Source organism: Eurosta solidaginis, chromosome X, assembly GCF_040869045.1.
Source record: "Eurosta solidaginis isolate ZX-2024a chromosome X, ASM4086904v1, whole genome shotgun sequence".
Taxonomy (NCBI): domain Eukaryota; kingdom Metazoa; phylum Arthropoda; class Insecta; order Diptera; family Tephritidae; genus Eurosta; species Eurosta solidaginis.
In genome coordinates, this window is record NC_090324.1 from 115619868 (window position 1) to 115691956 (window position 72089).

Consider the following 72089-nt stretch of genomic DNA (forward strand, 5'->3'; position numbering starts at 1 on the left):
CAGCTACGATCAGGAAGGTTTGCTCGCAATTCAGATTATCAACAACAACATTACAGCAGCAACTGCCTTCAACTTTATTTGATACATTACCAAGCCTGTAGAGTATTTTTTTACAATGTTTCAATTCAACGTTTGGCAAGAATTTTTTATAAAAACTTTTTCTGATAATTGACATGTCAGATCCGGTGTCGACTAAAGACTTTGCTTCGGTACCATTTATGATAATAGTTTTAAAGCGATTGCAACATGATACCACGTTAACACTATTGGTACTTTGACTCTTCTGCGGACAAACTTTTGCGTGGTGACCGCTTTTATTGCAATTAAAGCACTTCATAGGCTCTTTACATGCCGGCCTTTTGTGCTCTGTCGAGCCACAGTTAAAACAATGTTCTTTTCTTGCCATATTGTTGTTTTTGATCGGTTGCTCACTTTTAAATGTGTAATCAAATATTTGATGACATTCAATTCATTCTTTAATAGTTTTGCAATTATACAATACAAATTTTATTTCAGGCTTAACACGTAAACCTTCAACAGCGTAGCGAATTACCGATTGATCGTCTACGGATCCAAGTGATGCTAACTTTTTATCGCGTAAGACATACTCATGAAAGCTTTCGTCATTAAGTTTTTTAATTTCTCTCAATTCTTTGTGTAATTCCGCACTTGTATATTCCTTATGGAATTCGTTTGTTAATTTTTCGCGTAAGCTTTCGTAATTGTTCACACAAACTGACTCTAAAAATAATTGCGCTGTTTTTACCATTTTTCCGCGTGCCTGCACATATTTTTGTTTTTCATCGAGTCCATACGCCTCCGCAATACTTTCGAAGTTTTGAAGTCACTGTAACACCGGAATGCTATTGCCATCGTACGCTGGTATTATTTTTTCAAAGCTTTCAACCGAAATTTTAACTTTCTTATTGTTGTCGTCCTCTCTTAGTATCTTTAGCGTGAGCAACTTTATTAAATCTTTTATACTGTCCTCATTCTGTTCTAAATCGTTCGAAATATCCAATGGTCCCACACCATCACTCTCAACCGCTGTCTTGCTGCTGCTCGCTGCTATGTTGATTGTTTCGTTTAATGGATGTTTTTTATCACCATTTCCGTTTACAGCTTTGTTTGTATTCTTCTCATCAATTAGTGTCAACGTCGACATTGCCCCTGCGCCTCTATCTCCTTGTCTTAGCGAAATATTAAAGGGGATTATTTATTGCAGCAATTGGTGACAAATAACGCATATAATTTTGTGACTTTGCTTGCACGATAAACAAACGGAATTTATATTATATTTTTGGCTTTGGTGGAGCCCCCAAATGTAAAAAGGAAAGTTAATGTTTATGAAAATGTTATTCACTATTTATTTATAGTTTTATTTCAATATATTTCAAATTCACAAACGATTGAATAATTTAATGATTTTTGTTGAAAGTATAGAAAATATATAAAGTATTGTATTAAGTAAGTTTCGCAACTTTATTTAATGCTTTAGAAAAACACCGACGGCTTTCGACTGACTTCTACGACTGACTCTGCTGGACCAACGGATACATAAAAAAATGACTGGATCAACTGCAATAAACAACGGGATCAACTGAGAGAGTAATTGACGACTGGAAATAATATAACCATATTCCAACGGGAACATAAAGTCACATTGGTTGTTGTTGGCAACTGATATTAGACGGTGACCATTGTTCACATGTATTGTTTTAAGTTTTACATTTTAGTAAACAAATATTATTAAAGGTCGCTTTCACCATCTTCGGTTAGCGCTGACTGACAGTTTATTTACCAGAAATCGCCCGGTTATCTGTCAAATAAACTACTAATTAGCGTTAACCGGAGATAGTGAAAACGGCCCTAAGACCCCAAGAGAAATAAATGGTTTATACCTATTTATAAAGATTTTTTTCTTTTATATTGTATGATAAACAAAATTAAAAAAAAATGTTTTTTTAAGCAAAACTCAGTATAATATTGTCCCTTGAAAGACTAACACGTTTCAGTTTTTTTCATAGAAAACTAGCACAAGAAAATCTGAAACGTGTTAGTCTTCCATGGGAGCGACGATATGTAATCAAAGGACGCCATTATCGGTATTTGCACGCAATCAAGAACTGCCAGCTGCCGGCCTGGGAACGAAAAATCTTGGAAACACACTAAAAAATCTTTAAGGTAAATAAAAACGCATTCGCGTTAAACGGATAGAATGACCTTGCCCATGAGACGACAATGTGTCCTGCGCCGCTTGTAGTAAAACACTTCGTTGATTTGGGAATCAGCATTAACACAGGCAACAAAAACGGCGATCACCGAAGATGATTAAATGATGAGCTGTACGAGCTTTATGTAAAGATCAACATAGTGGAGGGATTTAAAATGCAGCGGCTATGCTGGCTAGGCAATATTGTGCGAATGGAAGATGATGCTTCGTCTAAGAAACAATATTTTTGAAAACCCGGTTTTTGAAGCAGAGGAAGAGGGATGCCCCCATTCCGTTGAAAAGATCAGGTGGAAAACGATTAAAATTCCTTTGGTGTGTCCAATTGGCGCCAGAAGCGACTGGCGTGCCATAAGCGTTTGGCGAGTTAAGCGCCAATTAAATAAGAAAGTATTTGACTCATCGATAACTCCCATGATCAGCAATCTTTCTAATTCAGTATACATAAGCTTCTGCATAGCTTATGTAATCGAATAGTGGTGCTGATTCACTGGCTGATTCTCATCAACTTCGAAACCTCGAAAACGGCGTTGAACACACAGTTTGCAGGCTTCGTTGTGAAGCCACTTAATGTCCGATTTTTGCGTAAATCACACGGCGGTATGCAGACTGCGATTATTTCTTTACCCACTGACTTAGATTGGGAACTGACCAGTAATGGTGAGGTCCGAATCGGATGGGTTATATGTCGAGTCCAAGCGAAAGTGAAGCAGCCTAGGGAGCCCTACAGAGCGAAGACTGCGAACTGGATTCAGGTTGAATAGAGCAAGGGAGCGGTTTAGTCCTGCAGAACGAACACCCCATATGCGGAATTAATACTCAAGGGACAATGAATAGGTTGCGTTTAGATAGATGGCATTTACGTTTGCAGTTGGTATATAGTATGCCCCTTGTCGCGTTCGAAGAAAGCATTGGAAAAGTAGTCATCGCGGGGTACTTTATATTATACTATACCCACCCACCTTTGCAAGAAGCGGGATTGGCTCCGTAATCGACTTAGCGTTTGTCAGAGCCAATCTATGCAGCTTGGCTGAGTGGAAAAGAAGTGACTGCTATGCCAAAAGCGATCACTAAGCAATTGTTGTGGACATCAGTCTAGGTGGGGAAGGGTGGCCAATCATACTGCCACCCTTAAAAAACAGAGGTGGGAATATCAATACTTATGATCCAGACATATTTAAGCTAATGTTGCCAACAAACACAGAGGAAGTGCTGGCGACATTACCCGTAAAATAATGACCCACATTAGAACAGCATGCGATGCGCCAATGACTAGAAAGTCCAAGCGCAAACAACAAAGTTAGTTATTTTGGTGGAGCGAGCGCATACACTCACTAAGAAGAGAGGCCCGACTTTCTATAGCCCAGAGCTACTAACAAAAGTGCACGACTTGCACAGCAATAAAAGATAGTAAGTGCGAATGCCCTTTGGGCACAGGTTATAAAGTTGTGTTTAAGAAATTAAAACATAAAAAGAGGCGATGCCAACATATTTCCGTAGAAACCTGGTTTATAAGCAGAGGGAACTACTTCTCCCATATCAAGTGCTGCTCTCTACACATTTGATGAGGTAACCGGTGTCGAGGTCTTTCAAGCGGTGACCAGACTGCAAGACTGCAAGTCTCATGGTCCAGACGACATACAAAAGAACAGAGCACTCAAACTAGCTTTCAGTCATAACACGCAAAACTTTTAAAAGCTTTCAATAAACGACAACGACAAGTTGGTGCTGCTGCCAAAGCCTGGGAAAAATACGACGGAACCATCTTGCTACAGGCACATTAACGGAAAGTGGACAGCAGCTTGCCGAAATAAAAACAGAGGCTTTACTAATATCAAGTAAGAGGAGTGTGCAGCAGGTCACTATTAGAACCAGCCGATATGACATCGACACTTGAGAGGATTGAGATAGATAGGAGGTTGTTATTTAAGGTAACTACTTAGAGTATGTCAATGGAAAGGCAGCAAACCCGTAGCATAATTATCTAGGATAATGATAAATGCAAGAGGGGCAAAGCAACGACGCGCCAAGTACTTGCTGGTGTTGTAAAAATCCAAATACTTTACGGGGCTCCCGTTTGGCACCGCGGTGACCAGACTGCAAGACTGCAAGTCTCATGGTCCAGACGACATACAAAACAACAGAGCACTCAAACTAGCTTTCAGTCATAACACGCAAAACTTTTAAAAGCTTTCAATAAACGACAACGACAAGTTGGTGCTGCTGCCAAAGCCTGGGAAAAATACGACGGAACCATCTTGCTACAGGCACATTAACGGAAAGTGGACAGCAGCTTGCCGAAATAAAAACAGAGGATTTACTAATATCAAGTAAGAGGAGTGTGCAGCAGGTCACTATTAGAACCAGCCGATATGACATCGACACTTGAGAGGCTTGAGATAGATAGGAGGTTGTTATTTAAGGTAACTACTTAGAGTATGTCAATGGAAAGGCAGCAAACCCGTAGCATAATTATCTAGGATAATGATAAATGCAAGAGGGGCAAAGCAACGACGCGCCAAGTACTTGCTGGTGTTGTAAAAACCCAAATACTTTACGGGGCTCCCGTTTGGCACCGGGCCACGGATTTTAAATAATATTTTCGCGGGTAAAAGTCAACATATTGCCGGAGTGCGCTACGCGTTCGTAGCTGCTTTGATGCTGTCACTGACGCGCAGCACTACTCATCACTGGTATGTGTCCTGTTGACATATTCGAAAAAGAAGCAGCGACGATTATTCAGGATTAAAACTCACTTGCTGGGCACAGCGAGGTATTCCAGATATTAATATGTTGTGCATTTCAACGGCACGCGGTGGTTCTTTAGGTGACCGCCGCCACAACATCCAAAATTTCTCCGATATAAAAACATAAATTTTGCTTGGACACGCCCGTCCACGATCCGACCAAAACTCGAATGACCGCCCGTGTTCAGTGTTTGCTTTATTTTCTTTTTCTACAACGTTAGCTGCAGTTGCATCTGACATCCGCGTTGTCAACGGCATGCGTTATCAGATGCAGCTAAAGCCCCGTACACATACCCTATGTACCTATGCTTACATCATCCTTCCTTCGAAAATAAAAATTTGGCAAATTGATCAAGTTTGTCATATTCTTCTTTTCATTTCATAAATTGTTTCGAATGAACGAATATGCTTATATTAGGGTGTACCTTCCTTTTTACATTCGTTCATTCGGTACAATTTTACTGGATTAGTTTTTATTGAAATAATACATTTTTATAGGTAAATTAAACTACGCAAAAATGTCTTACAAATTATGGCAAGGTTTAAGTTTTCAATTCGACATAAAAAATGTTTCCTTCTTTTAGAGTTTTAAAGTCATTAACATTACATATTTTTTTTATATAATGCAATTCATTTATGTATTTTAATTTTCTTAAATTCATATATATATTAGAAAAAAGTTCTTTTTTCATTTTACATTTAGAAAGGCTATGTGCAAAATGTGGATTTTCAGTTTAACTTAATTTAGAGAAACATTTTTTTTTTTGTTCTGCCTTCTTGGCTGTTTGTAAAAAAAAATTTTTTTGTACATAATTAATTTAATATAAATGAATATAAGATACTATTACTTTATTTATTCTATTTTTGTGAACAGTTTTTTCTTTTTTAATTGCTTCACCACAGCAACTGCTACCAGGTATGTCATGTCACAGATCATAGTAACTGCGAACCATGTTACCGTGTTTGGACTCAGGAAGGGTTCTTTTGTATTTATTACTAGTACATCAATCAGTTTACATGGTGTTGGGGTTATAACAAGGTGTTCCTTTGTCTTTGGTTTAAACTTGTTCAAAAGACATCCCTTACAACTTTTTACATATTTGGCTATATCACGAGTATGTTCTTCCAATAAAATTTTGTTCGTAGTTTTGCATAGAATTTTTTCATAAGGCAATAATCGCCTAAAATTTGGTCATTATGGTAAATTGTCATTAACTTAAGTTTTTTGCCGTCGTCCGTTACCGTCTCTACTGGATCAGTACCTTTTAAATTTGTAACGGTAAAATGGAAAAATATATCGTCTCTGGCTTCGAGCTCAAGCCTCGAAAGTAATTCCTCTAAAGTCATTGGCCCGTGGTCATAGTCGAAATAAAATAGAGTTTTATTGGTTTAAACATGGTTCTAATTTAAGAATTATTTCAGGTCTGTTATAATCCACTTAAACATTATTTTATCTCTAAAAATATTTTAAATTTAAAATGATATGAGCGCAATTTAAATTTTTTAAATAGATTTTAAGTTGGCGGTCTGTTGCCAAAAGTTGCGTGAAATTAAACAATTTGCTATTTAAATGCGATGAAATTAAATGGAAGTGAAAAGAGGTTTTCCCGACCACCAAGCATAGGTCAGGAACTAATTTATTATTGGTAAAATGCGTATTATTATATTTGTGACGAAAATTACACAATTTTTAAATGTGCGATGGCTACTTGGCTCCACATATGCGAAATATTGAATTAAGATTATTCCGCATTCAAAGCTATTTGTGAGTTTTGATATTTTAGTATCGTTTGAGGAAAAAGTATAATCCTATATTGATTTTGCCATTAAATATAGAAATAAGTATTCAATGGAAGGAATTATTTACCACAGGCTTCGCTTTTTAATATATTTCCAAAAATTTCGGGAGACATTAACATATGGTCGAAACTGTTTTATTGTGAAATAAATAGCTAAAATGTCCGTCCATCCGTTAACACGATAACTTGAGTAAATTTTGAGATATCTAGATGAAATTTGGTATGTAGGTACCTGAGTACTCATCTCAGGTCGCTATTTTAAATGAACGATATCGGACTATAACCACGCCCACTTTTTCGATATCGAAAAGTTCGAAAAACAGAAAAAATACGATAATTCATTACCAAAGACGGATAAAGCGATGAAACTTTGTAGGTAGGTTGACCTTATGACACAGAATAGAAAATTAGTAAAATATTGGAAAATGGGCGTGGCACCGCCCACTTTTAAAAGAAGGTAATTTGGCAGTCGTTGAAGATATCATGATGAAATTTGGCAGGAACGTCACCATTATTACTATATATGCGATAAATGAAAATTAGCAAAATCGGATGAAGAACACGCCCACTTTTAAAAAACAAAATTTTTAAAAGTAAAATTTTAACAAAAAATTGAATATCTTTACAGTATATAAGTAAATTATGTCAAGATTCAACTCCAGTAATGATATGTTGCAATAAAATACAAAAATAAAAGAAAATTTCAAAATTGGCGTGGCTTCGCCCTTTTTCATTTAATTTGTCTAGAATAATTTTAATGCCATATTTCGAACCAAAATTTACCAATCCTTGGTAGGGGAATAGATTCTATAATGATAATTGGTTTCTGTGTAAATGGGCGAAATCGGTTGAAGCCACGCCCAGTTTTTATACAGAGCCTACCGTCTGTCCTTCCGCTCGGCCCTTAACACGATTACTTGAGGAAAAATCGATATATTTTTACTAAACTTAGTTCACTTACTTATCTGAACTGACTTTATCTTGGTATAAAAAATGTGCGAAATCTGACTATAACCACACCCACTTTTTCGATATCGAAGATTACAAAAAGTGAAAAAAATGCCATAATTCTATACCAAATACGAAAAAAGGGATGAAACATGGTAACTGGATTGGTTTATTGACGCAAAATATAATTTTAGAAAAAACTTTGTAAAATGGGTATGACAGCTACCATATTAAATGGAAGAAAATGAAAAAGTTCTGCAGGGCGAAATCAAAAGCCCTTGGAATCTTGGCAGGAATGCTGTTCGTGGTATTACGTATATAAATAAATTAGCGGTACCCTACAGATGATGTTCTGGGTCACCCTGTGTAGGGTATTTGTAATAACTTTAAATAATATCAACTTTTGTTATTTTAAATATTTTATGTATTTGTTCTAATTTTCAATCTTGAATTTTTTGCTTTCAAAAATTTTGATCCTTGATATTGTTCTGCTGGAAATTAAATTCATTTTTCAATAAAATATAATATTTAAAAATATCTAAAATATTTATCCTACATCTGGCGATCCCGCCAGGAGCGTTAATTTTCTGTGATTGCAACATCAATAGAGATTTTGATGCAACATCTACAATAGTTACAACAACTACTTAACGAGCTTAATTTGTACTGGACAACAGAAATAAAGAGAAATAATAGAAACAAATAAGGACATATTTATGTGATAAATAATTAAATAGTATAGAGAACTTAGAACTACATTTAAAGCGTTTACTACATATAACAACATAATAACGAAGGTAAAATAACAACAATTTGAACAAATGTGAAACTAAAGGAGCAGCAGATATCGTGAGGAATTTATCAGTCAGTTCAAAATCAGTAAAAAATATAAAAATTACAACAACAACAATCAACAATACAACAACAATAAATGCAGCAGAGTCAGTTCAAAATCAGTAAAAAATATATACAACAACAATAATCAACAATACAACAACAATAAATACAGCAAGAAAATATATTTTTAAAGAAGATCCTTATAAATAACAATTGTATGATTTGGGTGAGCTGTATCGAATATATTTACGATTTATATTTGTAAATTACTTATATAAATAATATATATATACTTTGTAATTTATCTATAATACTTCATTCATTTTTAGATTTTAAATTGTAAACTTCTTTTTCAGAGATCTTTAATTTTTGTTTATTAAAAATGTATCGTACGCCACCACGTGACACACACACGTCTACACCAACACATCGTACAAATGACTCGCTTATTGATTTACAAGGTGATGTTTTTCAGAACGATCTTGTAAATCCATACGCCAATAAAAATATTGAAATATTTGCCACTTCAATGAAACTTCCCCAATTTTGGACAAATTGTCCTGAAGCATGGTTCATTCATGCAGAAATGCAATTCAATAGGAAAAATATTACGCAGGAGACGACAAAATATGAATATGTCATCACTGCCCTTCCTCAGGATGTCATTATGACAATTTTGGATTTTATTCAAAATCCTTTATTCAAAAACCTCCTGCTTTCACTTCTAAAATATAACTATGCAGTGTTGACTCCTGAGGCGTAGCTTTTTTGCTCCAAAAATACACAGAGTGTAATTCACCCTCGAAAACTTGCATTAAAGCTGCGCCAAAACCTTCTTTAGAGGCGTCTGTATGTAGCTCTATTTTGGCATGTCTATCGTATAATTTGAGTACAGGCTCTTCGACTAACTTCTTTTTTAGTTCCCGTATCGATGATAGCTCTGCTTGGCTGATTTCGAATACATGGTCTTTTTTTTAATAAATCAGTAAGTGGGCGTGCTCTAAGTGAATATCCTTCGACAAATTTTCTAAAAAATCCGGTCAAGCCGAGAAACGATTGTTCGTCTTTCACATTCTTGGGCGTCGGAAACTGTTGTACTGCCTTAGTTTTTTCATTAAGAGGTTTCACTGACCCACTTTCGACTACGTGCCCGAGAAAATTTATTTTTGTTTGCATAAACGCACATTTTTGCCACTTAATTTTGAGGCCATATTCTGTCGCTTTACTATAATTTTTTTTAGCTTTTTAATACATTCGTCTGCCGTAGTACCAAATATTACTATGTCGTCCATGTAAAGTTCCATCGCACCTTCATTTGCCAGACTTTGAAAAATGAAGTTTAAATAACGTATAAAGACGGCTGGCGAATTACAAAAACCAAAAGGCGCATAATTAAATTCGAACGCGCCTTCTTTGGTCACAAATGCGGTATATTTTTTGGCAGCTTCCTTAATGGGGACATGGAAAACCCCATTTTCCAGATCCATGACACAAAAATATCTCGCACTTTGTAGTTTTTCTAATACGTCGTCGATAATAGGTAGCGGAAAACTGTCTCTAAACATCATCGAATTCAATTTCCTGAAATCTATACAAATACGATATGAGCCGTCTTTTTTTTCACCACTACCACTCTACTCGAAAACTCTGACGTAGATTTCCTAACTATTCCCTGTTTAAGCCACTGCTCAGCTTGCTTTCTCACTGCATCTTGCTCCTCTAGCGGAAGCCGACTTGGCGATTGCCGAAAAAGTCTAATATTGTCAGTGAGAATGTCCTTTTCAATAGGGCATTTATTACACGCTTCTACGGATTTGTAAATTTTAACAACTTCGGATATTGCATCTTTAAAACACATTGGTACGACGAGATCGTGCTCACTTTCAGTGATATTGTAAACTTTCAAATCAGTTTCAGGGAATTCTTGAATAGAGTCACTAAATTTGAATCCATTTTTATCAAACGTTACCATAAATCAGGTAAGGAAATCGAAGCCAAGTAAAATATCGAATTTTATATTTTTATCAGCTACGATCAGAAAGGTTTGCTCGCAATTCAGATTATCAACAACAACATTACAGCATCAACTGCCTTCAACTTTATTTGATACATTACCAAGCCTGTAGAGTATTTTTTTACAATGTTTCAATTCAACGTTTGGCAAGAATTTTTTATAAAAACTTTTTCTGATAATTGACATACCAGATCCGGTGTCGACTAAAGACTTTGCTTCGGTACCATTTATGATAATAGTTTTAAAGCGATTGCAACATGATACCACGTTAACACTATTGGTACTTTGACTCTTCCGCGGACAAACTTTTGCGTGGTGACCGCTTTTATTGCAATTAAAGCACTTCATAGGCTCTTTACATGCCGGCCTTTTGTGCTCTGTCGAGCCACAGTTAAAACAATGTTCTTTTCTTGCCATATTGTTGTTTTTGATCGGTTGCTCACTTTTAAATGTGTAATCAAATATTTGATGACATTCAATTCATTCTTTAATAGTTTTGCAATTATACAATACAAATTTTATTTCAGGCTTAACACGTAAACCTTCAACAGCGTAGCGAATTACCGATTGATCGTCTACGGATCCAAGTGATGCTAACTTTTCATCGCGTAAGACATACTTATGAAAGCTTTCGTCATTAAGTTTTTTAATTTCTCTCAATTCTTTGTGTAATTCCGCACTTGTATATTCCTTATGGAATTCGTTTGTTAATTTTTCGCGTAAGCTTTCGTAATTGTTCACACAAACTGACTCTAAAAATAATTGCGCTGTTTTTACCATTTTTCCGCGTGCCTGCACATATTTTTGTTTTTCATCGAGTCCATACGCCTCCGCAATACTTTCGAAGTTTTGAAGTCACTGTAACACCGGAATGCTATTGCCATCGTACGCTGGTATTATTTTTTCAAAGCTTTCAACCGAAATTTTAACTTTCTTATTGTTGTCGTCCTCTCTTAGTACCTTTAGCGTGAGCAACTTTATTAAATCTTTTATACTGTCCTCATTCTGTTCTAAATCGTTCGAAATATCCAATGGTCCCACACCATCACTCTCAACCGCTGTCTTGCTGCTGCTCGCTGCTATGTTGATTGTTTCGTTTAATGGATGTTTTTTATCACCATTTCCGTTTACAGCTTTGTTTGTATTCTTCTCATCAATTAGTGTCAACGTCGACATTGCCCCTGCGCCTCTATCTCCTTGTCTTAGCGAAATATTAAAGGGGATTATTTATTGCAGCAATTGGTGACAAATAACGCATATAATTTTGCGACTTTGCTTGCACGATAAACAAACGGAATTTATATTATATTTTTGGCTTTGGTGGAGCCCCCAAATGTAAAAAGGAAAGTTAATGTTTATGAAAATGTTATTCACTATTTATTTATAGTTTTATTTCAATATATTTCAAATTCACAAACGATTGAATAATTTAATGATTTTTGTTGAAAGTATAGAAAATATATAAAGTATTGTATTAAGTAAGTTTCGCAACTTTATTTAATGCTTTAGAAAAACACCGACGGCTTTCGACTGACTTCTACGACTGACTCTGCTGGACCAACGGATACATAAAAAAATGACTGGATCAACTGCAATAAACAACGGGATCAACTGAGAGAGTAATTGACGACTGGAAATAATATAACCATATTCCAACGGGAACATAAAGTCACATTGGTTGTTGTTGGCAACTGATATTAGACGGTGAACATTGTTCACATGTATTGTTTTAAGTTTTACATTTTAGTAAACAAATATTATTAAAGGCCGCTTTCACCACCTTCGGTTAGCGCTGACTGACAGTTTATTTACCAGAAATCGCCCGGTTATCTGTCAAATAAACTACTAATTAGCGTTAACCGGAGATAGTGAAAACGGCCCTAAGACCCCAAGAGAAATAAATGGTTTATACCTATTTATAAAGATTTTTTTCTTTTATATTGTATGATAAACAAAATTAAAAAAAAATGTTTTTTTAAGCAAAACTCAGTATAATATTGTCCCTTGAAAGACTAACACGTTTCAGTTTTTTTCATAGAAAACTAGCACAAGAAAATCTGAAACGTGTTAGTCTTCCATGGGAGCGACGATATGTAATCAAAGGACGCCATTATCGGTATTTGCACGCAATCAAGAACTGCCAGCGGCCGGCCTGGGAACGAAAAATCTTGGAAACACACTAAAAAATCTTTAAGGTAAATAAAAACGCATTCGCGTTAAACGGATAGAATGACCTTGCCCATGAGACGACAATGTGTCCTGCGCCGCTTGTAGTAAAACACTTCGTTGATTTGGGAATCAGCATTAACACAGGCAACAAAAACGGCGATCACCGAAGATGATTAAATGATGAGCTGTACGAGCTTTATGTAAAGATCAACATAGTGGAGGGATTTAAAATGCAGCGGCTATGCTGGCTAGGCAATATTGTGCGAATGGAAGATGATGCTTCGTCTAAGAAACAATATTTTTGAAAACCCGGTTTTTGAAGCAGAGGAAGAGGGATGCCCCCATTCCGTTGAAAAGATCAGGTGGAAAACGATTAAAATTCCTTTGGTGTGTCCAATTGGCGCCAGAAGCGACTGGCGTGCCATAAGCGTTTGGCGAGTTAAGCGCCAATTAAATAAGAAAGTATTTGACTCATCGATAACTCCCATGATCAGCAATCTTTCTAATTCAGTATACATAAGCTTCTGCATAGCTTATGTAATCGAATAGTGGTGCTGATTCACTGGCTGATTCTCGTCAACTTCGAAACCTCGAAAACGGCGTTGAACACACAGTTTGCAGGCTTCGTTGTGAAGCCACTTAATGTCCGATTTTTGCGTAAATCACACGGCGGTATGCAGACTGCGATTATTTCTTTACCCACTGACTTAGATTGGGAACTGACCAGTAATGGTGAGGTCCGAATCGGATGGGTTATATGTCGAGTCCAAGCGAAAGTGAAGCAGCCTAGGGAGCCCTACAGAGCGAAGACTGCGAACTGGATTCAGGTTGAATAGAGCAAGGGAGCGGTTTAGTCCTGCAGAACGAACACCCCATATGCGGAATTAATACTCAAGGGACAATGAATAGGTTGCGTTTAGATAGATGGCATTTACGTTTGCAGTTGCTAAATAGTATGCCCCTTGTCGCGTTCGAAGAAAGCATTGGAAAAGTAGTCATCGCGGGGTACTTTATATTATACTATACCCACCCACCTTTGCAAGAAGCGGGATTGGCTCCGTAATCGACTTAGCGTTTGTCAGAGCCAATCTATGCAGCTTGGCTGAGTGGAAAAGAAGTGACTGCTATGCCAAAAGCGATCACTAAGCAATTGTTGTGGACATCAGTCTAGGTGGGGGAGGGTGGCCAATCATACTGCCACCCTTAAAAAACAGAGGTGGGAATATCAATACTTATGATCCAGACATATTTAAGCTAATGTTGCCTACAAACACAGAGGAAGTGCTGGCGACATTACCCGTAAAATAATGACCCACATTAGAACAGCATGCGATGCGCCAATGACTAGAAAGTCCAAGCGCAAACAACAAAATTAGTTATTTTGGTGGAGCGAGCGCATACACTCACTAAGAAGAGAGGCCCGACTTTCTATAGCCCAGAGCTACTAACAAAAGTGCACGACTTGCACAGCAATAAAAGATAGTAAGTGCGAATGCCCTTTGGGCACAGGTTATAAAGTTGTGTTTAAGAAATTAAAACATAAAAAGAGGCGATGCCAACATATTTCCGTAGAAACCTGGTTTATAAGCAGAGGGAACTACTTCTCCCATATCAAGTGCTGCTCTCTACACATTTGATGAGGTAACCGGTGTCGAGGTCTTTCAAGCGGTGACCAGACTGCAAGACTGCAAGTCTCATGGTCCAGACGACATACAAAAGAACAGAGCACTCAAACTAGCTTTCAGTCATAACACGCAAAACTTTTAAAAGCTTTCAATAAACGACAACGACAAGTTGGTGCTGCTGCCAAAGCCTGGGAAAAATACGACGGAACCATCTTGCTACAGGCACATTAACGGAAAGTGGACAGCAGCTTGCCGAAATAAAAACAGAGGCTTTACTAATATCAAGTAAGAGGAGTGTGCAGCAGGTCACTATTAGAACCAGCCGATATGACATCGACACTTGAGAGGATTGAGATAGATAGGAGGTTGTTATTTAAGGTAACTACTTAGAGTATGTCAATGGAAAGGCAGCAAACCCGTAGCATAATTATCTAGGATAATGATAAATGCAAGAGGGGCAAAGCAACGACGCGCCAAGTACTTGCTGGTGTTGTAAAAATCCAAATACTTTACGGGGCTCCCGTTTGGCACCGCGGTGACCAGACTGCAAGACTGCAAGTCTCATGGTCCAGACGACATACAAAACAACAGAGCACTCAAACTAGCTTTCAGTCATAACACGCAAAACTTTTAAAAGCTTTCAATAAACGACAACGACAAGTTGGTGCTGCTGCCAAAGCCTGGGAAAAATACGACGGAACCATCTTGCTACAGGCACATTAACGGAAAGTGGACAGCAGCTTGCCGAAATAAAAACAGAGGATTTACTAATATCAAGTAAGAGGAGTGTGCAGCAGGTCACTATTAGAACCAGCCGATATGACATCGACACTTGAGAGGATTGAGATAGATAGGAGGTTGTTATTTAAGGTAACTACTTAGAGTATGTCAATGGAAAGGCAGCAAACCCGTAGCATAATTATCTAGGATAATGATAAATGCAAGAGGGGCAAAGCAACGACGCGCCAAGTACTTGCTGGTGTTGTAAAAACCCAAATACTTTACGGGGCTCCCGTTTGGCACCGGGCCACGGATTTTAAATAATATTTTCGCGGGTAAAAGTCAACATATTGCCGGAGTGCGCTACGCGTTCGTAGCTGCTTTGATGCTGTCACTGACGCGCAGCACTACTCATCACTGGTATGTGTCCTGTTGACATATTCGAAAAAGAAGCAGCGACGATTATTCAGGATTAAAACTCACTTGCTGGGCACAGCGAGGTATTCCAGATATTAATATGTTGTGCATTTCAACGGCACGCGGTGGTTCTTTAGGTGACCGCCGCCACAACATCCAAAATTTCTCCGATATAAAAACATAAATTTTGCTTGGACACGCCCGTCCACGATCCGACCAAAACTCGAATGACCGCCCGTGTTCAGTGTTTGCTTTATTTTCTTTTTCTACAACGTTAGCTGCAGTTGCATCTGACATCCGCGTTGTCAACGGCATGCGTTATCAGATGCAGCTAAAGCCCCGTACACATACCCTATGTACCTATGCTTACATCATCCTTCCTTCGAAAATAAAAATTTGGCAAATTGATCAAGTTTGTCATATTCTTCTTTTCATTTCATAAATTGTTTCGAATGAACGAATATGCTTATATTAGGGTGTACCTTCCTTTTTACATTCGTTCATTCGGTACAATTTTACTGGATTAGTTTTTATTGAAATAATACATTTTTATAGGTAAATTAAACTACGCAAAAATGTCTTACAAATTATGGCAAGGTTTAAGTTTTCAATTCGACATAAAAAATGTTTCCTTCTTTTAGAGTTTTAAAGTCATTAACATTACATATTTTTTTTATATAATGCAATTCATTTATGTATTTTAATTTTCTTAAATTCATATATATATTAGAAAAAAGTTCTTTTTTCATTTTACATTTAGAAAGGCTATGTGCAAAATGTGGATTTTCAGTTTAACTTAATTTAGAGAAACATTTTTTTTTTGTTCTGCCTTCTTGGCTGTTTGTAAAAAAAAATTTTTTTGTACATAATTAATTTAATATAAATGAATATAAGATACTATTACTTTATTTATTCTATTTTTGTGAACAGTTTTTTCTTTTTTAATTGCTTCACCACAGCGACTGCTACCAGGTATGTCATGTCACAGATCATAGTAACTGCGAACCATGTTACCCTGTTTGGACTCAGGAAGGGTTCTTTTGTATTTATTACTAGTACATCAATCAGTTTACATGGTGTTGGGGTTATAACAAGGTGTTCCTTTGTCTTTGGTTTAAACTTGTTCAAAAGACATCCCTTACAACTTTTTACATATTTGGCTATATCACGAGTATGTTCTTCCAATAAAATTTTGTTCGTAGTTTTGCATAGAATTTTTTCATAAGGCAATAATCGCCTAAAATTTGGTCATTATGGTAAATTGTCATTAACTTAAGTTTTTTGCCGTCGTCCGTTACCGTCTCTACTGGATCAGTACCTTTTAAATTTGTAACGGTAAAATGGAAAAATATATCGTCTCTGGCTTCGAGCTCAAGCCTCGAAAGTAATTCCTCTAAAGTCATTGGCCCGTGGTCATAGTCGAAATAAAATAGAGTTTTATTGGTTTAAACATGGTTCTAATTTAAGAATTATTTCAGGTCTGTTATAATCCACTTAAACATTATTTTATCTCTAAAAATATTTTAAATTTAAAATGATATGAGCGCAATTTAAATTTTTTTAAATAGATTTTAAGTTGGCGGTCTGTTGCCAAAAGTTGCGTGAAATTAAACAATTTGCTATTTAAATGCGATGAAATTAAATGGAAGTGAAAAGAGGTTTTCCCGACCACCAAGCATAGGTCAGGAACTAATTTATTATTGGTAAAATGCGTATTATTATATTTGTGACGAAAATTACACAATTTTTAAATGTGCGATGGCTACTTGGCTCCACATATGCGAAATATTGAATTAAGATTATTCCGCATTCAAAGCTATTTGTGAGTTTTGATATTTTAGTATCGTTTGAGGAAAAAGTATAATCCTATATTGATTTTGCCATTAAATATAGAAATAAGTATTCAATGGAAGGAATTATTTACCACAGGCTTCGCTTTTTAATATATTTCCAAAAATTTCGGGAGACATTAACATATGGTCGAAACTGTTTTATTGTGAAATAAATAGCTAAAATGTCCGTCCGTCCGTCTGCCCATTAACACGATAACTTGAGTAAATTTTGAGATATCTAGATGAAATTTGGTATGTAGGTACCTGAGTACTCATCTCAGGTCGCTATTTTAAATGAACGATATCGGACTATAACCACGCCCACTTTTTCGATATCGAAAAGTTCGAAAAACAGAAAAAATACGATAATTCATTACCAAAGACGGATAAAGCGATGAAACTTTGTAGGTAGGTTGACCTTATGACACAGAATAGAAAATTAGTAAAATATTGGAAAATGGGCGTGGCACCGCCCACTTTTAAAAGAAGGTAATTTGGCAGTCGTTGAAGATATCATGATGAAATTTGGCAGGAACGTCACCATTATTACTATATATGCGCTAAATGAAAATTAGCAAAATCGGATGAAGAACACGCCCACTTTTAAAAAACAAAATTTTTAAAAGTAAAATTTTAACAAAAAATTGAATATCTTTACAGTATATAAGTAAATTATGTCAAGATTCAACTCCAGTAATGATATGTTGCAATAAAATACAAAAATAAAAGAAAATTTCAAAATTGGCGTGGCTTCGCCCTTTTTCATTTAATTTGTCTAGAATAATTTTAATGCCATATTTCGAACCAAAATTTACCAATCCTTGGTAGAGGAATAGATTCTATAATGATAATTGGTTTCTGTGTAAATGGGCGAAATCGGTTGAAGCCACGCCCAGTTTTTATACAGAGCCTACCGTCTGTCCTTCCGCTCGGCCCTTAACACGATTACTTGAGGAAAAATCGATATATTTTTACTAAACTTAGTTCACTTACTTATCTGAACTGACTTTATCTTGGTATAAAAAATGTGCGAAATCTGACTATAACCACACCCACTTTTTCGATATCGAAGATTACAAAAAGTGAAAAAAATGCCATAATTCTATACCAAATACGAAAAAAGGGATGAAACATGGTAACTGGATTGGTTTATTGACGCAAAATATAATTTTAGAAAAAACTTTGTAAAATGGGTATGACAGCTACCATATTAAATGGAAGAAAATGAAAAAGTTCTGCAGGGCGAAATCAAAAGCCCTTGGAATCTTGGCAGGAATGCTGTTCGTGGTATTACGTATATAAATAAATTAGCGGTACCCGACAGATGATGTTCTGGGTCACCCTGTGTAGGGTATTTGTAATAACTTTAAATAATATCAACTTTTGTTATTTTAAATATTTTATGTATTTGTTCTAATTTTCAATCTTGAATTTTTTGCTTTCAAAAATTTTGATCCTTGATATTGTTCTGCTGGAAATTAAATTCATTTTTCAATAAAATATAATATTTAAAAATATCTAAAATATTTATCCTACATCTGGCGATCCCGCCAGGAGCGTTAATTTTCTGTGATTGCAACATCAATAGAGATTTTGATGCAACATCTACAATAGTTACAACAACTACTTAACGAGCTTAATTTGTACTGGACAACAGAAATAAAGAGAAATAATAGAAACAAATAAGGACATATTTATGTGATAAATAATTAAATAGTATAGAGAACTTAGAACTACATTTAAAGCGTTTACTACATATAACAACATAATAACGAAGGTAAAATAACAACAATTTGAACAAATGTGAAACTAAAGGGGCAGCAGATATCGTGAGGAATTTATCAGTCAGTTCAAAATCAGTAAAAAATATAAAAATTACAACAACAACAATCAACAATACAACAACAATAAATACAGCAGAGTCAGTTCAAAATCAGTAAAAAATATATACAACAACAATAATCAACAATACAACAACAATAAATACAGCAAGAAAATATATTTTTAAAGAAGATCCTTATAAATAACAATTGTATGATTTGGGTGAGCTGTATCGAATATATTTACGATTTATATTTGTAAATTACTTATATAAATAATATATATATACTTTGTAATTTATCTATAATACTTCATTCATTTTTAGATTTTAAATTGTAAACTTCTTTTTCAGAGATCTTTAATTTTTGTTTATTAAAAATGTATCGTACGCCACCACGTGACACACACACGTCTACACCAACACATCGTACAAATGACTCGCTTATTGATTTACAAGGTGATGTTTTTCAGAACGATCTTGTAAATCCATACGCCAATAAAAATATTGAAATATTTGCCACTTCAATGAAACTTCCCCAATTTTGGACAAATTGTCCTGAAGCATGGTTCATTCATGCAGAAATGCAATTCAATAGGAAAAATATTACGCAGGAGACGACAAAATATGAATATGTCATCACTGCCCTTCCTCAGGATGTCATTATGACAATTTTGGATTTTATTCAAAATCCTCCTGATGATAATAAATTCTCAGCCTTAAAACAGATTTTAATAGAAAGGCATTCTTTAAGTGAAAATGCCAAATTGGATAAGATTTTGACTGATTCAGAGATTGGAGATCGCAAACCCTCAGAGTTTTATCGGTCTCTGGTCTTACTTTCTGGCTCCAATTTCAGCTCTGAAGTCCTTAAAAAGATTTGTATGAGAAAACTTCCTAAAAATTTAAACGTTATTTTAACGAGCTCGAACTCTAATGATATAAATGAACTTTTAAAATTGGCTGATAATGTTTGGGAAGTTGTTAGCAAAAACGAAATAGCTTTAGTCAATAATTTGCAAAATTCTAAAAGCGAGAATGCAATAATTTCCAATTTGTTTCAAACCACTAATCTAATATGTAAAAACTTTGAAAAATTATCTTTAGAATTATCAGAAATGAAAAAAGAAATCAATCAAAATTATTCTAGATCGATTATCCCGTTCGATAAGTAGGAATCGTTTTAGAAGTCAGTCTAGATATAGGTCCAATTCGCGTGAGAATCCGAACTGGCTCTGCAGATATCATTATAAATTTGGTAACAAAGCTATTAAATGTGAACAACCATGTGCCTTTTCTAAAAATAATTCAACAAACTAAAGTTTTCCGTTGTTGCAGCGACGAACGACGGAAATTTTGAGGTATCAACTCGTCGCTTATTTATATTTGATAGGGAAAACAAGTTAAATTTTCTTATTGATAGTGGGGCAGAGATTTCGGTACTTCCAGTGACTAAATTCTTGTGTAAAAATAAATCTAACGATATTATTTTGACAGCAGCTAATGGTACTACGATTTCGACTTTTGGTAAAAAAATTTTAAATATAAATTTAGGATTGAGGCGCGAATTTCCATTTACTTTTTTAATAGCTGATATGGGTAAGCCAATAATCGGAGCTGATTTTTTAAGCAAATATGGCCTACTTATCGATATTAAAAATAAATGTTTAGTTGACCCGTTGACAAGTCTTTCAGTCAATACTATTTCATGTTTTTGCAATGTCCCTCTTCCCAAAATTTTCTCAGTAGACAATCAATATACGAAATTATTAAAAACTTTTCCATCTTTAATTACGGAACCTGATTACTCGAAGCCAGTTAAACATGCTACGGTTCACAGACTAGTTACAGAAGGTAACCTACCATTTTCTAAGCCCAGGCGTTTAGATCCTATTAAATTTAAAGTGGCCAAGGCCGAATTCGATTTTTTATTAAAAACTGGAATTTGTAGATCTTCAAATTCATCCGTGGCATCTCCTCTTCATTTAGTACCCAAAAAAGATGCTAATGACTGGCGTCCTTGTGGCGATTTCAGAAGACTAAACGTAGTAACAGTTCCTGATCGTTATCCCTTGCCCCATATCCATGACTTCAATATGAATCTTCGAAACAAAACTATATTTTCAAAAATTGATTTAGTTAAAGCGTACCATCAGATACCAATGGCTAAAGAAGAAGTATATAAAACGGCAATAACGACACCCTTTGGTATGTTTGAATTTTTACGTATGCCTTTTGGGTTAAGGAACTCAGCTCAAACATTTCAAAGGTTTATTAATGAGGTTATAAGTGGACTGGATTTTGTGTTTGCCTATATAGATGATTTGCTTATAGCGAGTGAAAACGAACAGGAATATTTAAAAGATTTGAGTATTCTTTTTGAGAAGTTGTCGGAATACGGTCTAAATATTAAACCGATAAATGTATTTTTGGTGTTGGCAGTATTGATTTTTTAGGGCACAATATTTCTAGTTCTGGAATTAGTCCTTCCGCTGAGAAAACAGCAGCCATACGTAATTTTGAGCGTTCGAAAAATATTAAACAAGCACAATATTTTATAGGAATGGTAAACTATTACCATAGGTATATTCAAAATCTTTCTGAGTACACGAATATAATATATGATATAATTAATAGAACAAACAAAAAACGTGATAAAATATTAATATGGGATGACACATCAACAAAAAGTTTTGAATGTATTAAAGACAAATTTGCAAATAAAGTATTATTAAATCATTTTAATAAAGATGCAAAGCTTTCTTTAAATGTAGATGCATCAAATACAGCTATTGGTGGTGTAATAGAACAACATTTTAATGGCAAATCTGAGCCAATAGGATTTTATTCCAAAAAGCTTTCTCCATCAGAGATAAAGTATAGTGCATTTGATCGAGAGTTGTTAGCAATATATTTAAATATAAAACACTTTCGATATCTTTTAGAAGGAAGACAGTTTACAGTTTTTACTGATCATAAACCTTTGGTTTTCGCCTTAAATTCAAAAACTGAACGTAGTCCTAGACAAACGCGGCATCTAGAATTCATTGCGCAATTCACTAGCGATATACAATATGTTAAAGGAAAAGATAATGTGGTAGCTGACACATTGTCACGAGTTTTTGAGGTAGATGCTCTTCAAAATTTCGATCTAAATTTTAAAATCTTACAAAAGGAGCAACAACAAGACACTGAACTTAATGAATTAATATCTGGCCAAACTTTTCAAAATCTTAAATTAATCAAAATTCCTTTGCTAAATTTTACCATCTGGTGCGAAGTTTCAGGAGAATGTCCTAGACCATTTGTTCCAAACAGCTTGCGTAAAACAATTTTTGATATTTTACATGGAATTGCTCATCCTGGTACGAAGGCTACCCGAAAACTAATAGTTAAAAGGTATTTTTGGCCAAGTATGAATAAACAAATAAATTTATGGTCCAAGGAATGTCTAAATTGTCAGAAATCAAAAGTTATTCGTCATACGAAATCACCTATTACCAAAATTCCAGTACCAAAAGGTAGATTCGAGCATATTCATTTGGATATTGTAGGACCTTTACCCATTTCCAGAGGACATCGTTATATATTTACTATAGTTGACAGGTTTTCTCGTTGGCCTGAGGCATATGCACTAAGAGACATTTCTTCGGCAAATATTGCAAGAATATATTTCAGTGAATATATTTCGCGTTTTGGAGTTCCATGTAATATAACTACTGATCAAGGCTCTCAGTTTACATCAAATTTGTTTTCGGAATTGACAAAATTTCTTGGAAGTCACCACATAACAACGTCTCCCTACCATCCTCAAGCTAACGGAATGGTGGAACGTTTTCATAGACAGTTAAAATCTTCAATAATGGCTAGGAATGGGAATAGAGATTGGTACGAAGAATTACCAATAATACTTTTGGGTTTGCGATCAACTTTTAAAGAAGATATTTCAGCTACACCAGCTGAAATGGTTTTTGGTCAAAATTTAAGGTTACCTGGTGAACTCGTTGTCTTAACTTCTGAGAAAACAAATTCGACAGATGTTTTGAGCAGTTTACGTGAACATTTTAGAAATTTTAAATCAAATCTTGAACACCATAAAAATTCTTCTGGAATTTATGTTCCTAAAAATTTAGAAGATTGTCAATTTGTTTTCGTACGGATTGTAAAGAAACATTCTTTACAACATCCTTACGAGGGACCTTATAGAGTAATTGAAAAAGGAATTAAAAATTTTAAAATAGAAATAAATAATGAAATTAAAATTTTTCCTATTGATCGTTTGAAACCTGCTATGGTGGATTTTGCACACTTTACTAAAACAAAAACAAAAAAGAAAGTAACGTTTAATTTATATAACAATTTATCTCTGGGAGTAATGTAGGGTATTTGTAATAACTTTAAATAATATCAACTTTTGTTATTTTAAATATTTTATGTATTTGTTCTAATTTTCAATCTTGAATTTTTTGCTTTCAAAAATTTTGATTCTTGATATTGTTCTGCTGGAAATTAAATTCATTTTTCAATAAAATATAATATTTAAAAATATCTAAAATATTTATCCTACACCCTGGTCCACATTTTGGTCGATATCTCGAAAACGCCTTCACATATACAACTAAGGGCCACTACCTTTTAAAACTATTATTAATACCTTTAATTTGATACCCATATCGTACAAACACATTACAGAGTCACCCCTGATCCACCTTTATGGCGATATCTCGAAAAGGCGTCCACCTATAGAACTAAGGCCCACTCCCTTTTAAAATACTCATTAACACCTTTCATTTGATTTCGATAGCGTACAAACACATTCTAGAGTCACCCCTGGTCCACCTTTATGGCGATATCTCGAAAAGGCGTCCACCTATAGAACTAAGACCACTCCCTTTTAAAATAGTCATTAACACTATTCATTTCATACCCATATCGTACAAACACTTTCTAGAGTCACCCCTGGTCCACCTTTATGTCGATATCTCCAAAAGGCGTCCACCTATAGAACTAAGGCCCACTCCCTTTTAAAATAATCACAAACACCTTTCATTTGATACCCATATCGTACAAACACATTCTAGACTCATCCCTGGTCCGCCTTTATGGCGAAATCTCGAAAAGGCGTCCACCTATAGAACTAAGGGTCACTCCCTCTTAAAATACTCATTACCGCCTTTCATTTGATACCCATATCGTACAAACACATTCTAAAGTCACCCCTGGTCCACCTTTATGTCGATATCTCGAAAAGGCGTCCACCTATAGAACTAAGGCCCACTCCCTTTTAAAATACTCACTAGCACCTTTCATTTGATACCCATATCGTACAAACACATTCTAGAGTCACCCCTGGTCCACCTTTATGGCGAAATCTCGAAAAGGCGTCCACCTATAGAACTAAGGCCACTCCCTTTTGAACGATCATTAACACCTTTCATTTGATACCCGTATCGTACGAACACATTCTTTAATAAATTTTGAGGTATCTTGATGAAATTTGGTACGTAGGTTCCCGGGCACTCATATCAAATCTCTATTTAAAATGAACGAAATCGGACTATTACCACGCCCACTTTTTCGATATTGAAAATTTCGAAAAACCGAAAAAGTGAGATAATTCATTGCGAAAGACAGATACAGCGATGAAACTAGGTAGGTGGGTTGACCTTATGACGCAGAATAGAAAGTTAGTAAAATTTTGGACAACGGGCGTGGCACCACCCACTTTTAAAAGAAGGTAATTTAAAAGTTTTGCAAGCTGTAATTTGGTATTCGTTAAAGATATCATGATCACATTTGGCAGCAACGTTACTCATATTGCTATATATGTAACAAATAAAAATTAGCAAAATCGGATGACGAAGACGCCCACTTTTAAAAAAAACTTTTTTTAAAGTAAAATTTTAACAAAAAATTTAATATCTTTAAAGTATATGAGCCACTATCGGTTTTTCCATCTTCAAGAGAATGGTATGGACGCAAATGTTGTTCGGGGTTTGAGCCCTGACATAACCAGTCATCAATGCAGTGAACATACACTTCAATTGAATGTTAATTTAGGAATGAAACTACCGGAGTGTTGCGGAGTTATCCAAAAAGTTTTAAAACTGGTGATGAGTTTCAATCGCTCGAGTAAACGTACATATTCTATCGAGAAACATTTAATATAAACTGAAAAGACATTTAAAAAACTAATCCAAAGTTGTCCAACTAGATGGAATTCAGTTCTTTTTATGATGGAAAGAGTTAAAGAGCCTAGATCTTCTATTGCTGCAGTAATTGCTGATCGTTCAATTTTCAACAACAAGGTCGCTCAAAATATCGCAATTTCGGACAGTGACTGGGATGCAGTTGATGTTCTAGTAGATTTACTCACCCCTTTCGAAATTGCGACAAATGTGCCTAGCAGTGACAGTGAGTTTACAATGTCTAAAGTGAAACCCATCATTAATAAAATTATTAATAAGCATCTGAAATTAAAAAACACTGATACGAAGATGGCAAAAACATTCAAAGAAAAGTAGCTGCAGACTTGTGAAGACGTTTTTCTTTTGAAGACATTGAAGATACATCTCTGGAAAATATCAGTATTGCACATATGGCGAGTTGTCTTGATCCGAGGTTCAAACAGTTGAAGCACGTTGAAACCGATGCTTTTCGTAACAAAATAAAAAACATGTGGAAAGAATGGCAATAAAATGGGTACTGCTGATATGAATGCCCAAGAAGAAGCTCCGGAAAACACGGCCATGGATATACCCCTAAATGATAATAACAGTGACATAAGGGAGGAAGACAAGTTTCAGCGCTATTTATTCGAAGAACAAATAAACCACAATCTCAGTGCCAGCAATTGGTGGTAAAACCATGGAAAAATATATCCCAATCTGTCGAAAATCACCAAAGCATATCTTGTGGTACCTGTCACTTCAACAGCTGCTGAAAGGGTATTTTCAAGTGCTGTAGTTCGACCCACACGAAATTGTTTGAGTCGGGAAATGATATCGGCACTTGTTTTCTTACACCAGAACAAGAAGAAAATAGTTTAACATCAAATTACATATTTCTCAATACAAGCCTTTTTTGTATTCACTATTAATTGATTTAAATGCCCCACGAATTTTTTGTTATTAATGTTAAATAAACATATATGGTACATCAATTTTTTGCTTTCACTCGATATCAAAAAAACGGTTATTAACCGGATCTATAAATCCGGATATCCAGATAGTGTCACAAACGGATATTAACCGGATATCCTTGTCGTTCGGATTTTATCCGTGTCAACGAATATCTGAATGGATATCCGGATATTCGAATATGCCGTTAGTCCCAGCCCTAAAAGCCACTCTTTGGTATCCGAACCTACTATATTGAAAAATTAAATTTTATAATCATCATTAAATTTATCAGAAATGTATTAAAATGTTACCAAATAACTAGAAAAGATTATTTGAAACAATATGTGGCTGTTAAAAGAGAATTTTATTTCTAAGTTACAATAAAATAGTATAAATAGTAAATAATCTGAGTTAATTTTATTTTCAGCTATTAGTCCAAAAATCATTTAGTTGATGTGGTTGGAAGGACCATTTTTGGTCCAAATAGACGGAAGTGGCAACCGTGTTCGCAAATCCAATCTTCCACATCAAACACATATACATATAAGTACTACGACATTACGAAATGCATTGTCGCGTTCTGAGGCAAAGTAAATAAAAATAAAAAAATAAAAGAATTGTATTGCAAAGTATTGTTGCATAAAACCTTTTTGACCACTACAATACCACAGATTAAGTATAAAATTTCAGAAAAATGATAAATTTTTCGAAAAATCACACCGAATAACTGCAGTCATTGTTTACGAATTTAGAAACAATGAGAATGGTAAATACGAACGTGTATGAAATGTAATGTCAAAACGTATAAGCGCATGGTTGTATTTCAATACACGAAAATGCTTTAAAAACGCATGAAATTGTTAAAAGAAACTTGGAAAAAATTTACAAAACTTTAATATATTAAAAAAGCTTCTTTTAATAACAACAAATACGCCTTATATATTCTATATATACATCAGTTGGTAAGGATTATCTCATATGAGACCTCCGCATATTCCATCCTCAGAGATAAATATATTGTTTCATAGCTTCAATTGCATACATGCAAGTAAGTGTCGAATACCCATTGATCATCACATTGGTACCCGTAGGCGTAACGAAAACAGGTTGAGAGTCCCAAAATTGTCGAACAACTACACAATAAGAACTATTACCGTACAATTCCCTACAATTTTAATTAACATTCCGGTCAATCTCACTAACTTGCCTAATACACCAGCTAGGAAGTCAGTTTTGGTAAAGTTTATAAGAGCATAACATAATGATTGTCCAAGCACATACATAAATCCTGTATCTTTTTTCCCACTCTTTCCCTTCTTCCTACACTACCATCTCTTATATATTCTACCTTTAACTAATGTCTAGACATATCTATAGAATTTGTGAATTTAGTCTTAAGACTCAATGTATTAATTTTAAGATTTATTGTTCTTATATCTGAATAACCGCAGATAAGCGCCAAGCTTCGCGGGAACTGTTTCCATTGTAAACGAATTGTAAAAAATTGGTTTGAAATAAATACAACACAATACAATACAATACAATTTTAAAATTGAAGCTAAATAATATTAAAGCTTTTTTTTTTGGTCGAGCACTGTGCGTGTGAATGTGTGACTTTTCAGCGATCAGCTGTTAGTTGCGCTACTTGGTAAGATTTACAATGGCCAAGATTATTTAAAATGTCGTCAACTCTCGCAAGAGGAAATTTATCAGCAATGAGTTTTTTGTTAACCGCACGAAAATCTACTCACATGCGATAAGCTTTCTGACCATTGGTGTCTTTCTTTGGGACTACGATCAAAGGACTATTGTAATTTGAAAAGCTGGGTTCAATCAAATCGTTATCAAACAGTTTATTTACGTGGCGATTTATCTCTTCGCGTTGGGCATATGGTAATCGATAGTTTTTTATATATACCGGGTTGTTGTCTGTCAGTCTTAAAGCTTGCTCATAGAAATTGTTTAAAGTCATTTGGTCAGTCTCAAGAGCGAAAATGTTTACATATTCTATGCAAAGGTCAATTAGTTAATGCTGACCATTTTTGGGAATCTGTCTCTTTAAAATCGAAATCCGTACGTTTGTCTTCTTTTTTCGTCTTGTTAATTGAATAAACATTAAAATTAGTAAGTTTTTCTGTCCGAATACTATTTCTCTTAACATATTTTACATCATCCGTGACATTTATAACTTTTTTAATTGGGTTATTTGAATAACAATGCATCTAGCTGTGAAAACACCCTTCTGAATTTCCTGCGAGTCCACGAAAATTGGATCGAGTAAATAACCTAAGTCAAATTGCCTGAAAATTTCACATCTGGGAGGAATAATACAACTGTCGCTTCTGTTCCGTGTAGAATTGATACCGCGACCAAAAGGAAATATCATTATTTTCGTAATCTATGATGCATTTGTTAATTTTAAAAAAATCTTTACCCAGTATACCATAGGATGGGATGTTAAAGGCTTCGTTTACCACGTGTAAAATATGTTCAATCGTAAAGTTGGAAAAATTTAAATTAACCGTAATTTTACCTAAAGTAGGTATGGTATTTAAAGTTACACCGATAATTACAATAATGTCGTTTGTATTCAAAGATATATTTTTGTCAACGCTTGAAATTTTTATTAAGGAAATGTCGGCTTGTTTATCAACTAAGAAAGAAAAAAATTTTGAGACTCGTTAATTTGTAATTGAATGATTTCTGAATAATTTAAACTTAAACAATAAATGCTTATGGTTTTAGAAAAATTGTTTAACGATTGTTTTTGTTTTTTATCGGCCTATTGATAAATGATTCAAGGTCCGATTCGAGCTCAAGGCCAGAAAAATAATTTGTTTCTAATGATAATTACTATTATTTTTTAATTTTTCTATAATTGAAAAATTGTATTTTGTTTTTGGAATAGTAAATCAAAAGCCCTTGGAATCTTGGCAGGAATGCTGTTCGTGTACGTATATAAATAAATTAGCGGTACCCGACAGATGATGTTCTGGGTCACCCTGGTCCACATTTTGGTCGATATCTCGAAAACGCCTTCACATATACAACTAAGGGCCACTACCTTTTAAAACTATTATTAATACCTTTAATTTGATACCCATATCGTACAAACACATTACAGAGTCACCCCTGATCCACCTTTATGGCGATATCTCGAAAAAGCGTCCACCTATAGAACTATGGCCCACTCCCTTTTAAAATACTCATTAACACCTTTCATTTGATTTCGATAGCGTACAAACACATTCTAGAGTCACCCCTGGTCCACCTTTATGGCGATATCTCGAAAAGGCGTCCACCTATAGAACTAAGACCACTCCTTTTTAAAATACTCATTAACACTATTCATTTCATACCCATATCGTACAAACACTTCCTAGAGTCACCCCTGGTCCACCTTTATGTCGATATCTCCAAAAGGCGTCCACCTATAGAACTAAGGCCCACTCCCTTTTAAAATAATCACAAACACCTTTCATTTGATACCCATATCGTGCAAACACATTCTAGAGTCATCCCTGGTCCACCTTTATGGCGAAATCTCGAAAAGGCGTCCACCTATAGAACTAAGGCCCACCCCCTTTTGAATAATCATTAACACCTTTCATTTGATACCCGTATCGTAAGAGCACATTCTTGAGAAAATTTTGAGGTATCTTGATGAAATTGTATGGCGATATCTCGAAAAGGCGTCCACCTATAGAACTAAGGGTCACTCCCTCTTAAAATACTCATTACCACCTTTCATTTGATACCCATATCGTACAAACACATTCTAAAGTCACCCCTGGTCCACCTTTATGTCGATATCTCGAAAAGGCGTCCACCTATAGAACTAAGGCCCACTCCCTTTTAAAATACTCATTAGCACCTTTCATTTGATACCCATATCGTACAAACACATTCTAGAGTCACCCCTGGTCCACCTTTATGGCGAAATCTCGAAAAGGCGTCCACCTATAGAACTAAGGCCCACTCCCTTTTGAACGATCATTAACACCTTTCATTTGATACCCGTATCGTACGAACACATTCTTTAGTAAATTTTGAGGTATCTTGATGAAATTTGGTACGTAGGTTCCCGGGCACTCATATCAAATCTCTATTTAAAATGAACGAAATCGGACTATTACCACGCCCACTTTTTCGATATTGAAAATTTCGAAAAACCGAAAAAGTGCGATAATTCATTGCGAAAGACAGATACAGTGATGAAACTAGGTAGGTGGGTTGACCTTACGACGCAGAATAGAAAGTTAGTAAAATTTTGGACAACGGGCGTGGCACGACCCACTTTTAAAAGAAGGTAATTTAAAAGTTTTGCAAGCTGTAATTTGGTATTCGTTAAAGATATCATGATCACATTTGGCAGCAACGTTACTCCTATTACTATATATGTAACAAATAAAAATTAGCAAAATCGGATGAAAAAAAACTTTTTCTAAAGTCAAATTTTAACAAAAAATTGAATATCTTTAAAGTATATTAGTAAATTATATCAATATTCAACTCCAGTAATGATATGGTGCAACAAAATAAAAAAAATAAAAGAAAATATCAAAATGGGCGTGGCTTCGCCCTTTTTCATTTAATTTGTCTAGAATACCTTTAATGCCATAAGTCCAAAAAAAATTTACCAATCCTTGTGAAATTTGGTAGGGGCATAGATTCTAGGACGATAACTATTTTCTGTGAAAATGGGCGAAATCGGTAGAAGCCACGCCCAGTTTTTATACACAGTCGACCGTCTGTCCTTCCGCTCGGCCGTTAACACGATAACTTGAGCAAAAACCGATATATCTTTACTAAACTTAGTCACTACTTATCTGAACTCACTTTATCGTGGTATAAAAAATGGCCGAAATTCGACTATGACCACGTCCACTTTTTCGATATCGAAAATTACGAATAATTAAAAGAATGCTATAATTCTATACCAGTTATGAAAAAAGGGATGAAACATGGTAATTGGATTGGTTTATTGACGCAAAGTATAACTTTAGAAAAAACTTTGTAAAATGGGTGTGACACCTACCATATTAAGTAGAAGAAAATGAAAAAGTTATGCAGGGCGAAATCAAAAGCCCTTGGAATCTTGGCAGGAATACCGTTCGTGGTATTACTCATATATGAATAAACTAGCAGAACCGGCAGACGTTGTTCTGCCCTAAATTTTTATTCTATCTGCATACATTTTAATAAGCTTTTTCTGTCTAACTGTGCCCTCGCCCCTCTACACTTTTTCCTAATCTTTGTATTCACTCCTCCCTCCGTATTTTTCGCTTCTTCTATCACCATCTTCGTCTCATTCTATCTCTTTCTCAGCCTTTCCTTCTCTCTTTTCTCTTATCTCAAGTTTTTCCCATTCTTGGTGGTATGTATTTTGTTCCAGTCCCATTCCGAGTCTCAGTCCCAGTCCCACTCCGAGTCTCAGTCTCAGCCTCAGTCCCAGTCCTAGTCCTAATCACAGTCCCAGTCCGTCTCTGGTCTACTTCCCGGAAAAAAGCGTCGTAAATACTAATATAGGGAAATTTATATACCAAATTTCAGGCAAATCGAATAGGACGTATGTAAATAGGTGTGTGGGTATTATAAATTCATGTCTTTATTTCGGCTTCGCATGCATATTTATCAGCTTTGCCAGGTTGATGCGACCAAATCGAATATCACAATGAAAATTACTTCAAAGCTCTCAAGAACAGCTTTCATTTGATATCCATAATAAACACACATTCTAGTGGTATCCGGGTCCATGTCTTGGCCTATATCTCGAGACCCTAGTCACCCAGCGGTGTAAAACTTACTCTGTACTAAAGCACACATCAGCAGCTTCAATTTGATACCAATAATGTAAAAAAACACATTCTAGGGGTATCCGGGTCCATGTTTTGGCCTATATATCGAGACCCTAGTCACCCAGCGGTGTAAAATTTACTCTGTACTAAAGCACATATCAACAGCTTCAATTTGATACCAATAATGTAAAAACTCATTCTAGGTGTATCCGGGTCCACGTTTTGTCCTATATCTCGAGACCCTAGTCACCCAGCGGCATAAAACTTACTCTGTACTGAAGCACACATCAACAGCTTCAATTTGATATCCATAATTAAAAAACACATCCTAGTGTTACCCTTATCCACGTTTCTGCCTATATATCGAGACCCTAGTCACCAATAGGTATCAAAACTACCCTGTACTAAAGCACTCATCAACAGATTTCATTTGATATCCATATTGTATAAACACATTCTAGGGGTGCCCGGGTCCACGTTTTGGCCTATATCTCGAGACCTTAGTCACCTATAGGTATGAAAACTACCCTGTACTAAAGCACTCATCAACAGATTTCATTTGATATCCATATTGTATAAACGCATTCTAGGGGTGCCCGGTCCACGTTTTGGCCTATATCTTGATATCCTAGTCAGCCAGGGGTTCGAAAAGTACCCAGTATCAAAGTACTCATAAACAGCTTCCATTTGACTCCCGTACTCTTCAAACACATTTCAGGATTACCCAGGTCCACGTTTTGATCTCCATACCCTAACCAGAACGGGATAAAAAGTATCCCATGTCCATTCCCTGGTTCTGAGCTACCTCTCCACCAATTTTCAGCCAAATCGGTTCATCCGTTCTTGAGTTATGCGTAGTGTAACTAACACCACTTTCTTTTATATACATATTTGAATTTTTTCTAAAAAAAAATCATAACTCAAGAATGGCTAAACCGATTTGGGATTTCAAAATCAACTAACCATCATCTCTCCTTCCTGCATCTTTCCTAAAAATGTCATGGCAATATTTCTATCCGTTCTCGAGTTATGGAGTGACAATCAAAATGTACACTTCTTTTTATATATGTAGAAGATTAGCGGTTCCAGACAGATGATGTTCTGGGTCACCCTAGTCCACATTTTGGTCGATATCTCGAAAACGCCTTCATATATACATCCAGGCCCGACGAGAGTGGAGGGGGAATGGGGGGATTCCCCGCTTCTCGGCTTCTCAGGGGCCCGCGATTTAGATGTACTAAGACATTTTTTTTTTTTATTCAGGAGAGTGTTTAGTTGTTCCATGTTCAAATTTAAAGCCGAATTTGCAACGAATATTGGTCATTAGTTTTTGCCTGGGCCTTCGAAAAGTGAGGAGACAGTAAAAACATGAAACAAAAATGTATGTTTACATGAATCGGAAATCGTAAAGTTTTCGTGGTGGCACTGATGAAGGTTCACCTTCAAAAAGTCTTCCACCAATACCACAAACTCTGTATCAAAGTCCAGATTATTTAAACGACTTCGATATATGTACCGTGAATAATGAGTTTTTGCGATCTGAAGAAGTCAACGAAATAATTCGTCGAGGTCATCAAAAATGTCCTGTTATTTTTCCACGTGATTTTCATGACGAGGCATTTCCTACCTCGTTGTTAAGCAGAATCTTGCCGAATGGAGAGAAAGTGGAGCGGTACTGGTTAATGTGGAGTGCCAGTAGCAATGCTTTTTACTGCCATGTCGTCTGTTAAGCACCAATACTTTAAATCGACCTAAAATTTGTTGGCCTGGCAGATATTTGAAATTCCAGGTATGGAAGAAGCTATACGATAAACTGCCATCACACATTAAATGTTATATTCAATGGAGATCTTAACAAAATCTAATTCAAAGGGAGGCTACAATTAATGCAGTTATCAATGAACAGCTAATCACTGAAACTCAAAAGTGAAAAGAAATTTTATAGAGAATTTTTGACACTATTTTATTTTTGGGTGAAAGAGCCCTAGCTTTCAAAGGTAAAAGAAACAATGAACATTTTTTGGGAATCTAAGATCTCATAAGCCATTATGATCCGATACTTAGATATCATTTGGAGAAAGTTGGGATTTCACAACGGCAGTGCAAACGTTTACAAGTTCACAATCTTTCCCCAGACATTAAGAACGAGTTTATAGAAATTTGTGCGTGAGGGAAGGATTAGATCAAGGCAAGAAAGCCAAGTATTTTGCTATTACCGTTGATGCTATGCCTGATGCTAGTCACTTTGACTACGTTCATTTTGCGCTAACTCCATTTCAATTCTAAAGCAACAAATTTTACAATTCAAGAACGGTTTATGGATTTCGTGAATTGTAACCAATAAACTGGTCAGAAAATCGCTGATCTAATTTGCCATACTCTAGGTAAACATTAAATCCCATTAAAAGATTGTCGTGCAGAAGGGTACGTTAACGGCGCCAATATGAAAGAAGCTTACAACGGAGCACTACGTCACATTCCCGATAAAAACTCGAATGCTGATTACTCGCCTTGTGCAACCCACGGTCTCAATTTATGTGGTGTTGATGCTGCAGAATGTTGTACGGCTGCAATTACTCTCTTCGGAATTGCACAAAAATTTTACTATTTTCAGCAGCACTCCACTACGATGGGGCATCCTCAAAAAAATGTACCGAGCTCTCTTCATAGTCTTTCATACAAAAGCCAAATTTTACTGCGCAAGCATACGGAGATGTTACCGGCATTCTCAAGTACATCAACAAGTTCGAATGTATCTTGCTGTCCTCAATTTGGTTCAAAATACTAACTACCATTAATGGAAGAAACGTGGTCCTCAAAGCTAGAGACGCCACCATAGATGATGAGGTCCGTCATCTAGATACCTTATTAGCTGATTTGAAGTTGATCAGGATAAAAATGGGAAACAATTTTAAACGAATGCAAAACAGTTGCTATACAATTGAACCTCTCGTCAAAGTTTCCGGACATTCGAAAGAGAAAACCCAAAAGACGTTCTGAAGATAATTTAAGTGAGATGATTACGGATGATTCAGAGTCTGATTTTAAAACCAATACATTCCTGGCGATCGCTGATTCGGTATTCACTGGCATTACTGAACTATTTGAAGCTATGAGAAATTTGAGCGAGATGTTTTCCTTTTTGTGGCAATTTGAAGACATGGATGATACTACGGTTCGGGCGAACGCAGCAAAATTTGTCGAATAATACAAGTCGGACTTTTCTCAAAGCTTAGAATGCGAAATAATTCTCTTGAAACACATTTAAGGTCTGTCACCACTGGAATTGCTAAATGTCATCTTTGTTCAAAATCTGTATACAATTTTCCCTAATATTTGTGTTGCTTTACGTATCTTTTGCACTATATCTGTCACTGTAACTATTGCAGAACGTTCCTTCAGCGTCTTTTCAAGAATCAAAAACTTTCATAGGTCGTGTTCATCTAAGGAGCGAGTTTTAGGACTTGCCACGCTTCATGTTGAATCCGTTTTGGCAAGACAGTTAAATTTTGATATTATTATAAAAAATTTTGCAGCGAAAAAAGCAAGAAAAGCCACTAGGTCTGTGAACTGCATCCGGATTTTTCAACTATTCGGATAAAACCGTTATTCGAATAACCGGATGGTTAAGCATAAAATTCATAATTCATAAATGGAAAGTATGGATATCCGTTGTTCGGATATCCAGATACGTAAACGGAAAATCCGGATATCCGTATGTCCGGATACTAGAATATAAAAGTTAAATATCTGCATATCAGAATTAAACGAAGCAAACATCGAAAAATTATTCACAAAATATGTTTGTAGATTATTAAGTTAACGTCAAAAATTAAAAAGCTACAATTTTACAAACAAGTGAAAATAAGAACAGCGTCATTTGTTTATACTGTGAAAAAATGCTACAAAACAAAGGATCAATATCAAGTCTGTGGAGCCACTATCGGTTTTTCCATCTTCAAGAGAATGGTATGGACGCAAATGCTGTTCGGGGTTTGAGCCCTGACATAACCAGTCATCAATGCAGTGCACATACACTTCAATTGAATGTTAATTTAGGAATGAAACTACCGGAGTGTTGCATATTTATCCAAAAAGTTTTAAAACTGGTGATTATCTGAATAAACGCAGATAAGCGCCAAGCTTCGCGGGAACTGTTTCCATTGTAAACGAATTGTAAAAAATTGGTTTGAAATAAATACAACACAATACAATACAATACAATTTTAAAATTGAAGCTAAATAATATTAAAGCTTTTTTTTCTTTTGGTCGAGCACTGTGCGTGTGAATGTGTGACTTTTCAGCGATCAGCTGTTAGTTGCGCTACTTGGTACGATTTACAATGGCCAAGATTATTTAAAATGTCATCAACTCTCGCAAGAGGAAATTTATCAGCAATGAGTTTTTTGTTAACCGCACGAAAATCTACTCACATGCGATAAGCTTTCTGACCATTAGTGTCTTTCTTTGGGACTACGATCAAAGGACTATTGTAATTTGAAAAGCTGGGTTCAATCAAATCGTTATCGAACAGTTTATTTACGTGGCGATTTATCTCTTCGCGTTGGGCATATGGTAATCGATAGTTTTTTATATATACCGGGTTGTTGTCTGTCAATCTTAAAGCTTGCTCATAGAAATTGTTTAAAGTCATTTGGTCAGTGTCAAGAGCGAAAATGTCTACATATTCTATGCAAAGGTCAATTAGTTAATGCTGACCATTTTTGGGAATCCGTCTCTTTAAAATCGAAATCCGTACGTTTGTCTTCTGTTTTCGTCTTGTTAATTGAATAAACATTAAAATTAGTAAGTTTTTCTGTCCGAGTACTATTCCTCTTAACATATTTTACATCATCCGTGACATTTATAACTTTTTTAATTGGGTTATTTGAATTAACAATGCATCTAGCTGTGAAAACACCCTTTTGAATTTCCTGCGAGTCCACGAAAAGTGGATCGAGTAAATAACCTAAGTCAAATTGTCTGAAAATTTCACATCTGGGAGGAATAATACAACTGTCGCTTTCTGTTCCGTGTAGAATTGATACCGCGACCAAAAGGAAATATCATTATTTTCGTAATTTATGATGCATTTGTTAATTTTAAAAAAATCTTTACCTAGTATACCATAGGATGGGATGTTAAAGGCTTCGTTTACCACGTGTAAAATATGTTCAATCGTAAAGTTGGAAAAATTTAAATTAACCGTAATTTTACCTAAAGTAGGTATGGTATTAAAAGTTACACCGATAATTACAATAATGTCGTTTGTATTCAAAGATATATTTTTGTCAACGCTTGAAATTTTTATTAAGGAAATGTTGGCTTGTTTATCAACTAAGAAAGAAAAAAATTTTGAGACTCGTTAATTTGTAATTGAATGATTTCTGAATAATTTAAACTTAAACAATAAATGCTTTTGGTTTTAGAAAAATTGTTTAACAATTGTTTTTGTTTTTTATCGTCCTATTGATAAATAATTCAAGGTCCGATTCGAGCTCAAGGCCAGAAAAATAATTTTTTTCTAATGATAATTACTATTATTTTTTAATTTTTCTATAATTGAAAATTTGTATTTTGTTTTTGGAATAGTAAGTAGAAAATTTTTCAGACAACCTGCCATAGCTGCGCAGATATATCTATTTCGAAGGGTGGCTTCATCATCAGTACGCTTTGGGCACGCTGCGCTAATCATTTAGCTATACAACGGTGGTTTGTTTGACTGATAAATTGCTACTTCTATTCCTTCTTACCAACTATATTTATTCAGCGTTGCGCCATCTGCTGCAAATCACTGATAATGCTGGATTTGTTTATTGTCAATTACTTTGTTTTGACATTCCCAAGTGCTCATGGTTTATTAACAATTGTTTTTGTTTTTTATCGGCCTATTGATAAATGATTCAAGGTTCGATTCGAGCTCAAGGCCAGGGGCATCTTGCCCCTGGATAGTTTGTATTTTTTTTAACTCATTTCTGGAAAAAAATTTCTATAGTAAAAAATTCATTCATATATCCAGAGCACTTGCGACAGGTTGTGGAATAATTGAAAGCATATATATATTTTTTTTTCTCATGTTCAACTTTACGATAGGAATTACTAAAAAATGCTTTAACAAAAACTGTCAAACGTTAATCCGAAATTCGAGACACTCTCTGTGAAGAAGCACTAGAAAAAGCGAAGTCTCTTTGTAAAAAATGGGATATCGATATAGTAAAACGTGAAAGGAGGCGCCGCAAGATTGGCTAGAGATATTGTTCTTTTCGCAGAACGTGAAATTTCTCGCGTCATGAAAAGTGTTCTCGATCGTCTCCATTAAAAAATACGTACAAGACTTACACGACTAAATAACGTTAATTTTATATTTGGATTTCTCTTAGATGTTGGAAATTTGTTAAACAGGGGTAATCACGACGAAATTTTAAGGACTTGGGTGAATTTTATAATACAGATTTCGATGGAACAGAACGTTTTATCGCAATATGTGACTGCAAAATATTACTTCGCAGTAGAAAAGAAATTTAATCTAAAACTCCATTAGAATAAGGCGCATATCCTTCGGAAATGTGCATTCTTCTTCGGCGATGTCTGCAAAGGCGGGAGCCTGACTTTGAAGGAAATCATAGACTCTGCGTTCGTGTTGCTCTGGATCATGCTACACCAGATCTCGTCATAGGGCTTATGCAGATTTCCTCTTATCTACCCTGGAGGCGCAACTACATCAATCAATTGCCTTTTGGGATGCCTCGGTGCTCAGACGTCTTAAGATAAGATATTCTGTGGCAGTTCTAAATGGGAAATTTGGTAGTCTTGCAACTTTCTCCGTTGCAGCGATTTGAGGATTTTTATGCATTTTTGTGCATTGTAGGCAATTTCGGATGCATTTGTATTGAATCAGAGACTGTGTTCGAACGTCACAACCAAACGTTGTTGGGGTTCCACAGTAGTAACGTTGTACCATCGAAGTGGCTGTCCAGTTGTTGTGTTATGTGCAAGGTCCACGTCGTGAACAATATGGCCGTATGTACATTAAATGTGTCAAGTCCTGTGATGTGAAAAACTTGAAGAGACAAGAAATATACATGTTTATTTTGCATCATAGTTTCCTTTTGTTGATTCCAATCTGCATTCGCAGATCCACGAAACTACCGGACAAAACTAAGTTCCTCCTCTATGCCTTTCAACCCGACGGGGAACGAAGCTCCCTCCGTTGTTGTCCTTCCGCAACGAGGGCAATATTTCAGGACAAGGGTGGCAGAGGTATGATGACTGTCCCACTGTTATGATGGCTTCCACACCAAAATGATTACACACCAACGATTAAAAATTCGGGGGTCCTCATAAAAAAGCTCATATAAAGCTTAACGTAAAAAAATATTTTGTCCCGGGCCTAAGAAAACCTCACTACGCCACTGCTAACTGTTCTACTACATTCTCTGGCCCATTGACGATAACGCTAACCGCTTGTATTCTGGAGCTCCATCGTGTTTCAGATTCACGTTTGACAGTATTTTTTAAAGCATTTTTCAATAATTCCTATCTTACTGTTGAACGTGACAAGAAAAGATATATATATGCTTACAATTATTCCACAACCTGTCGCAAGTGTTCCGGACATATGCAAGCATTTTTTAGTATAGAAAATCTTTTCCAGAAATCAGTTATAAAAAAGAGAAATTATACAGGAAGTTCTGCTTTGCGGACCATTTGGCGCCTCTCTGTGAGTAGCGCCCGGGGCAAGGTGCCCCCCTTTCTCCCCTTACTACGACACTGCCTACCTCAACCATTTGACGATCTTGAACTGTTATCTCTATTGTAACCGTTATACGAACTTGAGTTGGGACGAGAACTATTGTTATTGGTGAAGCGATTTCCATTAGCATTAGATTTCTCGAACATGTTCGAGAAGAGATTTCTCGCGAGTCTCGCCTTCTCGCGAGATTTTCGAATCTCGACTTACTCGTAAGGCTCGCGAGGTTCTCGACATTCAACTTAATCGATTCATTGTCAGTTTTATATAGAGCTTACGATTTCTTCTGGAGCACAAGCCAAAATGTCCGCAAAACCACAAGTAAAAAACCCCGAAATGTGTAGAATATTGAAAATGCAGCGACTGAATTGAAAGTCGAGAAGATCGCGAGTATTACGAGTAATTCGAGATTCGAGAATCTCGCTAGAAGCCGTGTTCTTTATGTGTCGTTGAAAAATAAAATATTGCGAACAAAATTATATGTATAATAAATATATTTTGAGTTAAATGTCATTGGAAGCAATATAATCAACAAAAAAGTCACAAGTAAAAAGAAGTAAGGAAGGCTAAGTTCGGGTGTAACCGAACATTACATACTCAGCTGAGAGCTTTGGAGACAAAATAAGGAAAATCACCACGTAGGAAAATGAACCTAGGGTAACCCTGGAATGTGTTTGTATGACATTGGTATCAAATGGAAGGTATTAAAGAGTATTTTAAAAGGAGTGGGCCATAGTTCTATAGGTGGACGCCATTTCAGGATATCGCCATAAAGGTGGACCGGGGGTGACTCTAGAATGTGCTTTTACGATATGGGAATCAAATGAAAGGCGTTAATGAGTATTTTAAAAAGTAGTGGGCCTTAGTTCTATAGGTGGACGCCTTTTCGAGATATCGCCATAAAGGTGGACCAGGGGTGACTCTAGAATGTATTTGTACGATATGGGTATCAAGCGAAAGGTGTTAATGAGTATTTTAAATGGGAGTGGGCCTTAGTTCTATAGGTGGACGCCTTTTCGAGATATCGCCATAAAGGTGGACCAGGGGTGACTCTAGAATGTGTTTGTACGATATGGGTATCAAATTAAAGGTATTAATGAGGGTTTTAAATGGAGTGACCCTTAGTTGTACATGTGAAGGCGTTTTCGAGATATCGACCAAAATGTGGACCAGGGTGACCCAGAACATTATCTGTTGGGTACCGCTAATTTATTTATATATGTAATACCACGGAGAATATTCCTGTCAAGATTCCAAGGGCTTTTGATTTCGCCCTGCAGAAATTTTTCATTTTATTCTACTTAATATGGGAGGTGTGATACCCATTTTACAAAGTTTTTTTAAATTTATATTTTGCGCCAATAGACCAATCGAATTACACTGTTTTGTCCCTTTTTTCATATTTGGTATAGAATTATGGCATTTTTTTTAATTTTTCGTAATTTTCGATATCGAAAGGTTGGCATGGTCATAGTCGAATTTCGGCCCTTTTTTATGCCAAGATAAAGTGACTTCAGATAAGCACGTGAACTAAGTTTAGTAAAGATATATCGATTTTTGCTCAAGTTATCGTGTTAAGGGCCAAGCGGAAGGACAGACGGTCGACTGTGTATAAAAACTTGGCGTGGCTTCAACCGATTTCGGCCATTTTCACAGGAAACAATTACCGTCATAGAATCTATGCTCCTACTAAATCTCAGGATTGGTTAATTTTTGTTCGACTTATGACGGTAAACGTATTCTAGACAAATTAAATGAAAAAGGGCGGAGCCACGCCCATTTTGAAATTTTCTTTTATTTTTGTATTTTGTTGCACCATACAATTACTGGAGTTGAATGTTGACATAATTTACTTATATACTGTAAACATAATAAATTTTTTGTTAAAATTTGACTTAAACAATTTTTTTTTTTAAGTGGGCGTGTTCTTCATTCGATTTTGCAAATTTTTATTAGCACATATATAGTAATAGTAGTAACGTTCCTGCCAAATGTCATCATGTTATCTTCAACGACTGCCAAATTACGGCTTGCGAAATTTTCAAATTACCTTTTTTTCAAAAGTGGACGGTGCCACGCCCGTTGTCCAAAACTTTACTAATTTTCTATTCTACGTCATAAGGTCAACCCACCTACCAAGTTTCATCGCTTTATCCGTCTAATGAATTATCGGACTTTTTGAATTTTTCGAAATTTTCGAAATCGAAAAAGTGGGCGTGGTTATAGTCTGATTTCGTTCATTTTAAATAGCGATCTGATATGAGTTCCCAGGAACCTACATACCAATATTCATCAAGATACCTCAAAATTTACTCAAGTTATACTGTTTACGGACGGACGGACGGACATGGCTAAATAAATTTCTTTTTTCGCGCATACCATTGATATATAGAGGTCTATATCTATCTCGATTAGTTTATGCCATTACGGATTGCCGTTATGCGAACAAAGTTAATATACTCTGTGAGCTCTGCTCAGCTGAGTATAAAAAAACAAGTGTATAAATACTGTCCATACAGCGATTAGGTTAGAACATACATGTTAAATTCCAATTAGAAGTAGCAATTGATGCAATTGGTTTATATTGTCTAATTCATTAAACAATTAGAAACAGTTCAACTAATTCCCATTATATAATTGAAATTTTTATTCTAATGGTAAATCTAATTGCAATTAGTTGCCATTATCAAAAAAAAAATTGGGTTACCTTTACAATTAGAAATCTAATTGACTTCTGCTAATGCAATTAGATATTCAATTATTATTCGAATTAGAATCAATTATTTATATTTATTTACATCATTATTCGTTCACTTCAATAATTTTTTGAAAAAAATGTATTTTTTATCAAAATAATTGATTCTAATTCGTGCTAATTGAATATCTAAATGCATTAGCAGAAGTCAATTAGATTTCTTATTGTAACGGTAAACCATTTTTTTTTTGCTAATGGCACCTAATTGCAATTAGATTTACCATTAGAATAAAAATTTCAATTATCTAATGGGAATTAGTTGAACTAATTCTAATTCATTAATGAATTAGAGAATTTTGCAAATGAAGGTTAATTAGCAATTATTAGCATTATATAATCATTACTTAACATCTATGAGTTAGAATGTCGAGAAGCTCGCGTGATTTACGATACTTCGAGACACGAGAATCTCGCAAGAAGTCGAGTTCTCGATTTCTCGGGTCCCGAAAATCTCGTTTGTGTTCGAGAAGAAATCGTAAGAAATTAACATATCTATATCGTTGGCTATTTCTACCGTTAAGGTTGCTGTTGTATGAAAATTACCTATTATTTCTGTAACGAGTAATGTTACGATTAGGATAAAACCTACGATAACTACCACGTGAATTTCTGAATGCATTGTTACCACGCGATCGAAAAGGTAAAACCTGACGCTCTTTTACTTCATTATTTTGTTCTATTAGTTTTGCTACTACGTCTTTCGGATCAGTAAATGTCGTTGCTGTTAAAATGGTTTTGATCTTGCTTTTAAGCGACACACGTTAACCGTTTGATCTATTGCCATTTCGTGAGATTTTCCTTGAGTGATCCCTTCAATAATAAGAGACCGCTCCAGCTAGTCAGGTAATTCTTAAAATTTTTTGGCAAAATCTGTATAATTGTTGTTTTTAGCGTTAAACGCTTCTATTTTTCCTGCTACAACTTTCGAGTTGTCTGGCTCGATCCTATTTCGTAGAACATTTTTAATTTCACTAATGAAAGACTTCTTTCCAAAGTACCTTGTACTGAAGTTTCCTACTTAGCATCAATGAACTATTCTTCTGAGTGACTTAAGTTACTTTTGAAAATAAAAGCTAAGTCTCTATTTGGAATATCTATATGAAAATCTAGTATTTCTAAACACTTGCTTAACTGCTCCTTACAACGGGCTATTTTTGCCTTAACTTCTTTGAAATTGTGTGTCGAAATGTTGCCCAAAACCAGTAACAAAATATTATTGTATGCTGTAGTAAGCGATTGTTTATATTCTTTTAATTTTTCAGAATTTGTGGAAAGTTTCCGATTTTGTAGTATTCGCTTTGTTACTTTTGAAAAATCGGAAAAATTTGGTTAAAATTTTAGATGGAACTCACTCATAACAACCCAAACTCCTATCGAAAAATCGATGACGCGATATCGGTTAATAAATCGCCCCAGTCTAGTGTATATACTTATGGCTGCTACTGCGGCTGCTGTTGTTAATGCTGCTACTTCGCTGCCGTTATTGCCGAAATGCCGCTGTTGTTGTATTCGGTTTTGGTTTGGTGGTGGTATCGAAGTTACCGTTAAGATGTGGTTTGATTCAAGTCGTAAATTTTGAGAACCGTTATGTGGTCGCTTTGCTACAGCTTCGTTCAATGATGACTATTGCTTTTCTCCAGTTTAATTAATCGTATTATTTCTGCTTCGTATTATTTATATTTTGTATAACATAATTTAAAACTTAAATTGTCGTATTATCTCTAAAAATGTGAGGCGTATCAAAACCTTGTTAAGGTTCAGTTGGTCTTACTTATAACTACCAATAGAAATTATACGCGTCCAACGCTTTTATTTAATTGTCTGATCAACGCCCTTGATTGATGTGGAGTGTGATAACTAGTACCTAGGACCTCCCTAATTATTTTCTAGCTTTTAGTATTATTATTACTTCATGTAATTATTGTTTTCAATAAAACCGTTTTACTTAAAATGTTTTTTTTTTAATTATTTTATTTTCAAGTTTTTAGTCTTTATTTAATTGCCTATTATTTCCCATTCTATTTAGTTAATTTAGTGACTCATTATTACAAGGACTCTTTCCTGATAATTTTTTACAATCTAAGTCCTCATTACATAATCCTTCCAAAGACTTTACTCGACTCTGCGCCACGTATGCTTGTCCCTGCTCCAACTCCAAAATATTTTGATGTCACTTCTACCGCACTGTGTGTAATATTTGTTCCAAATATGAGCCAAATCGGACATCATAGGTCGCTTTCTATTGATGTATGTATTATGTGTTCTAAATATGGACCAAGTCGGACCACAAATTCAATTTTTTTGAATATCTCGATCTTTGCGCCACCTAGCGGCGATTTTTTATAGGTCGCTTTCTATTCTTGTATATAATATGTGTACCAAATATGAGCCAAATCGGATCACAAATACGATTTTTGTGAACATCTCGATCCTTTCGCCACCTAGCGGCGATTTTTTGCATATGTCGCTTTCTATTCTTGTATATAATATGTGTTCCAAATATGAGCCAAATCGGACCAAAAATACGATTTTTGTGAATATCTCGATCCACCTAGCGACGATTCCTTTTCATAGGTCGCTTTCTATTCTTGTATATATTATGTGTTTCAAATATGAGCCAAATCGGACCACAAATACGATTTTTGTGAATGTCTCGATCCTTGCGCCACCTAGCGGCGATTTGCTTCTTATTATTGCATTGTCATCGGGTTCTGAACTATATTCCAAGTTTCAAGCTTGTAGCTTATCGGGAAGTTACTTAAATTTTAATTACAAAATTCGTTCACAACGGCCGGCCGTGCAGCCGTGCAGCCTGTCAAGTCAACCTAAATAAAACCGTTTAAAAAAACTCCTAAAATACAAGAAGTAGTAAGCACATCCCCTGTAACAAAAATGCAACAAGTACCGTATGTACATTGTTTAAGGTATGTATTGAAATATACGTAGATGTAGTATGTGTCAACATATTGAGGTAGTAAGCAAGGGTGGGATCAAGGCGCATATACGTAGGGAACCAGTCGCAGCAGAAACTGTGCCGAGCGACTGTGAAAGTACCGCAAGTTGACCCCGTCGACAGAGCTCAATGCTCAACCTACCTACCGACAGAATACTTGGCGGTAGTACCGTGGGGTAAATGGTACTCAGGCGGCAGGAGGTTTAGTGCGATTAAAGTCCTATATTGACTTTAAGGCTTTCAATCCTTCCTCCTCGGTGTTCTTATTTGTTTGTAGAGCCTAACACCAATACCGCGAGGGACTCAAACATATTATTCTCTTTCGGCGTTTATACATGTTGGAACGCGTCAAACACGGGTCACTTCCACACGCAAAACCGACCATATTGTTAAAGGAGGACGACCATTTATTCGATTTGTGTATATGATGATCTACCGGCGTACCGCCCGAAAAGCACAACATTAAATGAAAGGGGGACGCACAAAAGGAATTCACAATGAACTTAGACACAGGACTAACAGATGAACTATTTATTAGGATTGGCATACGGTTGAACGTCTACCTCGTTAATAGCTTTAGACCTACTCTCGTTCTTTTTAAAAAGCTTTTCTGCTCTCTTGATTTTAGATTTGAGTTTCGTCAGAGAGTCTTTTTTCAAGCAAAGGTTAGGTGGGCTAAATACAGGTTGACGTTGCCCCAGATTATGCCAGCCAATTCTCATTCCGCAAACGGACCGACAGGTAATGGATTTCGCCGAAAAATTCCGCGGGCTGCTGTTTTCTCTCCAATAATTCAATAATTCTAGGGATTTCATGGGCACTGCCATCTGACGTCACATGCTTATAAGTTAGGCCTCGTCAGTAACAGCATATGTTGGAAGTACGAGCTGCAGGAATAAACGGTTCAGCACGTTCTATATTCGTATCCTGCGCTCGCCAGGTCAAAGCTCAAAGGAGCGGCAGGGATGTCAGGTCTGGAGGCACTAATTAACCTAAGTCCTAGGTCTTACTTTTTATTAGATACACAAACAGCAAACCAAACAAAAATATATACACCGAAAAGTATTAAATTTGGCATACATATATTCCACAGAGCATATTTAAATAAAAGTATGTTCCGTATATTTTGTAATGCTTAAATACATGTAAGCATATTTTGTAAAAAATGTATGTTTTATCTTTTACACTTAGAGCGATTTACATATGCGGCTACGGTGCAAAGGAAGGTAAAAATGAGGTGCTTAATGTATGTGAAATATATACACATAAGATTTTAATTCGCTCGTACTAAAAAAAATCTGTGAGTATTTAAACATGGTACTAGTACCCATAGTTGGGTACAATGGACTTAATTTTCATTCCCACTAATACTAAATTTTTGGTACAGGGCACTAGATTTTCAATTCCACCTACTGCTAGAATTTATTGGACTTAGGCCGTCGTAGTGTGATGGTAGCGTGATCCGCCTACCACACCGAAGATCCTTGGTTTACGCCCCGGGCAAATCAACATGAAAATTTTTGAAACAGATTTTTTCAATTAGAAAAAAATGTTTCTAAGCGGGATCGACTGTCGGCAGTGTTTGGCAAGCATTCCGAGTGTATTTCTGCCATAAAAAAGCTTCACAGTAAACACTCATCTGCCTTGCAGATGCCGTTCGGAGTCGGCATAAAACAAGTAGGTCCCGTCCCGCCAATTTGTAGGAAAAACTATAAAAGGAGCACGGCGCAAATTGGAAGAGAAGAGAAGCTCGGCCTAAAATCTCTTCGAAGGTTATCGTGCCTTACCTTTATTTTTGTTTTTACATGCTTTATTCCTACTCTGCAACGGCATCTGCCATGCAAAGGTAGTTAGGTTAGGTTGAACTGGCCGGTCCATTAGGACCTCACATGAACTGAATGAGTCCGTAGTGTTATCAGAAAATCGGTAAAAGACCAAACTGTCAAACCCTACCAAAAACCAGCACCTATGTGATAAAAAAATTCCCTCATCTTGGCAAATACTTGAAGCCTTCTAGTCTACAGAGCAAGCTTCAAGAATGCGCTCTTTTTAGCTAGTTCATCCGCTTTTTCACTCCCATCTATTCCAATATGTTCTGGGACCCACTATAGATGTATGCTTTTCACTGTCCCGATTCTTTCCAGGCATTTCTTACACTCTAACATAACACACTTGTATATGTTACTTCCGCTTGAACAACGCTACAGTGATCTGGCAGAGTGTAGGTTTTTTTATTTCCGGATCAGCTAATTATACTGCAGATCCTACTCCTTCCACTAATTTGGAACTATCTGTGTACAAATGTATCGCCTCGTCCGCCATTCGGGCAACCTTGCGCTAACCATCTGCCTCTGTTGCGGATTTAAAAGCCCCCTTCAAGCGCAGATACAGTATTGGTAGTCTGTTTGTCCTGTAATTTATGACGTTGTTCTACTATGGCCATGACTAAGGTCGACTGGTGGAATGTGCAGAGTGACACACGAGGTAGGGTCTATTTTGTGGGACTGTCCCCCAAACAAGGACTCCATAGTATAGGATAGGGTTTACAATCGCTGTAAATACCCAAAGAGAGAAGAGGACGATAAACCCCACGTACACACAAGCATTTGTTACATGCGTAGTATGACGTCGAGGGCAGCCGATCCATTTGATTATGACTGGATGTGCTTTAATATAGTTAAGACCATTCATGATAGCCCGGAAATGTCTAAGAAGACGCCTAGAGTATACCTCTTATAGTTCAGGGCTTTCTCTATGTTTATCACCACTATGCAGTGCAGAGAGAAGTTTTTCATTCACATTTATGTACACATCTATCAGCCTATGAAAGGTTTTAAGCAGAAATGATGTTAAGCTATTGCGCCTGTAGTCTTTTGGATACATGTGACCGATATCTCCCAACTTTGATTGGAAAGTTCGGCGAGCAGTTCTCCAAGAGTACGATACATGATTCAGTCTTGTGCACCCATCGAATACTATTTTAACTTATTCCCCGACCGCTCTACTTGAAATTTGTAGCATGACCGGGAATACACCATCTGCGGCGAGCGATTTAATTTTAAAAACCGTCTTCACCGCCTATTCGATCTTGGTATCGGTCACTAAGTCCGACACTAGCCGCTCCGTGAACGAAGTATGAGTGCTAAATCATCTCCCGATGGGTAATGTGTATCGAAAAGCACCTCAAGGGACTCCCCACTATTACGTGACCATTCCCAGTTCTCTTTGCTTATTAGTCCCTGGACTGTATTCCGCTTTGCTAAGACTTTCTTCAATAGTGCTATTTTGCTGTTGCTTCGCTTTCCGAGTTCTTTGCCAGCTTAAACATTTCTTTTACCTGTCTTCTAAGACGATTCAGCTCATTGTTCCACCATAATGGCTTTGCCTCTCCTCTTAATATTCTTAGAAGGCAAGCTCGGTTTTACGCAGTCATAAGCGTATTTCCTCCCCATCGGCAACCTCTTTGGGTTGTCTCAGTTTTGTTTCTATATTATTATTACTTATTTATCTCAAATTACATTAAGACTTGGAGTCTTTTCATTGCACATATTCAAAGGGTTAATTACAATTTTTCTTCTTATATTTAAGCTTAAGCTAACATTAGTTTTAGACAATACGACACAGGCGTGGTAGATAGGTAGGTTGCACAGGAGGAGAGGGTTAGTGTTGAGTTCATTTAAACATGTTCTATTGCGTACTTAAACATGTTGAACTTTTGCAAATATGATAACATAAGGGTTAACATGCAAGTCTACACAGTTGCATTCTTTCATTCTAGTGGTTATTAATTAGAAGTTTTACTCTCAAGCATTAAAGCTTAATTACTGAAAACCCACCAGCTTATTATTTGGAAACTGGGAGCAACCGCAACAACAACAGGTGCTACCATTTTCGCATTCAGTCCACAATCGAAGCAAAATCCGCCGCACCATTTTCTGGTCCTTCGGAGCCGAATCGCTGCACACGCATACAACATACATACATCGAAACCGCAAGTATAACCCCAAAATTTCTGGTGATAAAGTTTCCGCATGATCACTGACCAAATTTGTACATGCAATTAGACAATTAAAACATCATTGCTTTTTAATACATATTATAAATAAACTTTACAATAAATATCTGCGTTATATTATATTAACCCTCCGCAAAATCAATTTAACTTAAAGAATCTGCGTTGTTAATTTACTCCCTGCAAAGTCCATTTAATTCCAACTTGAAAATTTATCCTACACACTAAAATGTCAGCGTTTGTCAAAACACGCGACTCCGCACTAAATTCTATCAAAAGGTACATGACCAAAAGCAAACACGAAGTATTTATTTCAGATTTGGATAATGTCGAAAGCTACCTTCAGTTATTAAGTGAGCAGTGGGTAAGATTTAATACAGCCCAAGATGAGGTCCAGCTTTCTTGTGGTGCTGATAACATCGACGTCAAACAGAACGCACGCATCCAGGCCGAGACCTGGACAAACAGAATTAGTAAATTTCAAGCGCGTACGGAATTGTAGGACTGAATCAGTTGCTAATTCCCCAAACCCGCTACTGTGTCTGCATCAATTAAGCTTCCTAAAATGGAACTACCAAACTTCGCAAGCGATTCCACTGAGTGGGTAGCTTTTACGACGCCTTTTGTACGCTCGTAGATTCTAATACTTCGTTGTCAGGTGGTCACAAGCTGCACTATTTACGCAGCTGTTTAAAGGGTGATGCTCTTAGCATAATCAGCGGTTTCAAAGTTTGCGATGCCAACTATACAGAGGCATGGAATCTACTAAAGTCGCGATATAAAGTTATGCGAGTTATTGTAGAAGCGCACCTTCGAGCCATCGCAGAGATACGTAAGGCGACAAGTGACACTGCTGACTCTATTAAGAGTGTGTTGAATGCATTTAAACAACACATAAGGGAACCTAAGGCTTTAGCGCGACCAGTAGATTTTTGGGATGACTGGCTAGTCCATGAAATTGTACACAAACTTTCCTTTGAAACTAGCAAACAGTGGGAGCTCTCGCTCACTAGCGACGATCCTCCTACCTTCGAAGATCTTTCAGCGTTTCTGGAAATAAGGTGTCGCTCGTTAGCTATGATATCAACGCCGGCAACTCAATTATCGACAGGAAAGCCCAACACACAAAAAACAGTCGGTAAATAATCAAAATCTTCTCATGCCACCGCACATCAAACGCGTTGTACATATTGTAACGCAGGTCACAAAATCTATTCTTGTGAAAAATTCCGTAGCCTAGATTGAAATGCTAAATCAAAATTCGTCAAAGAGACCAAGGCTTGCTTAAACTGTTTAAGTACTGGACATTTTAAGGAACGCTGCAATAGCGCGTCTTCCTGCCGAATATGTCGGCAGCGACACCATACATTGCTACACAGTTCGCAGAGGAATCTACCTCTTCTCACGTCGTCGACTTACCCCGCACCGCTGCAGTTAAGCAACCCGCCGCTAGTTCTCCCCCGCAAACCGCAGTTACATCCGCTTCCGCTTGCCCTAATTCCAAAGTCAACCCAATGCCTACAATACAAAAAGCTGTGTTGTTATCAACCGCCCTAGTAAAGGTACGTGATTCTGCTGATCGATGGCAGAATGCTCGCTTACCATTGGATTCAGGTTCTCACGCCACATTCGTAACTAAGACATACGTACAACGTCTAGGTTTAACTCTCAAACCTTCGTCCATATGTGTAATGGGAATTGGCGCTTCTCAAGGTGGTTGTTGTAAGGGCGAAACATTCAAGTGAAAGCTACGCCATCAATGCATTTATTTTTCATAGGATTACGGGCGATTTGTCATCGCATACTTTTAGCTTTCCTGAATGGTCGCACATCAGGGGATTGTTTTTAGCTGACCCTCATTATATGGAACCCGGTCGTGTAGACATCTTAGTTGGCATGGCCTACATGGATCGACTCATTTTAACTGAGCTGCGTAAAGGCCCACCTGGTACAAAATACAGTTCGGCTAGACGTTGTGTAGAAATGTACAGACATCCATTCCACCCGCTAACCATATACAATCGTTGCACTGTGATGTAAATTTAGACGGAGCATTAGCTAGATTGTGGGAACTTGAAGAAGCACGGCAAACAAGATATCTAACCCACGAGGAACGGTACTGCGAGTAGCGTTTTGAATCTGCACATACTAGAACGCCGAACGGACGCTTTGTAGTGGAGTTACCACTCAAGGTCGACGAGCCGTTAGGTGAATCAAGAGATCTCGCGCGCTAAACCTCTTACGAATGGAGCACAGACCCGCCGATGATCAGAAGCTGTGGGCACGCTATAACGAATTCATGCAGGAATTACTTGAAATTGGTCATATAGTGGTCGCGCCTGAAACGAGCAAAGATGCCTATTACATGCCACACCATGCTGTTGTAAAAGAGTCCAGCGTCACGAAAAAAATTGTGAGTTGTGTTTAACGCGTCTGCTAAAACCACAACGGGGAAATCCCTCAACGATGCGCTTTATGTTGGTCCTCAAATACAAGAAGACTTTTACTCAATTCTTTTGCGCTTTAGAATACATAAATACGCAGTAACTGCAGACGTTGCAAAAATGTATCAACAAGTCTCTGTTTCGGATAAACACGGTGACTTACATCGAATTGTTTGGCGCTCTAACACATCTTTACCTATTACAGACTACCGCATGCTGCGCGTTATTTATGGAGTTGCGTCCGCCTCGCATTTCGCTGTCAAATCGATGCAACAACCCGCTATACAATCTTTCAATACTTGTCAAAAATCAGTCACGGCAATCCCTAATGAATTCTACATGGACGACTCTCTCACTGGTGCGTGTAGCAAGTCGGAGCTCAAGGCATTGCAGCGAAATTTGTCCGATATTCTACGAGAAGGTGGGTTCAAATTAAGAAAATGGGCGTCAAATTGTAAGGAGTTAAATGAAATTATCGCTAGTGAATCCAAGAACATATCGCACTACACCGTAGATGGCAACAATGTACATGCTCTGGGACTAATTTGGTATATGGAGGAGGACTATTTTACAGTTTTTATTTCTCTAGGTGAACCTCCCCGCGTCTTAACTAAGAGAGCATTTCTGGCCGATGCCAGCAAACTTTTTGATCCATTGAGTCTACTTTCGCCCGCAACGACTAGGACAGAAATGTTGTTTCAGGATATATGGCGTTCCAATACTGGATGGGATGACCCAATACCAGATACGATAGCCAAGATGTGGCTTGATCATCGCACGGAATTACAATTCTTATCTGAACTTAAGGTCAACCGTTGGGTCAGAGTCGGAACAAAATACTCATTTAAAGAGTTGCACGTTTTCGCCGACGCTTCCGAGTGCGCCTATGCCGCCGTCATTACGCCCGCACTGTCCATGAGGATGGTCACATCACAATCGGCTTAATTTCTTCAAAAACAACAACATTACCTCATCTCGAGTTGTGCGCTGCACGTCTCGCCGCAAAATTGGTCAAGGCTGTCACACATAGTTGGAAGGATTTTCGCTGTCCACTGGTAGCATGGACAGATTCTACAATTACGTTGGCGTGCCTGCAAGCACACCCTAATAAATAGGAAATATTCGCCGCAAATCGTGTCGCCTATATTCACGATGTCTTACCCCAGAGTGCTGGAACCACGTACGCTCTGAAAGCAATCCTTCGGAATGCGCGTCCAGAGGCATATCTCCGCTTCAGCTCTTACATCAACAACTATGGTGGTTCGGATCTGACTTCTTACACGCAGATGAACAGTTCTGGAAACATCCCGCTCAAATAATGCATACAACCGAGAGAGGCTTACGAAAAGTTAAGGCTTGCATTGCAGCTACTGATGTTCACTGGTCGGTCATGACAAAATACTCATCTTATTCGAAATTGAGAAGATTTATCACTTATGTATTGATATTTATACACAATACCCGCTCTAGCTCGCTTGGCAACAATAACAATAAAACTGGTATCCTTATTGTCAGGAATTGCTCGAATCAGAACGAAGATTAATTAAATATACACAAAATTTCTATTTGTCTAATCAAATATGTTGTTGCAGGGGAAAATGGCGATTCCATTGCGTAGTAGCTTGCTACGTTTACAACCGTTTCTCGATTCGTTTTGAATTCTTCGTGTTGGAGGTCGTTTAAAATCCGCAGATGTTGCGAATAATGACAGACATCCTGTTACACTGCCAGAAAATTCTCCGCTTTCAAAACTCGTTGTTTTCGATATACATCACTATATGCTACATGCCGGCCCTCACATAATGCAAGTAATCCTCCAACACCGCTATTGGGTCGTCGGTGCTCATATCTATCGAAAATGCGTCAAATGTGCCGCTTTAAATCGCAACCTCGCAACGCAATCAATGGGTGATCTTCCTTCGTCTCGCATAACGTACGCTCGCTGTTTCACTCATACAGCAGTACACTTTGCTGAGCCTTTTGTATACAAAGTTACTAATCGAAGAGGAGCTAAATCCGTAAAAGGTTATATATCTTCATTTGTCTGCATGTGCACAGGTGAAATGTACCTCGAATTTATTGGATATCTTTCAAGTTCCTCATTTCTAAATGCCTTTAAACGATTCATCAACCACAGAGGCTATTACAAAGAAATGCTTTCGGATAACGGAACGAATTTCGTTAGTGCAGACATGGAACTCCGTGAAAAATATCAAGAGTGCATGCAAGACCCCCAACTTCAATCATTTTTTGCAGATCTGCTATTGAGTGGCGACTCAATCCACCGTCCGCACCTCGCATGGGAGGATATCGGGAAGCTGGAATAAAACGCATAAAATATCATCTTAAACGCTCCCTCCGGAAAACTCTCCTAAGCTATGAGAAGTTTAGTACGCTTTTAACGGAGGTGGAGGCTTGTGTTAACTCCCGTCCATTATGCGACATTTCAACGGATGCAAGCGACTTGTCGATTTTAACGCCTGGACACTTTCTGGTAGGCAAAGCATTGCGGGCAATTCCAGAACCTGAAGGTCAAGGGTTTTCTGGAACCCTGTAACAAAGGTGGAAGTTGATCTCTGCTATTCGTCAATACTTTTGGCGGCGTTGGATAGACGAATACCTCGTCAGCTTGCAACGACGTGCTAAGTGGTTTCGTCCTTCACGAAATTTTAAAGAGGGAGACGTCGCTATATTTAATGAACCATCTCCTACAACAAAGGGGACACTCGCAAGGATAATGCATTGTCATCCTGGTACAGATGACCACGTACGCGTCGTAACGATAAAAACCGCAAATGGAGAATTCACTCGACCAGTATCAAAGCTGTGTCTTTTACCAACACAAGGGGATGTAATTTCCGAAGAAAACTAATATGCAGTTATTTAAATTAATTTAAGTTTGAAATTTCTATTTCTGCTAAAACTTTGTATTTAAATTTATTTCTTTTGTAATTTACATATATTGAACATATCAACATAGTTTAAGGGTGGCGGTATGTTGAGTTCATTTAAACATGTTGTGTTGTGTACTTAACATGTTGAGCTTATGCAAATATGATAACATAAAGGCTAAAATGCAAATATACACAGTTGCATTCTTTCATTCTCTTTGATTGTATCGTTTGTAACTTCCAATAATTAGTTAATAAGAACTAGTAAAATGACTTTGACATTGATCGTGTGCTTTTCAACTGGCTTACATTGCCGCTGCCTAAAATAATTAGAATTTGTGAAATTACGCGCATTTTAGCGCTTATACAACCGCCAGAGTCACTAAATAATATTCTGTATAACTTAGTGGTTATTAATTAGAAGTTTTACTTTCAAGCATTAAAGCTAAATTACCGAAAACCCACCCGCTTATTATTTGGAAACTTGAAGCAACCGCAACAAAAACTTATTTATTAGGGTGTGCTTGCAGGCACGCCAACGTAATTGTAGAATCTGTCCATGCTATCAGTGGACAGCGAAAATCCTTCCAACTATATGTGACAGCCTTAACCAATTGTGAGGACCAAATAAAACCTCATTAATTTGGCCCACACAAAACGACCCCACAACATATTTAACACAGCATTAACACAACAGCCAGTCACAAAAGGCCCTAGCATCACGACAAACCAACAAGTCTCAGCAACACAATTAACGATCACAACACTTGAGAGCAACACGACAAACTAACAAGTCTCAGCAACGCAACGAGCGGTCGCAACATTTAACAGCGACACTGTAACCATGGCTAGCACCAAACACAACAATAATAAAAGGAGCAATACAGCAGCACAGGAGTTAGTACGCGAGGAGCTATCGTCGTGACCGGAGCCACCAGTGAAGCGTACTTCGAATGTGTCGGTTGTAACACAAGAGAGATCGTTTCATAGAAGTGAGTCGGGGCTTCAAATAGTGAATGTGTCGGTTTTACCACCAAACACCGCTTGAGACTTCGTTCACACTTGCGTAGGCAAAGGGCCCCCACAGTAACGCGCACCGAACAGGTGACGTTCGCTCGCCTACGCCGACGTCAACCGCGCCGCGGCGCCTCAGTAATACAAGTAGGCGCCGACGCAAAGCGCGGCAAAGCATCGCCTCAGCAATACAAGTGGACACCGACGCAAGGCACGGCAGAGCATCGCCTCAGCAATACAAGTGGACGCCGATGCAAGGCGCGGCAGAGCATCGCCCATCAATACAAGTGGACACCGACGCAAGGCGCGGCAGAGCATCGCCTCAGCAATACAAGTGGACGCCGTTGCAAGGCGCGGCAGAGCATCGCCTGAGCAACAAAAGTTGACGCCGATGCGAGGCGTGGCAAAGTATCGCCTCAACCATACAATCAGACGCCGGCGCAACGCGTGGCAGAGCATCGCCCAGCAATACAAGTAGACGCCAACACAAGGCACGACAGAGCACCGCTGCAGAGAGAGACGCCGACATAAGGGGTGACAGGGCACAGACTCCACATACTAACGGGATCAATTTAACGGAATACAGCTGGACAGTTAAGGCCCGCCACCACATTCGAGGATACAGCAAGATAATCTAAGTAAATTTGCAAATGAGGTATACAAACTTGTTTTCTTTTATATTGTATTATTTAAGCAGTCAATGAATAAAATGAAGTATTTTATTAAATAGATTTGCAAGGTGCCCCTTAAATACAAATTTATTGTAAACGAACCCCGGACAAGGCGAGTTTACCCCAGAAATTATTTAAGAATCAACGGGTTCACGGAAAAGCTCGTTACAATTGGCGCCCGAGCAGGGCGCTGCAAATCGTACAACGTCAGAAGGAACATTCCTGACTAGAAACCTAACCGTAAAATGGCCGAACAGATTGATACCACGTGGTTAAACAACATTTCAAAGCAGCTGATATCCAACACAAAGGAATTGAGTATTGAGCAGACAGGCACCACCCGGGAGATCCGAAAGCGCATTGCACCACTGGCTTCGAAAGTAAATGTTGACTCGGTATTACACGCAAAATGTTTATCCCTAGAAGCCGTTTATAAGGAAACTACAGACAGGAGTGACTTAAAGGAGGTAAAGACACCGATTTCGTCGTACGGAGGGGGAACCATGAACATCGCCGATAGACCAGCAGAGCAAGATCAGTTCGCGTTTCCTCCCAGGAACACAGCACCCCCACAACAGTACTTATCATCAGAAATGGCGGTATCATCCAGCGGTATATTTCAGACACCTCCACGGAATACGCAACCCGCGCAACCGTACTTACCAGCGGGAATAACGGTACCAGCCGTCAATTATAGATCTCAGGTAACTCAAGCACCGACCGTTATGTTCGCACCCATCATCGACCAAGTGCAGAAGTGGTCAGTTAAGTACGACGGTGGACGGGATCCGTTAGCGTTCATCGAGCGGCTAGAGGAGTTAGCCGAAGTGTACGCGCTAAACGTGGATCTCCTACCAAAAACCATGCCCAAGCTACTAGGGGACACCGCGATACAATAGTATCGCAATAATAATGCGCACTGGGAAAAGTGGACAAGCTTCAAACAGGATTTCTTATGTTTCTTCCTGCCAGTCAGGTATTTAGAGCGTCTAGAGGACGACATCCGCCAACGAAGGCAGTATAACAAGGAGAAGTGCAAGGATTACGTGCTAGCGATACAGAGCTTGACGAGACACGCAGGATATACCAGCGAACAGCGGATGGAACGAATCTTCCGTAATAGCCACCCCGCTTACATACTATACATCCATCGGAGGGACTTCACCAATCTCGCAGAACTCTTAACCCTTGCCGAGGAATACGAGAGCAGACATGAGGACTATCAAAGACCATCAGGCGGAAATCGCCGCGAAGTTACGCGACACATGGCAGGTGACACGACCTTGTTATCACCACCGAAACCTGCACCTCCTCCACTGCCACCACCATCGAACATACCGCACCGCACGCCTCCAGGCAATCAGAGATTCGACCCCAACAACGTATGTAGGAGGTACGGTGAAGAAGGACACTACGCCAATAGATGCCGAAACCCACGGAAAGTTTTTGCTGGGAGTGTGGCCTCAGTGATATACGCACAATCGAATGCTGCCGTCGACATCAGGGAAAGGACAGAGGGATTCACGAAGAACAATGCGCAGTGAGCCCAAGGAACCCAGCGCCGAATCGGCAGTAGTAATGTACCAAGAGCATGGCCCCCTTTACGCCGTAGCCAGGCTCGGCGCGGAATAAGCCGAAGCGGCCTTCGATACAGGGGTATCGAGAAGTTTCGTTTCGAGCAGCCTTGCAGAACGTGTGGTAAACTCTGGGAGCGCAGAAATGGTGTGGCCATCAAAATAACGATGGCAAACGGGACTAGCACCACAATCTTCGACGCCATAAGCACTGAGGTACGCCTCGGAGAAGCGTCACATCACACAGTTTTACACGTCATGCCCGGAGCAATCGACGACATCATACTGGGCCTAAATACGCTAGGGAGAATGGGAGCCACCATATCCTGCGAAGGAGGTCAACTCGCGCTATCCAGGCCAGTCACGCAGCATACATTGCCACCAGCCGAGCCGACGCAGATCACGGAGGAGGTGACGCCACCAGGCGAGGACAACAATAACATAGGTGATAGGATCAACAGGATCAACGGTGTCTACGATGAGGACGAGGCGGAACGAGTGCGCGGTTTTCTGGCAAAAGAACTCCGAAAATTCGAGAGCATGAGTGGGGTGACGACAAAAGCCGAGCACAAGATTATCCTGACGGACGACCGCCCTATCAAGCAACGTTACTTCCCACACAACCCAGCTATGCAGACCGTCATCAACAACGAAGATGACGAATTACTTCAGAAAGGATGCATCGAGCCATCCTGTAGCCCACACAGTGCACCAATCGTACTAGCCAAGAAGAAAAACGGGAAGTGGAGTTTATGCGTAGATTATCTGCAGCTCAACGCCCGATCCGTACAACATATACTGGACAAACTACGACGAGCGAATTACATCAGCAGCTTGGACTTGAAAAATGGCCACTGGCAAATACAACTGGAGCCCCAGAGCCGTCCCTACACAGCTTTCAGGGTGCCGGAACGTGAGTTATTCCAGTGGCGCGTTATGCCATTCGGCCTGCACGCCGCACCTGCAACATTTCAAAGAGCGCTAGATCAGGTTATTGGGCCGGAGATAGAACCCTACGCTTTCGCATACCTCGTTGACATAATCATCACAGGATCCACCTTGGAGAAGCACATTCGAAACTTGAAAGAAGTAATGATACGATTGCAGTGCGCCAACCTCAGAATATGCGATACCTAGGACACGTAGTAAGCGACAGAAGAATTCACACCGACATCGAGAAAGTTGCAGCCATCAAAGACCTAAAAGCACCAACGAACACGAAAGAGGTGTCTCAATATCTCGGTATAGCATCTTGGTACCGACGGTTCGTACACGACTTCGCCGCGATCAGCCAGCCACTCACAACCCTGCTGAAAAAAGGGCAAACACTGGAAGTGGGGGGCCGAACAAGGTCTCGAGGTCTTAAAGCAAAAACTCACGGCAGCACCGATACTTGCCTGTCCGAACTCCACCAAGATCTTCACCTTACAAACGGACGCAAGCAATGTCGGGCTGGGCGCCGTATTGACGAAGAACTTGGAAAGCGGAGAACGCGTGATCGCCTACGCCAGCAGGAAACTCAACAAGGCGGAAACCAACTACTCGCCCACCGAGAAGGAATGCCTCGCGATTGTCTGGGGAATACGCAAGATGAGGCCATACTTGGAAGGGTACCGATTCAAGGTAATCGCGGACCATATGTCCCTGAATTGGATAAACTCCATCGAAAGCCCATCCGTCCGTATAGCACGTTGGGCCTTGGAACTTCAGCAACACACTTTCGACATCGAGTACAGGAAAGGAAAGCTGATCCTGGTAGCGAACGCACTATCACGACAGCCACTGGAGGCCCTACGACTGGCAACGACAACAGAGCGGTCATGCAAGTGGTGGCACAAGCGCGTGAACGAAGTGAGCACTAACCCCGAGAAATAATCTTACTACATAATACAATATGGACAATAGTACCGCCATATTCCCTGCCGGTCACACGATGAAGAAGCGGTCCCTTGAAAATTTTGTGTACCCAAACCACAGTGACAACGAGTATTTGAAGAAACCATCTATATATCCAAAGCGCTAGACACATGGGCACCCGCCGGAAGGTAGCGCGGATTGCCAACCGGTACTACTCGCCCGGCATGTTTCGGGACATCAGCCGATACGTACGACAGTGCGAGTCTTACCAGAAATACAAGGTAGCACAGCAAAAGCCGGTTGGATAGATGCTCACACAGGTGGCCCAAGAATCATTCGCCAAGGTATGCGTCGATTTCGTCGGAACACTCCCACGATCCACACACGGGAACACGATGCTATAAGTATTTTTCGACCGCTTCAGCAAATGGGTGGAACTGATCAACATGAGACGTGCTACAGCAGAGGGCCTTCGCCGCACATGTGAGGCCCACACAAAACGACCACACAACATATTTAACACAGCAATACAACAAGGGCCAGTCACAAAAGCCCTAGCAACACGACAAACCAACAAAGCTCAGCAACACAACTAGCTATCACAACACTTAATAGCAACACGACAAGCTAACAAGTCTCAGCAACACAACGAGGGGTCGCAACATTTAACAGCAACACGGTAACCATTGCAACGCAACCATTTGTGCTAGCAACACCAAACACAACAACCATAAAAGGAGCGACACAGCAGCACAGGAGTTAGTTAGCACGGAGCTGTGGTCGTGACCAGAGCTACCAGTGAAGCGTACCTCTAATTTGTCGGTTGTACCACCAAGAGAGATCGTTTCATAGGAGTGAGTCGGGGCTTCAATTAGTGAATGTGTCGGTTGTACCACCAAACACCGCTTGAGACTTCGTTCACACCCGCGTAGGCAAAGGCCCCCCCCCCCCCCCCCCAAACAGAGACGCGCACCCGCGAAGAGGTGACGTCCGCTCGCCGACGTCGACCGCGCCGTGGCGCAAGGCGTGGTAGAGCATCGCCCATTAATACAAGTGGACGCCGACGTAAGGCGCGGCAGAGCATCGCCTCAGCAAAACAAGCCGACGCCGACGCAAAGCGCGGCAGAAAATCGCCCAGCAATACAAGTGGACGCCGACGCAAGGCGCGGCAGAGCATCGCCTCAGCAATACAAGTGGACGCCGAAGCAAGACACGGCAGAGCACCGCCTCAGCAATACAAGTAGATGCCGACGCAAGGTGTGGCAGAGCATCGCCCAGCAATAAAAGTGGACGCCGTCGCAAGACGCGGCAGATCATAGCCTCAGCAATTCAAGCAGACGCCGGCGCAAGGCGTGGCAAAACATCGCTCAGCAATACAAATAGACGGCAACACAAGGCACGACAAAGCACCACGGCAGAGAGAGACGCCGACATAAAGCGTGACAGGGCACAGACGCCACATACTAACGGGATCCATCTAACGAAATACGGCTGGACCGTTAAGGCCCGCTACCACAGTCGAGGATACCGCAAGATAATCTAAGTGAATTTGCAAATGAAGTATGGAAACACGTTTTCTTTTATAATGTATTATTTAAACAGTCAATGAATAAAGTAAAGTATTCTATTAAATCGATTTGCAGGATGCCCCCTAAATACAAATTTATTGCAAACGGACCCCGGACACGGCGAGTATACCCTAGCAATTATTAAAGAAGCAACGGGGCCACGGAAAAGCTTCGTTACACAATTTTGCGGTGAGATGTGCAGCGCACAACTGGAGACGAGATAATGTTGTTGTTTTTAGCGGGGCGACATTAGTCTTTGAAGAAATTAAGACGACTGTGATGTGACCATCCTCATGTACAGTGCGGACGTATATGACGGCGTCATAGGCACGCTCGGAAGCGTCGACGAAAACGTGCAACTCTGTAAATGAGTATTTTGTTCCGACTCCGACCCAACGGTTGACCTTAAGGTCAGATAAGTGTTGTAATTCCGTGCGATGATCAAGCCACACCTTGGCTATCGTATCTGGTACTGATTCATCCCATCCAGTATTGGAATGCCATATATCCTGAAACAAAATTTTCGACCTAATTGTTGCGGGTGCAAGTAGACTCGATGGATCAAAAAGTTTGCTGGCATCGGCCAGAAATGCTCTCTTGGTTAAGACGCGGGGCGGAGAAATAGAAAATGTACCATATACCAAATTAGTCCAAGAGCTTGTACATTGTTGCCATCTACGGTGTAGTGCGATATGTTCTTGGATTCACTAGCGATAGTCTAATTTAACTCCGTACAATTTGACGCCAACTTCCTTAATTCGAACCCACCTTCTCGCAGAATATCGGACACATTCCGCTGCAATGCCCTGAGCTCCGACTTGCTAGACGCATCTGTGAGAAGGTCGTCGTGTTTATCCGAAGCACAGACTTGTCGATACATTTTTGCAACGTCTGCAGTTACTGCGTACTCATGTATCTTAAAGCGCAAAAGAATTGAGTTCAAGTCTTCTTGTAATTGTTTACCAACATAAATAGCATCATTGAGCGATTTCCCGGTTGTGGTTTTAGCAGACGCGTTAAACACAACTCGCAATTTTGCCCTGACGCTTGAACTTTTTAACAGCAGCATGGCGTGGCATGTAATAGGCATCTTTGTTCGTTTCAGGCGCGACCTCCATATGACGCATTTCAAGTAATTTCTGCATGAATTCGTTATAGCGTGTCCACTACTTCTGGTCACCGGCGAGTCTGCGCTCCATTCGTAAGAGGTTTAGCATGGCGAGATCTCTTGATTCACCTAACGGTACGTCGACCTTGGGTGGTAACTCCACTACAAAGCGACCGTCCGGATTTCTAGTATGTGTAGATTCAAAATGCTCCTCGTAGTACCCTTCCTCGTGGGTTAGATATCTTGTTTGCGGTGCTTCTTCAAGTTCCCACCATCTAGCTAATGCTCTGTCTAAATTTACATCACAGTGCAACGATTGTATATGGTTTGCAGGTGGAACAGATGTATCTACGTTTCCACACAACTTCCAGCCGAAGATGTTCTTTTGTATTATTGGCGTACCAGGTGGGCCTTTACGCAGCTCAGTTAAAATGAGTCGATCCATGTAGTCCATGCAAACTAAGATGTCTCCAAGACCGGGTTCCATATAGTGAGGGTCAGCTAAAAACAATCCCTTGATGTGTGGCCATTCAGGAACGCTATGCGATGGCAAATCGCCCGTAATCTTTTGAAGAATGAATGCATTGATGGCGTAGCATTCGCTTGAATGTCTCGAGGAAAGCAGTAATGACGTCTCGCCCTTACAACAACCACCCTGAAGAGCGCAAATTCCCGTTACACATATGGACGAAGATTTTCGAGTTAAACATAGACGTTGTATGCATGCCTCAGTTACGAATGTGGCGTGAGAACATGAATCGAGTAGTAATTGAGCATTCTGCAATCGATCAGCAGAATCCCGTAGCTTTACTAGGGCGGTCCTTTTGTGTTGTAGGCATTGGGTTGACTTTGGAAATAAGGCAAGCGGAAGCGGATGTAAATGCGGTTTGCGGGGGATAGCTAGCGGCGAGTAGCTGCAGCTTTGCGGGGTGAGTCGGCGACGTGAGAAGAGGTAGATGCTTCTGGCGAATTGTGGAGCAACGTATGGTGTCGCTGCCGACATATTCGGCAGGAAGACGCGCTATTGCAGCGTTCTTAAAATTCCCCGTACTTAAACAGTTAAGCAAGCCTTGAACTCTTTGACGAATTTTGATCTAGCATAGGCTACGGAAATTTTCACAAGAATAGATTTTGTGACCTGCGTTACAATATGTACAAGGCGTTGGATGTGCCGTGGCATGAAAAGATTTTGCTGATTTACCCACTGATTTTGTGTGTTGGGCTTTCCTGTCGATAATTGAGTTGCCGGCGTTGATATCATCGCTAACGAGCGACATCTTATTTCCAGAAACGCTGAAAGATCTTCGAAGGTAGGACGATCGTCGCTAGTGAGCGAGAGCTCCCACTGTTTGCGATTTCAAAGGAAAGTTTGTGTACAATTTCATGGACTAGCCAATCATCCCAAAAATCTACTGGTCGCCTTGAAGCCGTAAGTTGCCTTATGTGTTCTTGAAATGCATTCAACACACTCTTAACAGAGTCAGCAGTGTCAGTTGTCGCATTACGTATCTCTGCGGTGGCTCGAAGGTGCACTTCGCTCGCATAACTTTATATCGCGACTTTAGTAGATTCCATGTCTCTGTATAGTTGGCATCGCAAATTTTAAGACCGCTGATAATGCTAAGAGCATCACCCTTTAAAAAGCCACGTAAATAGTGTAGCTTTTGACCACCTGACAATGAAGTATTAGAATCTACGAGAGTACAAAAGGCGTCGTAGAAAGCGACCCACTCCGTGGAATCACGAGCGAAGGTTCGTAGTTCTATTTTAGGTAGTTTAATTTATGCAGATACAGTAGCATGCGGGTTTGGGGGATTAGCAACGGATTCGTTCCTACACTTCTGTACGCGCTTGAAATTTGCTAACGCTGTAGCGTATCAGGTCTCGGCCTGGATGAGCGCGTTCTGTTCGACCTCGATGTTATTGGCACCACAAGAAATGTCGACCTCATCTTGGGCTATATTAAATCTTACCCACTGCTCACTTAATAACTGAAGATAGCTTTCGACATTATCCAAATCTTGTACCTTTTGAAAGAATTTAGTACGAAGTTGCGCGTTTTGACAAACGCTGACATTTTTATGTGTAGGTTAAATTTTCAAGTTTTAGTTAAATAGATTTTGCAGGGTGTAAATTAACAACGCAGATTCTTTAATTTGGATTTTGCGGAGGATTATAAAATTAATAAAACGCAGATATTCACTGCAAAGTGTTTTTATAATATGTATTAAAAAGCAATGATGTTTTAATTGTCGAATTACATGTACAAATTTTGTCAGGGACCATGCGGAAATGTTAACACTAGAAATTTTGGGGTTTATATTTGCGGTTTGGATGTACGTATGTTGTATGCGTGTTGAGCGATTCGGCTCCGAAAGACCCTTCAGAAAAAACAGACAAAAATGATCTCGAATTTTGACTGCATACGCAGTCGCTTCAATTTAAAATTGGGAATTTACAGAAATTTCTAAAAATTTCTCGAATTCTCAAAATTTTCTTTGCTATTTTCTAAATTTTTCGAAAACATTTTCGCAATTGTTTAAATTAAAAAAAAATTTCGCATTTTAAATTTTTTAAAAATTAACCGACGACATGCATTCAAAAGGTACTACAAGTTTGAAAATACCCTAGGTTAGGTTAGGTTGACCTGGCCGGTCCATGAGGACCTCCCATAGACTGAATAAGTCCGTAGTTTTACCAGAAGTTTGTTTTAACGACCAAACTGAAAAACCCTATCTAAAACCAGGACCAATGTTATAAAATAACTCCGTCCTCTTGGCAAATACTAGAAGCTTCCTAGGACTTAAGCCACTTGCTGCTTCTAGATCTGACAGCTGTATCACTCCTAATAGCTGGAGTTTTAGCCTGGCAAGCGCAGGCCACGAGCTTAGAACGTGCTCGATCGTTTCCTCCTCCAGCCTGCACTTCCTACCTCTGCTATCACTGACCGAGCCTAATTTAAAGGCATGTGACGCCAGAAGGCAGTGTATAGTCAGAATACTCGTCATGAGTCTACAGTCTTCTCTTTTTAATGATAGAAGCAACTTTGTTAGTCTCTGGTTGTAAGACCTACACATAATCGCCTTTCCTGCTTGGTCGACCATGTGCATCTGTCGCCTTCGCTTAATCTAGCCCAATCTAATTGGGACGTCCTATGCCATGCGGTGTCTGCCGATTTGCCTTTGGTGTACGCATGTTGTGTTGTGGAGAGCAGCTTTTCATCCACTTTGGATTTTATGTACACATCTATCAGCCTCTCAAATGTTTTGAGCAGAAATGACGTTAAGCTAATGGGTCTATAATCTGTGGGATCTTCACCGCCTTTAGTAGGAAAGCTACACGAGCAGTTCTCCAAGAGTTCGGTACATGATTCAGTCTTATGCACCCATCGAATATTATTTTAAATCATTCCACGAACGCCCTACTTGAGACTTGTAGCATGGCCGGGAATATACCATCTGGGCCCGGCGATTTAAACTTAGAAAACGTCTTCACTGCCCACTCGATCTTGGTATCGGTCACCAAGCCCGACACTACTAGCTCCGTGATCGAAGTGTGAGTGATGACTGCTGGTTCTTCTATATCGTCTCCCGATGGGAAATGTGTGTCGAAGAGCACCTCAAGGGATTCCTCACAATTATGTAACCATTCCCCGTTCTCTTTCTTTATTAGTCCCTGGACTATGTTTCCCCTTGCTAGGACTTTTTTCAACCGTGCTGTTTCGCTGGAGCACTCTATGTCCGTAAAGAAACTTTATCATGAGATTCTCTTCACATTGGAAATTTCACGCTTGTATATCCTCAGTAGATCCCTGCACTCGTCCCGACATGCTTCGCTTTCCGCGGTCTTTGCTAGCTTAAACATTTCTTATAGCTGTTTTCTTAGAAGACTCTGCTCATTGCTCCACCATGGCGGATTCGCTTTTCCTCTGAATCTTCTTAGAGGGCAAGCTTTGTTATACGCAGTCGTAAGCGTCCTTGTTAGGAATTCATTAGACTCCTGCAGTTCCCCCACATTGGCAACCTCTTTGGGTTGTCCCAGTTTTGTTTCTACCTGTTTCTGGAATTTAGCCCAGTTTGTTGACCTAGGGTTTCTAAAGGTTCCTCCCTTCTCTACCCTCTTTAGGGGGATGCTAAAGCTGATATACGCAAGGTCGGAGAAGGATGGTCTATCAAGAAACATCCAATCATACCAGGATATATCACGCTCGGAGCTCAGTGTAATACTCAGAACATTGCTGGATGTTGGACCAATGTATGTAGGGATATTTCCCCTGTTGGCTATCTGCAAATTGGTTTGCAGGATGTAACAAAATAGAGATTTGCCTTTCTCGCTCGTATCTGTTCCTCCCCACGCATTGTGGAGCCCATTTGCATCTGCACCTATGACCAACCGCCCTTTGCGCCCTTCCTCCTGTACTAGCTTTTTGCACTCCATCGGTGGAACCTCCGCAGCATGAGCCATTTTGCAGGATGCCAGGATAATTCCTGCTTATTATTTTGCTCAACGGCCACCACTACGAGGTCCTCAGTAGTGTAATTAGGCAGCATATATGAATGCAGCTGTTAGCTTACCGTTACTACAGCTCGCACCCATTTGCGCAAAACCTGCGCGCGCTAAGTGCATAAACCTTTCCTTCTGATGAGAGCCACGGCTCCTGGATCAGCGCTACGTAAAACAAACCTTCCTCAAGTGTTAGGAGGAGTTCGCTCGACGCCACTTTACTGTGTTGGAGGTTTTTCTCTAGGACTCGCAGCACCATTGGGCTGTTTGTCACCCTCCAGCACCTTCGTCGTGACGTCGTCGTTCTCCCCTTACCCTTTTGGTTTAGAGTATTCGAGGCCCCCTTCAGCCTCTAGTAACTGTTGTGCCGGGTGTTCCTCTGTGCGAGTCACGACACCATTTGGCGGTTTGTCCTCTTCTACCTCTTCTAACACCTTCGTGGTGACGTCGGCTACCTCCACCTGTTTTTTTTTCTCTCAGACTTTTGAGGTCCTTTTCGACTTCGCCTACCTCTAGTGTGTTAGGATTTTTATCCTCTGGACTTCTTTTGCTGAGTCGCATGTAAATTTTTCCTGTGCCAAAAGGCATTTTGCGAAGCTGTCTGTACAATATATCCTCCGCCTGTTTGTTTATTTGGAAGATTTAGAACTGACCTTCCTCCGTAGGCCGAGATACAGTAAGTAGAAGTCGCAGTGTATCCTCCGACTTCATCACGCATGGTATACAAATTTTATCTAAAGTAGTTGGTACCTAAGCGTTAACGTGTTTCAACTGAACTAGTCCAAATATGGTTCAACAAAGAGCTGAAATCTTTAAAAATTAAAGAATTGCGTTCCCTCAAGCTGTATAAGAAGACGGGTTCACACTCTGACTAATTGAAGTACTCTATATTGCGCCATAAATATTTTGAATTACACAAAAAATGTTGCAATACCTATCTCTGTACGATGAAAAAGAAAATAACTTGCAATCCGAAAGCTTTCTATGATTTCGTAAACTCTAAACGTAGGGTTAAAGGGTTTCCTTCTGGTATGAAATACCGTGATGACTTCACTAACGACGATCAAGACATTGCAAACTTCTTTGCACAATTTTTCAATTCCAACTATTCCGCTGAATTAATTTCTTTGTCTAATGAATACCCGTATCAACTTAAATCAGTTAACGCAATTAATATTCCAGCAATATCTCCTGAGGGGTTTTTTTCACATTTAACGTTTTTGAAGGAATCTTACAAATACGGTCCTGACCTTATTCCAACTTGTTTTCTTAAAAAAAGCGCTGAATATATTTATCAGCCCCTAACTGACTTATTAAATATGTCCCTAAAGCATGGCGCTTTTACTGCTGCTTGGAAGGAATCTTTTCTTATACCCCTTCATAAAAACGGCAGTAGGTCGTGTGTAGAAAATTATGGAGGAATTGCAAAATTGTCTGCCATCCCAAAGGTATTTGAAGCCATTGTTACTAATCAGCTAACATTTTCCATTTCTACGTTGATTACAGATTCACAGCACGGGTTCTGTAAAGGTAAATCTACCATTACCAACCTATTTGAATTCACAACTCGTACAATCCCCATTGTCATGTAATCTTCCTGCAATTTAACATGCAGCCGATCCATCTCGTTAAGGCTGGATGTACTTTAATGTAATTAAGACCATCTATAATAGCCCATTTAGAAACATTATTGAAAGCCCCGGCAATGTCTAAGAAGACTCCTAGAGCATATTCCTTATATTCCAGGGCTTTCTCTATGCTTATTACCTCCCTATGCAATGCGGTGTCTTCCGACTTGCCTTTGGTGTACGAATGTTGTGTTGTGGAGGGATGCTTTTCATCCACGTTGGACTTTATGTAAGTTAAGTCACAATGACCACCCATGTAGTTCGATCTGCTTTCTGATGCACTCTATAGCATCACGAGTACAATACATAACGTCATCACCTTGACTTGCAGTGTAGGAGTAGGTGATGCACTCTTTAACATCACGAGTAGAACACTTCGCGACATCAACATCACTTGCAATGTAAGAATAAGTGATGCACAGTTTGACGTCACGAGTACAACACTGCGTCATCATCATCACTTGCAATGTAAGATTAAGTGATGCACAATTTAACATCACTAGTACAATACTTAACGGCATAGCCATCTCTTGCAATGTAAGAGTGGGTTATTGCTGGGAGAGCTATCTGTTTGTATGATAACGGCCATTTCTTATTGGAATTCTTTCTCATTATGATAATAATGTTCACCGAATAGAGTATAATGTTTGCGGTGAACATCGTTGACTTCTGGGAGAGTATAATGCATGGTAGAATAGAGTAAGCTAGCGGTAACCTCAGTATTTTTGTATAATGTTTGTTTCATAGCGAAAACCAGTTTCTTGTTACAGCAGAGAGCAAGTAAGCGGTAGGCCAATTCTTATTGGAATTCTTTCTGATTAGATTTTGGTTGCAATTTGAATGTGAAGGTCGTGCGCTACGATATATGTAGTATTAGTATCAGTAGACCCTGTTTGAATTAATAAATAAAACTATTTTAAAAATTAAATAAAATATTATAATTGGCGCCCAAACGTGAAACTCGAGAAGTTTTAAAACTTTGAAATTGATACTCATGGTGGAAAAAAGCTGTCCACAAATAATTAATTGGACTGATTGCAACAAATTCTAAAAGAAGATATTAACTTTCGACCTTTGGTGACATTGGAAAAAATTACTACAATTTACATATAACGGTGAAGTACAGTAAACTAAGCCGAAATTAAATGAGACTACCTTGGATGACATCTGAAGGGCAAACTAATTACGGCTACCTAGCAACGGTTCTTGAGAAACCACGTTTATATTGACTACCATATTAATCATATCAAAATAACAGCATGTAAGTGATATGCTCAGTATTTTTTAAGAAACATTTAAATAGTTAGAAAAATCATAACTCTATTTCAATACGTTATTGAATTTTTTCCTGATTTTTCTTTTTTAAATATTTTCTAAATTTTTTCCCATTAAACTAATACGTATTCGCTTATGTAACAAACCTTTAAAACTGAGTTTTGTACTTGAAGTTTATGTGCGACTCTGAACTAGCCCACCTTTTTGACAAATTAGTTTTAAAAGACAAAAACGAAATTAGTATGGACACTACCGAGCTGACGGCTATTGTTACGGCAGCGGTATCAGCTGCACTAAAATCACAGAAAGAAGATTTTGATAAAAAATTATACGACTTGACTAAGAAGTTTGCTACTACGCTGACCGAAAACGTAGAACCCTTTGAAGAGGTGACAATTGTAGGAAATGTCCATTGCGACGAAACACTTGACCTTGTCAAATCGTTGCCCGAGTTTGACGGCAAACAAGAGCATTATGTTTCATGGAGGCAAGCGGCGCACATAGCCTACAAACTATATGAGAGGTATGACGGAAGTGCAAAGCACTATCAAGCGGTCGCAATAATTAGGAACAAAATTAGGGGCCCTGCATACACAGCCCTAGCTTCCTTTAATACTGTATTAAATTTCAAAGCCATAATAGCTAGGCTAGACTTTACCTATGCTGATAAAAGACCCGTTTATCTTATCGAACAAGAACTTAGTACTTTAAGGCAAGGGATTCTGACGATTTTAAAATTCTATGACGAAGTGGAGAGAAAGCTCACTCTGCTTACCAATAAAACAATAATCACCTACGAAAGCCCCCTAGCGAATTCAATAAATGAAAAATACAGAATGGATGCGTTACCCGTTTTCATTTCTGGATTGAGAAAACCTCTTTGTGACATATTATTTTCTTCACGGCCAACTGACTTACCGTCTGCTTTGGCACTTGCTCAGGAGCTAGACGCGAATCACGAACGCTACACGTTCGCGACACATTTTGCAAGGCGTTATCAGCTAGAATATTTAAACAACCATAAAAATCCCCATTACCATAATAATTACTATAGACAGCAAAAACATAGATCTATTCACAACAATAGACAGGAGAGATCCGATCCTATGGATGTAGATCCGTCAACGTCTCGCTTCCGTCGCTCATCGAATTATGTGCTCAAAAATCCACCGAACCAGACCCTAGAGCATACTAAACCAAACAATTTCCAGAGTTCTAAACAAAGACAATTTCCACAAAATCCTGGAAATCAAATACCGCAAGCTAAGCGCCGGTCCGATTTCGATAGGAGTACTGGGCCTAAAATTCAAAGAATAAATCACATTACACAAGATAATGCTGATAAAGTTTCTTACGATGAAAAAGTAGAAAACGAAATTGAGGATATTGCGGAAGAGATAAATTTTTTAGGGAAAGGACCCTGCTCCCTTGGGTTAGCAGAACAATAGGGACCGAGCAGAAAGTTATAAAAATGTTAATAGATACTGGGGCTTCAAAAAGCTATATAAGGCCCTTTAAAGAGCTAAATAGAATTGCGCCATTAGCAAAACCGTTTTTAGTTAAGTCAGTTCATGGCGAGACTAAAGTAAGTAAAAAGTGTAAAATAAACTTATTCGGTATAAATACTGATTTTGTTATATTACCAATTCTGAACAATTTTGATGCTATAATCGGGCTTGACCTGCTTACGCAGGTTAATGCCATAGTCGACCTGAAGAAAGGTGAAATTAATCACGACTTTGGAAAAGAAAGGTTATTATTTACTAAATGTGAAAACATACATATTTTACAAGTTCAACATGATAATGTACCGCTCGCAGTGAAAACCGAGTTTTTAAAAATGATTGGGAAACGATCAAACGCGTTTGCTGATCCAAACGAGTCTTTACCATATAATACGAACGTAGTCGCAACTATTCGTACAAAACATGAAGATCCCATTTATTCTAGGTTTTACCCATACCCATTAGGTGTTGCGGATTTTGTGAAAAATGAAGTAAAAGAACTTC